Source organism: Dipteris shenzhenensis, chromosome 14 (assembly GCF_047967505.1).
Source record: "Dipteris shenzhenensis isolate YYH24624 ecotype China chromosome 14, Dip_SZ_1.0, whole genome shotgun sequence".
NCBI classification, from domain to species: domain Eukaryota; kingdom Viridiplantae; phylum Streptophyta; class Polypodiopsida; order Gleicheniales; family Dipteridaceae; genus Dipteris; species Dipteris shenzhenensis.
Window position 1 is genome coordinate 54515629 of NC_141609.1, and position 72089 is coordinate 54587717.

General features: G+C 43.6%; 1 protein-coding gene across 1 annotated transcript; it reads right to left on the reverse strand.

Annotated features, from left to right (window-relative positions):
* Window positions 1-4442: 4442 nt before the first annotated feature.
* Window positions 4443-31114, reverse strand: LOC147894835 (smr (Small MutS Related) domain-containing protein). Its single transcript, XM_087384878.1, has 4 exons — window positions 30555-31114; window positions 30035-30477; window positions 6295-6364; window positions 4443-4931 (listed from the first exon to the last, which is right to left on the reverse strand). The coding sequence occupies exons 1-4, from the start codon at window positions 31085-31087 to the stop codon at window positions 4862-4864; spliced, it is 1116 nt and encodes a 371-aa protein (XP_087241004.1). The 5' UTR covers window positions 31088-31114; the 3' UTR covers window positions 4443-4861.
* Window positions 31115-72089: the final 40975 nt, after the last annotated feature.

Consider the following 72089-nt stretch of genomic DNA (forward strand, 5'->3'; position numbering starts at 1 on the left):
GGAAACACATGCATACGAAGCTGCATTGACCCCGTTGTCTACAAGTTGTTGTGATGACTCTAGTGCCAATCTCCACAACCTCCATCTAGGTAGAGTCCAAACCCTGTGCATATATGTCACTGTCTAAAAGATAGCGTCAATTGGGAGAGGGGTCATGGCAAACTCTGTCTGTATAAATCTGGTAGGGAAATAAGGGCTTACTCATCCGAGACACCTGTAATCTCTCAAACCTCTTCCAGTCTGCTGCCGAGAGGCGACTTCACAGAGAGAGAGAGAGAGAGAGAGAGAGAGAGAGAGAGAGAGAGAGAGAGAGCTTTTACTTTATTGTATTTGCTTAATAAATGATGGAGTGCATGGTGGTACCTTTGCATATTGGTGAGAGAGAGAGAGAGAGAGAGAGAGAGAGAGAGAGAGAGAGAAAGAGAGAGTTTATTAAGGTCTTAAAAAGACCGATGGGTCTATGAGACTGTGAAAAATCCTGATACAAACAAGCTGTGTGGGTGGAGATACTAAACAAGCATCCACTCCAATACAGAATGCAAATGATAAGTGTTGAGTGCTACATAGCCATGTCAGAAGGACATCCTATCCATGTGCAAAGTGCTCCAGTTCGGAGGCCCTCGTGGTCTTGTGCTCTCCGATTGTGTAATCAACGAAGTGTAGCCCATACATTCTGTGTGGTGAACAAATGACAAGCAGTAGGCCTAGGTATATCCGACGATGTCTGCATCTGGGCATCAAAGAGGGAGCATGCATATGTGTGCCACATCTAGGTCAGTGATGGGAATAGGTGATAGAAATCCCCATCTAGTGGTAGGGTCTCCTCGTCTCGAAAAGATCTGACAATCTCATCCATCCTATGTGTGAGGAAAGCTTGTCTCTTACGGTGCGTTGATCGTCGTCGATAGATCCTCTCCGCCTCAGGTGATGCTGGGTGACCCAAAGCCTGGTCTTGTGTGAAGTGGGCTCTCGCCTCTCTACACTTATCGTTGAACCAAGGGTTCTAAGGCATCTTCCCATCTCGAGTGGTGGTAAAGGATTTGATAGCAATGTCTTGTACCACTGAGACAAGGGTGCCAGAGGTAGTGGTTAGGCCTGTATCATCTCCAAGTAGGGCCGAGAGCTCCCTGGTTAGGTGGCTCATGTACATTGGGTCAAGGGCACGGTCAAAGTCTGAATGCATGGAGGCGTGGGGGGAGCTCTCCCTGTGGATGGCATGGTGGTAGAGATATGGAAGGCCAAGTATGAGTGGTATGACAAAGTTGGGTATCCGTGAGACAGTTTAGTGGGCCTACTAGATAGTCAACTATATTCGACCCACCACCATGTGGGAAGCAAGTGAGTCTCCCAGAAGATGGCCATCTATGAAGGCCATTAAAGATGATCAGGTCGTGGATCGTCGTCCCTAGCTCAAGCAGATGTCGTCCAAACCTTGTCACCTATGGAGCATCTACAGAGTGCTTGGATATCTCAAGCTCAGCTACATCTATTTCTAGGACTATGTGTGAATCTCTGTCATAATCTCAGAAGTCAAGTAGGCCCACCTGTCTATTTCTTATCCGTGCATTGAAGAGAGAGAGAGAGAGAGAGAAGAAGAAGAAGAAGAAGAAGAAGAATGTATTATCGTCCTCCAGGGGCCGAGAAACCGACCCATGGGACCCATAAGCACAACAATACAAGTGTCTCCTTCCTTTGGTGGAAGGGAATAAGAGGGAAACTATTCTGAGATAGATTGTGTGATACAATATTCACGATATTTGAGAGTCTTGGCAATAAAATTACCCAGAGTGGCTAGGTGGGTATGTGAAAGCAAGCTTGCGAGGGTGTTGTGCTCCTCTGTAATATTGTTAAAGTCCTTCCTTATGTGGGCATACCGTGGGCATGTAACGAGGACACGTGCCTCTGTCTCTACTTGTCCTTGGTCACACAACTTACAAAATCTTTGTTCCCTTGAGACATCCCCCCAAGCTCCTTTCTCTACCTCCAGAGTGTGTGATTGGGTACAGATGAGTGCAATGCTTCTCCTTGCATTTGCAAATATGGGCATAGTTATGTATTTTTGTGCATTTTCTTCTTCCTGAGAGTAAGTGTCCCAAAAAATGGGATTGATATATGTACACTAGTACTCATACTTAGCCCTTTTTTCAGTTGATTGCCATTTTTGCTGCAATACTCCCAACAAAGCTTTACGGAATGCCTTCTCATCCATTTCCCCAGATGACATCTCTAGGTAGGATGTTGCTTTCCATCTCTGGAGCCATCCCTTGATGTCTTGCCACCAACCAGATGCTAGCATCTTACTTTTGTTTGTTTTTTGAGGTCTTTTACTTGCTTCCCATGCTTTCATAGGTAGTCTCTGTGGCTTCATGGTCTTGACCTTTTTTATGTATTTGAAAACCCTTTCCAATGCTCTCAGCTCAATGGGCCTTGTACCGGTCTCAATAAGCATGATTGAGTATGGTGTGGTAATTTTGACTCCCAAATGTCTTCTTAGAAATGATTTCTGCATTTTTTCAATATCATTCCATTTTGATGCTGAAATGCTACCTCCCCATACTTCTACTGCATATAGCACTGTTTGCACCACACATGCATTAAATGGAATTCATATGATGCTCCATCTCCTAGTGTCACTATTTCTGCAATCATTTTCAAAATGATAATATTTCCCCCACTCGACATCAATCCTTCTATGGACACAATCCTTCCATCTATGATTTGCTGGCACATCTATTCCCAAGTATTTGAATGTATTTACCCTTAGTCTCCTGCTCATTGTACATAATACTTGGGGTGTTTGCAAGCTGCATGGTTTTTACTATCATCATTTTGGTTTTGGTATCATTTACCATGAGGCTGCTCTCTACACAATTATTGTGTAGAATGTGCATCATCCACTGCATACTTTCTGCTGTGTATGAGAAAAAGACAACATCATATGCATATAACAACAGTAGTACGATGTGTGCACAGACTCGGGGGCCCTCTAGCTGCTCCTCTTGCATCATTTCTTTGACCAACTCTTCCAATCTCTCAATACATAGTCCAAATAATGTTGGTGACAAAGGGCACCCCTGTTTAAACCCCATATTACTATGAAATGTAGTTGACAATCCATTCTACCTTTGAGTTGGCAAGTTACCCTCTCATATAAGTTGAAAACTGCTATTTTTAAGTAATCTGGCACTCTTACGTGGCCCATTCTTTCCCACAGATTGTTCCTAGGCACTGTATAAAATGCCTTCTTGAAACCTATGAAGCAACAATAGAGAGGCTTTCCTTGTTACCGACTCTCTTCAATTAGAACCCGTAATGTAACCAAGTGATCCACAGTGCTATGGTTTCTTTGAAAATCAGCTTGTCCAATGGCCCTCTTACCATTTAGTTATGCCCATAAACTAAGTTTTGTCTCAATGATTGTGCTAAAGAGCTTGGCCATAGTGGATCCTACCATAATGGTTCTACAATTGGAAAGCTGGTTATGATCTCCGCCTTTATATATTGGTTTTACCCAATTTTCTTGCCGCTATGGGGGGAAACAATTAGCAATTGCATCATTACGCAAAGAAACTAGGCATTCTCGTGTATAGTCACCTGTCCATTTTAGTAGCTCAGCCTTTATATGCAATGTATCAGCTGCTTTTCCATTGGCCATTTTCTTCAAGCCCTCATTCACATCATCCAGTGAAAAAATATGTGGGTTGTTGTAGTAAGCTATGTCTGTAGACATAGGTGAGGCATGTGGATGGGTGTAGAGAGAGAGAGAGAGAGAGAGAGAGAGAGAGAGAGAGAGAGAGAGAGAGAGAGAGAGGTGTGGGTATGTGATGTTCTACATGATGGTTCATCTTTCTTATAAAATATACAACTTACGATCTAAAGCTCCTTTTAGATCTGCTGAGCATAATTCCAAAGCCAGCACTTTTAAAAAAATGCTTATAAAAGTCACATGCTAAAGAACAAATTCAATCTACAACTTCAAAATTTACCTGAATTAGACCTTCATTAAGCTAATCCTATTATGTGCCCCTAAAACGAATATAACTAAAACTTACATAATTTTTGTAACTCAACTCAACTAACGTAACAACCTAACATAACAATAGTGCAAGGGGATGGAGATGAGGGACGCAAGAGAGGGCGAGAGAGTGCTAGGAGATAGGACATGAGAAAAGAGGTAGCTGTGAAGGAGAAAAGGGGGAAGACGAGGGCCAGGTGGGTGAGCGTAGGCTCGTGAGGACTTGCTAAGTATGGCATTCTCACAAACTGCATTTACACCAAATGGTGGTGTAGATAATTGTGTAGTTGAACTCCATCATGCATTGCAATTTCATTATGCCAATCGGTTAAGTTAATCATTGCTTGGAATATGGGACTCAAAACACACCTACATAACTTAACAATAGTAGAGACACATGTAGCTTCTTAAAATCCCAGTTTTACAATTGATGTTTCCTTCAAAAAGAGGTAAGTCATCATTTGTAATTTCATTGCATCAGTCACATCAGAGTCACAGAAACCATGGAAAGTCTCTGTCTAAGGTTTCTGATTGCAACTCCATAGAAATAGAAGCATCATGATATGTAACACCAGAAGGAATCATATTCTCAGTTTTGTATAAGCAATAATAATTAACTTGTCCACCAACCTCTTTAATGTTATGTGGTAAGACCTACCACTGATTCTTTAAGCACACCTTGATAATTTATCAATGCAATCAGAAAATATGACTAGGAAGGGAAAGTTGAATCCCCTGAACTACAACCTTTGTGGACACACTCATGTGTCTCACAAAACCCACATTCCAAGCTACGTACATTATGTAAAGAATGAAGCATATGCAAAAGTGCAAGAAGGAATACTCTTACTTGTCCACCAAATGAAACTTGGGATAGACTACAATCACCCCTGACCTCGGCTCTTCAAATTTGTACCTGTTCAACATGTAAGGATGTGATATTATCATCTATCTCTTTCTTGTGAAAGATGCTATCTTGAAGGGCAAAAACACTGTTTGAAATTGAATTGTTTGTTGTCCTTCTCAGCCTTTCCGAGGCATCATGCAATGCACTTCAACGTAAATAACAGGATTTTTTATCACGATGAGCTGGCGAGCAACTAATTAGAGTAAGCCACCTCGAATTCTACAAGAAGGCATATGGGTATATGCCAAAACACCTAAAGATTAAAAGACTAGGAGTAATAGTAAACGTTATAACTTACAATCAAGATTCAAAGACTATGAGTATTCGTAAACAGTGTAAGTTATCGTGGACCATATTGAATTGTCTAAAACATCAATGGTGTGGGTTATAAGTCGGAGTCACCACAAAGAATCAAAGTTCATTAAGCGTTTATATTAACCGAATCAAGGAGAAGTTTGTTGAAAGTGATAGTCTAGACTCCAATTGAGGAGCTACTTACAATGGAAATCTCCACTGCTTATATTCCATATGAGCTGGAGGCCGTTCTTGGTTAGAGAACTCGCCAACTTAGAAATGGTATTTGTTATTAGATGGAAAGGAAGATCTAGGATGATACGTGGGAAAGTATTGATAGCTTTTGAAAACAATTTTCTACTTTGAGAACATTAAATGTCTATCAAGGGGAAAAGAATGTTATGTCCAAGGTAACTAAAGTTAGCTTGTACCCAACCTAAGTAAGGACACTCCTAGTGGTAGAAGATATTGATAAAGGGGTTAGATCCTGGCACAACAAGGACAGCATTCAATAGGTGTAATAGGGGTTAGGGCTAGGCTAAATATAGCAAAAAGCAAGATATCTCTCGAGGTGTGTGCTGGTGGTATCGGACACCATGGCTTGTTGACTCAAGACTAGGCTAGTCTTACCCTTGGGTATAGTCCAAGGTATCAGACCTATGGTTGGGAGGTGAGTCCAACACTTTGACCCTACGAGGCAAGGTTTGTATCCACCTAATTTCAAAAGTACAAACAAGAAAAGCCAACAAAGCTTTATTATTTTCCTAGCATTTTATCAAATGGCAGCAACCGTGAGTTCCAACCCTTTGACTCTATGAGACAAGGTTTGTGTCCACCTAATTTCAAAAGTACAAATAAGAAAAGCCAACAAAGCATTATTATTTTCCTAGCATTTTATCAAACGGGAGCAACCTTATGTGAAAGTGAGTACCTAATTTGTAAGCCGGTGTATCTACGTGAGCTATTGAAAAATTATGAATTTCTTTGAAAATTAGACTTGTAAAGCTCTTTTATAGGAAATACTTTAAAGATATCGTACATAAAAACCCTACGAGCACGAGTTGTGGAGAAACCATACCCATTTTGCAGGAGGAAGCATTTTACAGCCCTAGGCAGCGAGCTACCACCTCGACTATGATTTCCCACACCTATACATGAGAAAAAGAATTAGGTCTAACCCAAAAATCCAAATACGAAAAAACTTAAATTTCTGCCTGCCCATTCCTATGAAGGAGCATTTGAAAAAATGCCAAAGTCACATATACAAACCATAGTTATGGAAAGGACTCTAAACATGGGCAACACTCTCTGTCTGTCAGCCAGGACCCTTTCTGCTTCTATGGTGATCTGCTCAATTCCTGAGCTCTTAGGTAAGTGCTGGTGCCTCTGTCGCACCCTGCTGGAACCTCTGTCTCCACCTCTGCACAGATGCACTTCTGAAGGCTGGGAACAGATCCTGGATTCTCGCCCTTGCTGCTGCCCTTCACAGCTCTCTATAGTACGCTGGCATGCACTCCTGAAGACCGGCAGCCTACAGAGGAGTTGAATGAAATACATATGCCCCCACAGTGGGGCCTTTATATAGAGGCTGGAATGCCCCTAAAACTGACCGACTGGGGGCCTGTACTGCCGACCAAATGAGAGTCTGGCCTACCCAGTCCATACCCCAAGGGCAGGTGTGGTCAGCTAATCTTGCATCTTTGGTGCCCAGGTCCAGGGCTGACAGCAGCACCTTGTAACCCTCCAATGGGGCTCCCAATCTACTGTGGACCTGCCCTAAATCAGGGCCCATGTGTGCCCCAATGAATAGCCAACACCATGGCTGTCTGTGTGATGATGGGGTAAAAGGGACTAATACAGGAGTACATCAGAGGGGAGTGTGGAGGGGACTTACATAGGTCCAACCCACCACACTTGTATGCACTTTTTCATGTAACCTCTAATCTCATCCCCCACTCTCCACATTCGTAAACTCCACCCCCTTTCTCTCTCTCTCTCTCTCTCTCTCTCTCTCTCCACACCTCTTATTCTCTCTCTCCTACCCCATTCCTTCATCTGCCATTCCATTTCCCCCTTCCTCTCTCTCCCTTCTGCTAGTTCTATCCCTTTCTCTAAATCTGCCCAGTCCCTTTTTCTAACATTGGTATCAGAGCCCTTTCCTTGGGCATTGTACCTTTCTCCTCTCAGAAAACACCGGCAACACAGCAGCAGGCAGAGGCAGCTCCGTGAACAGCAGTGACACAGTAAATCCATTTGAATGATTGTCGGTCATGCGAGGTGCTCAGTACAACGAGTCACATCATGGTTTGGCCAAGAGCACACAAAACAAATCAATACACCAACAAACAGTGCCCAACCTGTAGAGGAGTCTTAATTGTTCCAAATATTCTAGTGGTCTTAGGTCAGTTATCCCAACAGCCTAGGGTGACTTGGGAAGGGGGGAGGGAAATGCCGTGAAATTCAAAGCTTCCACAGCACCTTTTCGAGGCCTTTTACAACCTCGATTGAGCCCATTTGGGCCCCCATGAACACTATTCGTTCTTTTACTACACCAACCAATATGCTTGGAATTACTTCAGGTTCGCAAAACAGTTCGCAGCATTGGGAGAGAGGTCAATCCTCCTCTCAATATTTTTGGTATGCAAAATCTGTTTCGAGATGCATTTCTGCTTCAAGATACATTTGGCAGGACTGCACAGGTGGGGGGTTCATGCTCCGATTTCGCCAACGGTGAGCAGTATAGCCATATACAACCCATGCATCAGACAAGAGAATCCACATTTCCATAAAGTATTGGTTATGGACAGCAGCCCACTATTGATGATATGATGTCCGAGGCTTTGCGCTTGTACCATGCTTTACCCTTGGAAATCTGTGACCAGATGCCGTTCCATCATTATGTGAACCTTAAGCGTGATGATGCAGGCACATTCGGGGTGTCGGTGCATTAGTTTAAAGGGACAGACGCACCCCCAATGAATGGCTCACGAAGCTTGAAGATTACTTCTGCTTCTACCCCAAATAGGATGAGAAGCGCATCATCTTTGCAGGGATGCATTTTTATGATTAAATGCAAAAGATATCCTTACTAATGACCATGTGGTTGAAACGAGCCTGGTTGGACGGCTCATTACAAGCACATAGTTGAACACCGTGAAATTAAATTTGGACACTTCACTAATCATTCCATCTATCTAGAGGAGGGAACTAGACCTATCAAGAAGGCACCATACAGGCTGTCAAAAGCTGAGAAAGAAGAGGTGGCCAGTCAGATCCAGGAGCTGATGGATAAGAGATTTATCACCCCTAGTCAATCCCCATTTGCATCCCCCCTCTTATTGGTGAAGAAAAAAGATGACTTTTAGATTATGTATTGATTATAGAGAGCTCAACAAAGTGACCATCAAAACAGATTTGTGTTCTTTTATGGTGCAAAAGGTGAAGTACCTAGGACACATCATCACTCCTATTTCAGTGGAACCTTCCAAGGTACAAGTAATTAAACAGTGGACAATCCCTTCTACACTCACTTAGTTAAGAGGTTTCCTTCATACCGGGAAAGGGGCATGATGTCAAAATTCAACTTGTCCGTATAGTGCGAAAGAACAGGTTTTTGACCCTGTTGTTGCACAAGAAGGTGGTTCCATTAGCAAGTTCGATCCGATAGCCCTGGGAACTAGGACTGGTGCTCTACCAAAGTCTTTCGACCATAAAATTAGCTAGGAAGTTATGAGAACAGCCATTGTCGATAAGGATAGTGACCACTGTTCCACAAATTGATCCTTGGATGCAGAGTACTTGAGTGGCCAAGGAAGGTTCAGGGTTGCTGCAAGACTCATATGAATGGCATTTGCCACTCGAACAGCTTTGCCTTTCTTATCTTGTGCAGGAGTAGCATCTTCAAACTGAGAAGTGCTAGGTTCCATATTTGAGTTTCGCTTGGGTCTTTTTGGACAGTTGAACCATGCATGGTAGATCGTACAAAGTCCTTTTGTGCTGGAGCCGTTCTTGCTCAAGCCATAGCTTTGTGTTGCTGATGACGGTCGTTGCTTTGCGAAGAGGAAGAGGCACGATCCTTAGAGGAGTGCTTCTGATGGGAACCGGCATAGGATTTTTGGGATTGTCGAGAACCTTGATTACCCGATTGTTTTCTGAACTTATCCTGAGGACGTGACCCCTTGGCTGATGTAGAGTTCTATGATTTTTTTAGAACCCTACTGTCACAAAGACGTGAAAAGTGATGTAAAGTATCTTCGTAACTCAACCTACGCTTTACCCGGGGTTAACCATGGTTAAGTGTTGTAATGGTTTGGCCGTAAGGGACTGGCTAGAAGAAGTGCACACTTCCTAGAAGTTCCTAAGGGCAAAGTCTAGGTGCACCACTAGGTCCTAGGGGCAAGGCAAAGGCTTTAAAAGAGGGGTCTAAAAGTTGGGCCCAAGGACAACCAACGTTGTCCTTGGTATGGGGGTTAGGACTTTAATGAAAGGGCAAATGGCAAGGAGGAGGTGCCATTTGTCAAGCATGTGTATGCATGCCCTTCCCCCACCTTCCATCTCTCTCCCCTCACTCTCCCAGAGGTGTAGGATGTTTTCAGTTGTTCTTGTGCAGTTTTTTAACTATTAGAGCTGTTTCAAGCCTGTTTTCAGTCGTTTTAACACTGTTTTGACTATTCCAAGGCTAGTACGCACTTCTAGGAAGTGCCAGGACTCATTTTTGAACTTTTGGAAAATTTTCGTACGGACTATACGGACGTCCGTACGGCTGTACAGAATCCATACGGACGTGTTCAATTGCCTCCAGTAGGTGCCCGGGGTTGTCTTTTGCTGTGCTGGACCTTTGTGCATATGTTTTTGGCTACGTGGTGGCTTCTGGAGCTGTTTTGGACCAGTGCAAGCTGTAGGAGGAACTTTCCCTGTTGCTTTTGGCACCTTCTCTTAGGAGGACTCAAGCACAGATCCCGAGGGAATCATTTCGGGGCAGATCTGTGAACCATCTTTCCTCTATGGCTCTTTCTTGTTCACCCTCCGCTCTCTATCTTCATTTCTCTCTTCTCCTGATTGCTAGAAGACACCTGCACCCTGTGGGAAGCTTGGATAGAGGATAGGTGCGAGGAAGGAGCTCGCCCCTCTGCCACAGTCAGCAGGAGTTGGTTCTAAGTTCGGTTTTTCCTTGTTCTTTCTTGCTTTGCAGCTTTTTGCAGTGCATGTGTGTTGTGTGCAGTCCTTTGAGGACTCCAACAGGTTCTAAGAAGCACCCAAAGGCAAGGGTGACCCTGTGGAAGGCCTAAGGACAGTGTGGATGCATGTGATAGCCTTGAGGCTGCCTTCAGCTCAGTTTGCCAGTAGTTTGGATGCCTGAATGCCTCCAAGTTGTCAGATAAGAAGTGAATGCCAGAATATGCCTTGCCAGTGGGAAGTCTAGTGGTGCGCTGGGATTAGATGCCTTGAAGAGAAGTAGAGGATTTGCAGAGAGGAACAGTGCAAGGTTGAACCCTTGTTGTATGTACCAATTTCATTCCTAAAGAGATAAATAAATACCGGAAGGCAAGTGTTTGGGGCCAGTGTGGTGTCTTGTACTTGGTTCCATTGAGCAGGGGCACTCTAGCCTCCATCCAGTTATTTCTCAAGTTGTTTCTAAGTGGTATTGTTTAAAGTTAAGCGGTTGGAAATGATACAATGTGGCTGTGAATAATGAATATGCAATGCAAGTTATGGTCTACCGCCCTTTAGGAAACTGAAGGCCGGTTTCAGTGGTTCCATTGTCAACAGATAGGCTCACGGTATCTAGAAGTCGCTTGATGACACTTTATGTTTCACCCGAGGTATTGTTTGCTGACAATACATCTGCTACGTGACTTCTATGATGAGTGTACTAGTCAGCGCGCTCTCCTAGACCATATCATCATTGCTGGTGGTTTATGTTTATAGCAGCAAACTTGATAGTTTGCTGTTTCAAGAGGAGGGTATGTCACGAGGACGTGAAAAGAGGACGTGAAAAGTGATGTAAACTATCTTTGTAACTCAACCTACGCTTTACCCGGGGTTAACCATGGTTAAGTGTTGTAATGGTTTGGCCGTAAGGGATTGGCTCGAGGAAGTGCACACTTCCTAGAAGTTCCTAAGGGCAAAGTCTAGGTGCACCACTAGGTCCTAGGAGCAAGGCAAAGGCTTTAAAAGAGGGGTCTAAAAGTTGGGCCCAAGGACAACCAACGTTGTCCTTGGTATGGGGGTTAGGACTTTAATGAAGGGGCAAATGGCAAGGAGGTGCCATTTGTCAAGCATGTGTGTGCATGCCCTTCCCCCACCTTCCATCTCTCTCCCCTCACTCTCCCAGAGGTGTAGGACGTTTTCAGTTGTTCTTGTGCAGTTTTTGAGTTGGTAGAGTTGTTTCAAGCCTGTTTTCAGTCGTTTTAACACTGTTTTGACTGTTCCAAGGCTAGTACGCACTTCTAGGAAGTGCCAGGATTTTTGAACCTTTGGAAAATTTTCGTACAGACGTCCGTACGGCTGTATGGAATCCGTACAGACATGTTCAGCTGCCTCCAGCAGGTGCCCGGGGTTGTCTTTTGCTGTGCTGGACCTTTGTACAAGCACATGTTTTTGGCTGCGTGGTGGCTTCTGGAGCAATGCAGGCTGCAGGAAGAACTTTCCCTGTTTCTTTTAGCACCTTCTCTTAGGAGGACTCAGGCACAGATCCCGAGGGAATCATTTCGGGGCAGATCTGTGAACCATCTTTCCTTTGCAGCTCTTTCTTGTTCACCCTCCGCTCTCTACCTTCATTTCTCTCTTCTCCTGATTGCTGGAAGACACCTGCACCCTGCAGGCAGCTTGGATAGAGGATAGGTGCGAGGAAGGAGCTCGCCCCTCTGCCACAGTCAACAAGAGTTGGTTCTAGGTTCGGTTTTTCCTTGTTCTTTCTTGCTTTGCAGCTTTTTGCAGTGCATGCGTGTTGTGTGCAGTCCTTTGAGGACTCCAACAGGTTCTAAGAAGCACCCAAAGGCAAGGGTGATCCTGTGGAAGGCCTAAGGACAGTGTGGATGCATGTGATAGCCTTGAGGCTGCCTTCAACTCAGTTTGCCAGTAGTTTGGATGCCTGAATGCCTCTAAGTTGTGTCAAAAGTGAAAGCCTGAATATGCCTTGCCAGTGGGAATTCTAGTGGTGCACTGGGATTAGATGCCTTGAAGACAAATAGAGGATTTGCAGAGAGGAACAATGCAAGGTTGAACCCTTGTTGTATGTACCAATTTCATTCCTAAAGAAATAAAAATATACCGGAAGGGGCGCCAAGTGTTTGGGGCCAGTGTGGTGTCTTGTACTTGGTTCCATTAAGCAGGGGCACTCTAGCCTCCATCTAGTTATTTCTCAATTTGTTTCTAAGTGGTATTGTTTAAAGTTAAGCGGTTGGAAATGATACAATGTGGCTGTGAATAATGAATATGCAATGCAAGTTATGGTCTACTGCCCTTTAGGAAACTGAAGGTCGGTTTCACCTACTTCCCTGTATTCTAGAAATCTGTAATACGTTATGCGTAAGCAATAGTGCCAAAACTGGTGGTGATGTTTGCTTTGAGGACATCAATGCATAATGAGGAACTGAGGCCTAACATGAAAGCATGAAGGCGATCATCATCAGTCAAATTCTCTATCTCCAACACCAACGTGGTGAGCTGGGTGATGTAGGAAGACATGGACCCAGTTTGCTCCAATTGTCGAAGTTGAGTGTGCTTGAAAGTCCGCATTGGCAGGTATGAACTACTGACGAAGCACGTGTTCAAAACGTTACCAGGTTGGCATAAATTTTCCGTCCTTTAAGCGGAGTTGCCATCAAAGAAATGCTTTATCTTTGAGGAGGGAGACTACCAATGCAATCTTCTTGCATTAAGTGAGGTCGACGGTGTCAAAATACATGTGCATTTTAGCGAGCCACTGGTCAACTGTTTGGTGATCCCGTTGACCAGTGTAAGCTTCCGGCAGTTTTATGTCCAATCTTTTTGTTTTTGAAGCTTGAAGCAAACAGTAGAGAGCACGAAGTTCAATGTTTTCTACCTCTGGTGGAATCGGGTCCACATAGTTGTCAAGTGGCACCGCATCATCCTCTGTGTGAGGTATTGTGAGAATCCAGAAGTTGTGCTTCTGCGAGCCTCCCCCTCCCCTCCCGTACCTCTACCTCCCTTAGCCCCTCCTCCTTGCCTCGACCTCTCCCGCCCCTACCTCTCCGCCCTCACCTCCCCTCACCCGCCGCTGCCGCCGCGCCCTCCCTCGCAACCCCCGCCTCACCCCCTGCCCTCCGACCTCACCCCCTCGCACCTCTGCTCACCCCCTCGCACCTCTGCCACACCCCCTCACTGCTGCCTCTCCGCCTCACCCCTCGCACCTCGCCTCACCCCCGCCTCACTCCGCCCCCCCTCGCTACGCCCACCACCCCCTCGCCGCTCCATCCCATCCCCCCCTCGCCCCTCCGCTCCACCCCGCCCCGCCACCACTCCGCTCCCCCCCCGCCTCCCGTTTCGCCCCCCCGCCCCTCGCCTTACCGCCCCCGCCCCCTCCCGCCCCTCCGCCCTTCCGCTCCACCCCCGCCTTCCCTTCCCGCCCTCCGCCCCCGCCCCCCCCGCCCCTTCGCTCCACCCCGCCCCTTCCGTCCCACCCTTTCACCCCGCCCCCGTCCGTCCTCCCGCCCCGCTCCGCCTCTCCCCCGCTCTCGTTCCCGCCTCCTCACCTCACCCGCTCTCCACCCCCACTCCTCCACCCCGCGCCACCTCCGCTTCCTGTCCTCCCATCCCGCTTCCTCCGCCCTCCATCCTTCCCGATTTTCGCCTCCGCACCCGTCTTCTGCACACCCAGGCTCCACCCTCCCGCATCTATCCCCCCCCTTTTTCTGGGTGGCAGCCTCTTCCTCATCGGAAGCCTCATAGTTTGTCTTGGCGGTATGGCGGCTCCCTGCCCGGAACCGGAGGCCCAGTCAGACCCTCCCTCTCCAGATGTCTACCGCGTCATCCTGACAGAGCAACAATCATCTCGGGTTCAGGAGGTTGCCAATGACTTTGCCCTTACCTCTGTTTATGGCAGAGTCATTGGACATTCCCCCTCCAGATCAGCCATCAGGGACTGGCTCCAGTCCACTCTCATGCTAGAGGACGGCCATATTGAGGAGGTGGCCCTTATGGGAAGGGGCATCTTCTGGCTCAAACTCTCCAATGCGAAAGTTGCGAGCAACCTGATTGCTGGCTCCCCCACGTCAGTGGATGGAAAGATCATCATGATAGTCCCATGGTACCGTGGATTCAGCGCAGCGAATTTTCATGCTCGGTTCCGTATACCTCGCCATCCAGTGACGCTAGTTTTTCCAGGTCTTGCTGCTGAGCTGCGGCTGATTGTCAGGGACCTGGGCTCCCACTTTGGCTGGGTTATGCATGATACTTTCGCCGATGCGGTGACTACGGCAGGAGCCCCCCGAGTCCGTGTGGCTGTGGCGGATCCTGCGACTCTCCCTGCAGTGATCGAGATCGTGACAGATGCCGGCAACATCACCCAGAGCATGGTAGTCACCGGACAGCCACGACGGTGTCTGAGGTGTCACGGCTTTGGGCACCTGGCGGCTGTTTGTCCACGCTTCGCCAGCTCTTCTCGACCTCCCCCGCCCCCTCCCTCTCCGCCCCCTCCCCCCCCCTTCTGGGCAGCCACGCCAGGAGGAGCAGAGGCAGCCGGAGTCCGGACAAGAGTTAGCTGGCGGCTGGACTGAGATTAGAAGGAAAAAAGGAAAGAACAAGAAGATTTCTGATAAAGGCAAGGAGGCAGAGGTTACCCAACCTGCAGCAGCACCTCAGAGACCTAACAGGCAGCCGCCCCAGGGACCTGGGAGAGCATCTTCTTCGATGGTAGCCCGCCCTTCACAGCCTCAGGTCCCCCTCTCTTCCGCTCCCCAGCCTCTTCCCACTCAGTCCCAGCCCATCCCCCAGCTGCACCCCATATCTCCCGACCTGCAGCTTCAGCCCCCTCCTCTTCCTCCTCAGTCTCCTCCCCCTCCTTCTCAGCCCCAGTTCCAGATGCATCCCCATCCCCCCCCCCCCGCCTCTTTCAGCTCTCCCGCAGAGCTAGCTGCACCGACGGCTCCTCAGCCGAGGGCAGCCCCCGCTCCCGCTCCCCCTCCTCCTCCTCCGCTAGTCGCCCCTGAGGAGTCTGAGTTGCCTATCCCCCAGCCTCCTCCCCCTCCCCCTCCCCCTCCGCTGGCAGGACACCCTGAGTCTACACCACCACCGGAGCAGGCTTCTCTGTCCGCTAGCCCCTCAGTGGCAGACTCTGATGGGCCTCAGCTTCAGGAGAGAGAGCTCCCCCGCGACTTTTACAGATCTGGCCCCTGGGACTACTTGGATGTGGCCGACCTCGGGACCTTCCTTGCTTGCCTCGACATCAGTATCTTCCTGCTCCGCAAAGGGGCGGATGGGAAGATAGCCGCCTTGGCCCCTAGGGATGGCCTTAGCTTTGCTTTCACGTTCCTTAGCGACGGCACCGAGACCTGGACAGAAGACTCGGTCTGGGAGGCTCTCAGGGAGCAGACGCATGCTCAGGTTTGCTCCTGGATAGGCCCGTCCGGTGGGCAGCTTCTCGAGACTCAGTGGTCCGAGGGTGACGTGCGCCTGCGGTGGCGTTGCGCCACCAAACGCTTCAGACTGATTGTGATCCTCAGGCCCCCCCTGTCTTGGCCCCTCCCCCAAGATGTCAGAGCCTGGACTCCTCAGAAACTCCGTGCCTTCTACGGGATGACCACCTCAGAGATCTCGAGCTGGCTTGAGAAAGCTTTCGTCGCTTTGCTGAAGGTGTTGAAGGACGGGCAGGACGACCCCGCTTCCCCCTCCAAACCTTCCCATAAGCGTCAGCGCCTCCACTCCGAAATGTCAGCTTCTTCTTCGACATCGACCGCAAGCAGACAGTTGTTCGCAGCCTCCCAGTCCTCACCATGAGCCTATACCTCGTATCCTGGAATGTGAACGGGTTTCACTCTTCTGGCACCCGTGGTCCTAGGAAACTCATTTTGAGACAGGAACTTCAGCCAGCAGTGATTGGTCGTTTGGATGTACTTCTGCTCCAGGAGCACAAGCTTTTTGCGGCTCACTCCCGTAGATGCGGGAAGATTCTCCCTGGACGCTCTCACACTTATTGGGAGCCCTCGATCGGCGCACTGGGGAGGAGTGGTGGTGTCTGTACTTCCGTGGGCGAGCAGCTAGCCCAGGGAGTTTTCGGTCATGGCACGTTGATACCAGGCCGTGCCCTTTGGGTAGGCTTGGAACTGGAGGGCTCCAGAGTTGGAATCCTCAACATTTATGCTCCCACAAATCTTCGTTGCAGAGCCACCTTCTGGAGGACACTTACAGGGATTCTCCCAGACATGGATTCCTGGATTGTTGGAGGTGACTTCAACAATCTGGAGACCTTGGAGGACTAGCAGGGCAGAGGACCGGAGTTTACAGGTATGTCTCAGGCAGAGCAGTCCGCTTGGGACTCTTTTATCTTTGCGACAGGAGGTAGGGACAGTTGGCGAGACCCGTCCTTCCGGCGTTGGCATGGGAACTTGGACTTCTCGTGGGGCCTCCGCAGGGAAGGAGGCAGACTCCTGGAGAGACTGGATGGATTTTATGTTAGTGATTGGGCCATCAGCAGAGGCGGTCAGGCGGGTATAGTTCCAGGGACGACACTTTCCGACCATGCGCCTGTGTTCTTATCATTAGACTCGGCAGTTCAGGCCCTTCCCCCCCACTCATGCCGGATTCCCGACTCCATTTTCTCGAGGGAGGACGTGCGCAGCAGTATATGCAGTCTTTGGGACAGAGACTGGGGCGAGTGCGTGGATCTGGTTGATTCGGTGGCGCAGGCTTTGCAGGAGTCCAGCCAGATCTACCAGCTCGCAGCCCTACAGGTTCGACAGGAATGGTGGGGTAGAGAGAGAGCTCTTCGGAGGGACCTCGCCTCCATTCAGCGACTCCAGCAGGCATCCCCGGGCTCGGAGGAGCTTCGGATCCAGGCCCTTCGAGCCAGAGCCCTTCTTGAGGAGACACTCCAGCGCCGCTCAGAGTTTTCCTATCACGCCTCTCTCTCCTTCTGGGCTCGGAAGGGTGACCAGATGTGCAGGGAGTTCTTCAGGACGCATGGCCAGAGAGCAGCAGGTGATCAGCTTCGGAGTCTCAGGACAGCGGAGGGACACATCGTTACGGATCCGGGAGAGGTCTTGGGGTTGGCCACCGACTTCTACAGGACCCTTTTCCAGCAGGAGCCGCTTGCCCCTCGTACTCGACGTTCCCGTGAGGAGGTGTGGAGGCACACTCCATCCCTGGTCCAGCCTAGCATGCAGGCGACGTTATTGGCACCGTTCACCACGGATGAGATGCTGGAGGCCTTGATGGCCATCGATGGGCAGAAATGCCCAGGTGAGGATGGGCTATCCCGGGCATTCTTCACCTCCTTCTGGGACCAGATCCATCAGCCCCTCCTAGCAACTCTTTAGAGGATTTTCAGCAGCGGTTATATGCCAGAGAGCCTCTCCTCGGGACTGATTTGCCTCATCCCGAAGGGAGGAGATAGACAGGAGATCCGTCAGTGGCGCCCAATCACTCTCCTTACCACTGCCTACAAAATCCTTGCCAAGATGATCAGCGCCAGAGTTCGGCCTCTACTCCCAGACCTCATTCATGACACTCAGACAAGCTTTGTCCAGGATCGCAGTATCCTGGATAATGTCTTCACCTTCTCAGAGGCGGCGGAGTGGGCTCAGTACAGTGGATCACACCTAGCCATCCTACTTCTCGACTTTGAGAAGGCCTACGATCGAGTGGACTGGTCCTTTCTGGAGGGGACTCTGGAGCGACTAGGTTTCCCGGCAGGATGGATCCAGGGTATTTCAGCTTTGTACAGGACAGCTTCTAGCAGAGTTATCATTGGCGGCAGGATGGGTGAGCGTTTTAGCTTGGAGAGATCAGTGCGTCAGGGCTGCCCCCTTGCTCCTTACCTGTTTCTCTTCTTCGCCGAGGCTATGACTTACTACCTTCGGGCGAGGTCTACAGGGATCAGGGGTGTTCACCTTCCACTCCGGGAGGACACGGAGCTCTTGGACTCGGAGTACGCGGATGACACAGCCCTGTATGTCCAGGACGATGAGATGATGCTGGAGAGGGTGAGGATGGCCCTGGAGGTCTTCTGTTCGGCTGCTGGTGTGAAAATCAACTGGAACAAATCAGTTGGTTTTCTCACAGACCCCGGGGCGTGTTCTCAGTGGGGGAGGTTTTTGGGTTTCAGGTGGATCCCACGGGGACAGACAGCTAGATACCTTGGTTTTCAGGTCGGCCTGGATATCACGCCAGCTCAGCAGTTTCTCCCGGTGCTAGATTCCATCCGACGAAAGCTGGCTTTCTGGAGCACTGCTAAGCTTTCCCTTGCAGGTCGTGCCCTGGTAGTCAACCAGGTCCTCCTAGCCACGGCTTGGTACGTGGCTTCCTGTTGGTGTTTCTCGAGATCCAGCGTGGCACAGCTTAGGAGGCTGGTTCGGAACTTCCTGTGGTCCGGGGAGGATGGCCTCAGAGATACCAGAGCCAGGGTTGCTTGGCAGACAATCATTCTTCCGCAGGCTGAGGGTGGCCTGGGGGTCATCGATCCAGAGCTTCAGAGTCAGGCCCTGTTAGGCAAGCTAGTCATCCGCGGTTTGACCCCGGGGGGGCAGACGTGGAAGATGCTACTTCAGCAGGGGGTCGGTTCTTGTGTCCCACGCCGAGGTGGAGAGTGGCTCCCGTCCCTCAGGTGGATCTTCACTTCCGCCTCGCTCACTCAGCCCCGTTTCCCACTCGTTCGTAGCCTCCTCATGGTTTGGAGGCGGCTCCGCCTCAGTCTCATTCAGTCCCCTCCTAGCAGTCAGGAGGAGATCGATCGCCAGCCGCTTATCTAGAATGATCACGTCAGAGATGCCGAGGGCCTTCAGTTGGGGGAGAGATCACACATCAGGTGGGATGGCTGGATGAGGGGGCCAGCCCGGTCCCTTCGAGTTTGGAGGGACACGTACAGACATTTGGAGACGGCTGATCTCGCAGACGCAGCTGGAGGTGCCCGTGGAGCCCAGGCGAGACGCACGGAGATCAATGGCACGATCCCAGCTGATTGGTTGGTTCCACCTGAGCTTCAGATCCTCATGCCTGGTGACGACCGTTGGCTGGGACAGTTCACCCCCCGTGGCATCCCACTGGTGGTCGCAGGACGTATGGACGACTCCTCTATTTCCTTCTTCGCGGTTATGGGGGATGGACGACTCAGGAGAGAGGATGCCCTCATCGACCCCCTACTCCCATGGCAGAGGGTTCGGGTCGTAGGCCTCTTGGGGAAGGTCTGGCGTACCGATCCTAGCATAGAGCAGGATCAGCTGCAGCTTTGGCGACTCTGGCTCTGGGAGGGGCGGGCCTTGTCAGAGCTTGATTGGGACCTAGGAGAGTGGAGATGGCCAGAGATTGTGACAGGACAGGGGCCGACCTCTTTCTTTGCCTACAGCACGACTTTGGGCAGGCGAGTTCTTGGGAGGATGCAGAGCCGCCCCCCAACCCAGCGGCCCAGCTGGTATGCACAGGGTATTTCCAGGTTCTTTTTGCAGGCCTTCTGGAAGGCCTTGTGGGAGAGCTGGCGGCCGCGGAAGATCTCCTACTTCCTGTGGCTTCTTGCCCACAAAGGTCTTCCAGTGGGGAGTTGGTTGCGGCAGATAGGCCAGGACGGACGCTGTCAGATCTGCCATGAGGATGAGGAGTCACCAAAACACTGCCTGTGGAGCTGCACTCGCGCCCAGGAAGTGTGGAGGTGGACTTTCGGGATTCTTACTCGCGCAGCACCGGAGCTAGGTTTGATCACTTGGGGCGCGTTCTGTTGGTGCAGCACCGCACCTGGTTTTCATCACTTATTCGAGGCATGCCAGCAGGACCCCACTTTCCTTATCACACAGGGGACGTGGGGGCCGCTCGAGGGTATCCCGCAGCACCTAGCAGAGGCTGATACAGGAGTTCAGGAGAGGCAGCCAGTCTGGGAGATTATTAGCAGCATCGCAAGGTGGCACATTTGGACCTCGCGTTGCGCGCAGATCCTTGGTGGCACCTCCTTATCGACTGCCCAGATCATGACTGATATTTGGAGCGAGATTATTCATACCCTCAGAGGCCAGTGGGACCAGATTCAGGGAGATTCCCGGGCCGGTCGGGAGAAGCGAAGACGCTTCCTCCAGGCTTGGGACACACAGGGCCTCTTCTTCGAGCAGACTTCGCAGGGCCTTCGGTGGCGCTACTCACCACCCCGATGGCTCTTCATTCACACTCGCCTTATCCCTCTGTGAGAGCGAGATTTACTTTTTGTTACCTTTTAGGGCTGTGTCCGATTTGTGACGCAGCCCGTCAGCTACAAGCTGACCTTTTGTATCTTGCTCTCGAAGTAATATAATTAGCACTGTTTTTTCGGCAAAAAAAAAAGAGAATCCAGAAGTTGCTGGACTTTCTAGACCAGATCTGAAATGTTGTCTTGAAGTTGGAAAATTTGGAGTTGAAGTAGTGATTTGCTATGTAGAGTCGCTTCAAGGGATTTGTTAGGATTCAGTTCGGTAACCACGGGAGAGGTTGGACGTGAGCGGTTCAACATGTCTAAGGTTCCTGTGAGGAGAGCACGATGGGGTTGTGCTCTAGTTTGTACCATAGCGGGAGGAAGGTCCGGGTTACTCCTTGAAATTGCTCATGTTGGATGGAATAGGGGAGGCAGGATGGAACCACCCGTGGAAATCTAACTGGGGTCGTCCTGAAGGAGGTAACAACGGTGATGCCTACGTGGGAGGTACTGCTCTTGAGAGGATGGGGGTTGGTTGCAGAGTCCAAGACGGTATGGAGTTGCTGTTGGAAGAGGGGGATATCTAGGAGAGGGAGAATGTAAATACTGTCCTGGGGAAGGGGAACCGTGCTCGGGAGGATATCTAGGAGCTGAAGGTGGTGGAGAGTACCCAAGAGATGTTGAAGCTCAGGGGTAAAAGTCGCTCCAAAGAGACAGCGAACTCATGGGGAATATCTGGTTCTTGGTCTCAGCGTGTCTCGTGAAACACAACTTGGACCGTGTTGAGGAAGTAGTGGATTTGAGGTGCCTCACGCAAGAGGTATAAGATGTGGTCCAAGTCGGTAGTGACACAAAAGGCCCACGATGCAAAGACTCCCAGAGCATTCTCTCTAATTTAACAAACTTCTAGTTTTTATGCCTTTCTAAAAGCCACTCGGGTGTTCGCGCATTGACGAGAGTAAATGCAAATCGCAATGTAGTGAATACGTAGGATTTTGGGGGGGGGGGGATAAGCATGAACTCACAACTGACAAAGCAAATTGTAAATAGAGAGAAAGAGGGATGTATGCACATGAATTAGAAATTTCTTTCTTCTAATAATTTGTAAGAGCCAAAAATCATATTCAACCAGTTGTAAGGTTGTACTCTATGCACATGTTGCCTTGACAACAAGAACGGCCCACACTCTTAGGACTCTAGACTTTATATGCATGTCTTGTTTGACCTTTCCTAGAGGGTACTACCCACCACATTTACAGCTGTTCACACCTTCCCATCACAAGGGTGGGTAGCATTACAACATATTGGATAAAAGCCATCATCATCTAACTCTTCTTTGGTTGCAGATTTGTAATGCCAGAGCCATTGTCATCTTAGCCCTTACTTAGCGCCCAACCACTCCACTATTTTAACAAGCTTAGTTGAACTAGGGTCCTTTAAAGTCTTTGCCACATGAACAATCTGAAAATGAAAAATGGAAAGGAAGTTTGCCCATCTCATGTGCTTCTTTGACAACTTTCTCTGAGTGAGAAAGTACCGCAGTGATTGGTGATCAGTTTGCACATAAAATCCAATCAGTTTGCACATAAAATCCAATCAGTTTGCACATAAAAATCAGCACCTCAAAGATAGTGCTTCCACACAGTAAGAGCACGTATTACAGCTACCAATTCTTACTCATACACATTCATGTTGTGTTCAGCATCTCGGAGCAGCCCGCTCTCAGATGCAACCACTCTGCCTTCCTGCATAAGTACTCCACCAACACTGTTGCTGCTTGCATCGCATTGAAGAACAAAAGGCTTTCACAAGTCTGGCAAACTGATAATAGGACATGACTTTTCCTTTAGCTCATTAAATGCTGCAATTTCTTTCTTCCCCCAACGGAAAGGCACATCCTTCTTTTGCAAAGCATGTAAAGGTGAAGCTATCTCAGCGAAATGGCATATGAAGCACCTGTAATATGAACACAAGCCAAGAAAACTACGGACTTCATGTAGGTTCCTCAGTGGAGGCCAATTCTTGATTGCCTCAATCTAGGCAGGGTCCATCCTTACTCCATCCCGTGAGATGACGTGTCCCAAGAAATGGATCTCTTGTTGGAAAGGTCACCTCCCCATCTGTAAGCACCCAAATGAGGAGAGCATGGGGGAGGGAGACCTAGGGCAGGATGTGCCCAAAGAGAGATTACCTGGATGTGTGGATCTGGGACAGATCTGGAGCATTCATGGTTGGTGGGGTATCCCAAGGATGAAAGGCTGCATCAGGAGCAGCTCATGTGCAGGAAGATGGCGGGGACACAGTGTCTTGGATCAGGCCTGGCATGAGGCACTCAGTGGACTGCAGCAGGACCCTCTGAAAGGCACGATGACATCAGCAATGTACGGAACAGTACGGTGCTGCATACGAGTGGGGCAGCAGAGGCGGGACAGACCAGCACATGGGTCGGCCAGGAGAGAGGCTGGTTGGGCTGCTTTGAGGCAGCCAACCAGGCCTTATATAGGGCTGACCTAGGGGCTGGGCCCTTGCCTTGATTGGAGGGCCACAAGCCCTAAAAGTGTGGGCCATAAAGGCCTAGTTTTGTGAGCCCTTAAAGGGCTGGTTGGGCTGAGCCAACCAGGTCGGTTGGGCCAGCCAACCTGGTCTGTCCAGTTGGCCCAGATTGGGACAGACTGGTCGGGTTTTTGACAGGCCCCTAGGCCTATAAAAGGAGGGGCTTCATGCCCCATTATTCATCCAGCAGCCAGCAGTTCCAGGGCAGAAAGGAGCAGCAGAAAGCCTACTCTTTGGGCCTATCTACAGGAGGTGAGAGAGTGCAACAAGTGCTGCAGACTTAGCCAGGAAGGGCTGGACCTTGGCTGTCTTCTAGGGCAGCAAGGTGCTGTGATCATCATTATCCAGCAGCCAGCATTCCAGGAGGCAGAAAGGAGCAGCAGGAAGCCACCCTCTGCACCTATATCCAGGAGGTGAGAGGGTGCTTGAAGGGCTGCAGACTTAGCCAGGAAGGGGCTGGACCTTGGCTGTCTTCTAGGGCAGCAAGGTGTTGTGATCATCATACCTTCTGGAGCAGCCATTCACAAGTAGGTTGGAACAGTGGAACAGGGACCTGTGTGCTGCAGACAAAGCTTGGCAGGGGCTGCCCACCTAGGCTGATTCACAGGCAGTAAGGTGGAGAAGAACACAGTGGACCGAAAGTCTACAGACGCTCGAGGTGGAGCACGCGGACTCGAGTCTAGAGATAGCCAGCTGATAGGAGAAGGACCTTGTGGTAAGATCAGAGGACCACACCATTGGTGGGACTCTGGATCTATCTCTTTTGTATTGTGTCCATAGTTTTGGACGGAAATATATATTTTGGTGGTTTCTCTATCTGGCTGGTTCATTGTCTATTGATGAGTCTGCACATCTATGTGACGCACATTAAGTAAAGAAGTTTAAGATTCCACACCCCACACCACACTGTGTGAGCTCCTAGGCATTACTATAAGTCTTCCGCTGCGTGTACCCTCTGTTGGGTAAATTCTAACATCTCTGGCATGAAGAACTCACTCTTTTTAGTGTTGTCCAGCAACTTGTGTCTCCTGAGCTCTACAAATACAATTGCCAAGTGTTGCCTATGCTCCTCTTCATCTTTCAAGTGCAGAATAATGTCATCGAAGAATGTTCCCACAAACTTTCTGTGCTCTTTGAAAATACAGTCCTGGGCATAGCATACCTCGATCGAGGTTTATGACCAGGATCGAGGTATTTGGAGGTACAAAAACTGGAATAAAATCAAGCATTACTTAGACCAAATGGCATGACAAGAAACTCATAAAGCCCAAAAGTAGTCCTAAAGGCAGTCTTGTGCACATCTTTGGGCCTGATTCATATTTGATGATAACCACTCTTCAAGTCAATGTGACTGAAGATGGCTGATCCCTCTAATCGATCCAAGATGTCATCAATGCGTGGGATAGGAAATCGATTCTTGATAGAGATCTTATTCAAAGCCCTGTAGTCAATACACATTCTCCAAGATCCATCCTTCTTCTGCACGAGTAGGACGGGAGAATAATATGGAGAAGAGCTTGGCTGATTCAGCCCCTTCTGTAGCAATTCATTCACTTGACACATGATCTCCTCTTGTTGTGCTGCACTAACCTTATATGGTGGTCGGTTCAATGGAGAGCTGCTAGGAATGATGTCAATGGTATGATCTTCTAGCCTTTCAGGAGGTAACTCCTCTGGGGGTTCATTTGAGAAACAATCTTGAAACCGAAATAAAAACTCAGTTTGCTGTTTTTCCAGCTTGGAGAAATTACTGGTTCCTTTTCTTTCACAAATATCAAATACGCTGAAAGATGATTTTTCATTTTGGAGGAAATCGCCGAAGCGGATACAACTGGGACTAATTCCCCTTTCATGTAAGTCAAGGTAAGCTTCTTATCATGGGTATCAATGATAGCATGAACACGGTACATCCAAGGCATCCCCAACAAAACATCACACTTAGGTAAAGGCATCACATAAAAATCCTCATAATCCACATATCCCTGAATGTGAATCCGTAGCTTCCCTATGACAGGAGTGACAGGGGTACTGAGCTCCGGATTAGCCATATTGGCTTGACAAAGAGGGCCAATCTCCCCTGGTCGAAGACCCAATTGAGCTGCAAGTTCAAGAGTTATAAAATTTGCTTTAGCCCCTGAGTCAAAGAAGTACAAACAATGCTGATCCCATAGCTTGCCCCATGCTCTGCACATCTCTGTCTTCTTCTCATCATGTTCACCCCCAATGATATCAGGAATGTGGCCAGCACTTGGCTTGGGTTTCTTGCCTCTGGGGTCCTCTTTTGTGCCTTGATTAGAGGTCCTCTTTTGTGCCTTGATTAGACTCCACCCGAGTTGCTGCAGGTTCTTTTCTCTTCTTGTTTGGACAATCTGCTGCCCTATTACCAATCTCTTACACTTTCCTTCAGCAAACAATTTATTCCTCTCTTTAGAGGTGAGGGAAAAGGGCTGTTGTTTTCTTCTCTAGCCTGCCACAAACTTTGATTTGAAAGGTACTTTTCCAGCTTGCTGTGGTTTCTTGTGCTCCTCTTTAAAGTTGCTTTTAAAGCCTGAGACTCTGCCCTGCATGAGTGAGTATGCTGTGTTTGCATTCTCTATCAACTGTGACATGCTGGAAATGTGTGTCTTTGAGCAATAGTCCCTCAACTCTTCAGGAAGACCACAACAATTCTTTTCAACCTGCTCTGAAAAGGAGACTGTTCTGTAGGAGCTCACAGGCAGAAGTGCAACCCTAAACTTCTTATTGTAGTCTTCTAGATTCTTGGATTCCCTAGCATTCAAGTTATGCCACTGAGTCATGACATTTAGTCTTTCCCAAACGAGCAAAATGCTTAGAAAATCTAGCTAATAGGGCAGCTCATCGCTTAAGATAGAAATAATTTCTCTCTAAGATCTCATGGCAGTACTTCTGCTGGCTAACAAACATATCGTTAACAATCCTCTTGATTTCCGTCCCAAGGAAGTAATGAAGCTTCCCCAACTCTATCATTTCGAATTCCTTCATAAGCATAGCTTCAGTCCCTATTGGCATCCTCATGAATCATGATTGCCTGAGATGATGCGCATTGAGATCATCAACGTTAGTATGATGACCGGGATCTATTCACCTTGTAAAGTGTCTAAAGGCTCGCATCTGAAGGACTTCGCATGAGCTTGATCTTGATGAAGAGTTAATCGATGTGCTCGTACTAAGTCCTCAAGGCTTGTTTCAGCCCGTACAATGCCTTCTTGAGCTTGTGCACCATTGACCTGGAAACTTAAAGGCTGCTCACCGTACGCCTCTTCCTCAAGATTACCGGTCCATCAATAGGCCACACGTGATGTGCTACAAGTGATAACATACTCCATATTCTCGTCATCCAAACATGGGTAGAATGTTGGGGAACTGAAGGGAAAGCATGAAGTGAACACAAAATGAGAATGCTTGCTTATAGAATGAAGAAAGGTGAGGTCCTTATGTAGGCACCTCTTACATGATCACTAACATCACTGATGACCTCTGAGCTCCATAATCATCTTCTCAATCTGCTCCTAGATTCTCTCAATCATCCTATGTGGCATCTACCACCACCTAACAGTGCTTATGGGCACCTAACTATGCCTCTAGCACACATACATAGAAACCAAGGTGTGCCTGGGGCATACACCTTGAGATATCCCATCATACTCCCCCTCAAGGGAATGCCTCAGGCTATGTCAAGGATACATCTAGTCTCATAGTTTCTCATGCCATCTCATGGTGGTAAAGGATAAATCTATGGCTAGGTTCTCATGCTAGCAAGGGGTTCCCAAGGGTGTGAAGTAAACAAAAGGGATACAAAAGACCTTCCAATGGTTATCTTCCCTGCATGTACATGCACATAATGTCTGCAGGAGGTACCATGGAGCAAAACACATACACATGGCCTACATCATATGGTGACCAGAGGTGTTTACAAAACACACAATAATTTATTTCATTCATTTTGGAGGACTATCCACGCTGAGTACCTTGACTCAACATAAAAAAGGGAGATCTGGAGCATATATGGAGATGATTCAAAAAGCATAATTTTCATAGGATGCCTCATCTTGTGGAGGCACATCAACTGAAAGTAGATTGGCAGTTTTTGGCTTTGTAGTTGCTTCCTTTTTGGCTCTACAAAACTTTTCATGGTGATTGTTTTTGCCACAGTGTTTGCATGGATTGATCTTGAAGCAGTCTGTTGAGAGGTGATTAGTCTTCCCACAATGTTTGCAAGGCGAAAACTTGCCCTTCTAGATTTTAATGGCATAGGCTGTGTCATTGCCTTTCCGGAGTTCCATGTGTCTTCTTCTTGAAGAGCAGAAATAAGACCTTCAAGATTAGGATTAGGAAGATTTTTCAAAGTGGTAACAACATGATCATAATCTTCAGGCATACTCTTGAGCAACACTGCCATTGCATCATCTGTAGTGATTGGAGAGTTGATAGAAGCAAGTTGAGTCATGGGACTCCGCATATGATTGACATGGGCAGCCAAAGGAGTGCCACTAGCCATCTTCAATTCAAAGAAAGCAATCTTAAGTGACAATTTTGAGATGTGAGACCTAGCACCAAAAATAATATCAAGCTTCTGCCGCTTCTGCCAAGCTTCACAAGGAGACTCCAAATCAGAAATGTGATGAATATAGTTATCTCCTAAGGCAAGAGCAATGATGCCATAGGCTTTCTCCTCTCTAGCAGGATCTCTTGCCGGGTGTGTTGGAGCTGAGGATTCTCCAGCATTAGAGGCTGTTAAAGAAGAGGTTGAAGCTGGTTTGACAAGCCCCCAGAGGTTTTCCCTCATCAATGCAAACTTAACCTTCATCTGCCATGTGTGAAAGCCTTTACCATTGAACTTATCCCTATTCAAGATGGTAGCCATGAGAGGGTCTAACCCAGAATGGGCAGTGTCTACTCTCTTACAAGGCTAGAAAGAGTTGAAGAGCTTCAAAATACAAGCATTTAGAGTAGCAAAGGCTTGCAACCAAATTCCATGCTACAAAACATAATGGAAATGATGTTTTCATTTGCATGCTTCATAGAGGTGGCTAAATGAAAGCATTCCAAGCAAATCCAGGTGTAGCAACTTAAAGCAAAGCTGTAGCCACAGTTGTACTGATGCTATTCAACACTTTAACACATTAGAAATGCTAAAGTAGCATCTAATGTAGCATCAAATACACAACCTTGTCAAAATTGTCCAAAACAGAGGCCTGAACTTGGAGGGCTTGTATCTCACTCTTCAAAGCAAAGAAAACAGGGCTTTCTGAAGCAAAAGAAAGCTCATATACCAGAGAAGATCCAGCACAGAGGTTGGGCGAAATGGTGTGCTGTTTTGCCCGGGGGAGTTGCTGCAGGCTGAGTCTGTGTTTTGACGTTTTCTCCTTCATTACTGAACCAAATGCGCTGCAAAGTGACTCAAAATGTTCGTCTTCTGTATTTTGCTTCGTCCATCAGTGGTGATGAATCCTCGTTTGAGAGCTTCACGTCAACCTCCATAGGGGTGCTAACTGTCTTGCACTCAGCCATGCCAAATGCCTTCAGTATCTCTCCAGCATACTTCAGCTGTGAAATGAAGATTTGTTTTGATCAATCCAGAAATGGTGAAGATGAAGAAGAAGAAGATGATGTGGCACAAATGGGCTCAAGGAGGATCAAAGGGCTCTGATACCATGTTGGGGAACTAAAGGGAAAGCATGAAGTGAACACAAAATGAGAATGCTTGCTTATAGAATGAAGAAAGGTAAGGTCCTTATGTAGGCACCTCTTGCATGATCACTGACATCACTGATGATCTCTGAGCTCCACAATCATCTCCTCAATCTGCTCCTAGATTCTCTCAATCATCCTATGTGGCATCTACCACCACCTCACAGTGCTTATGGACACCTAACTGTGCCTCTAGCACACACACATAGAAACCAAGGTGTGCCTGGGATATACACCTTGAGATATCCCATCATAGAAGTCTTGTCATAGTCTAGTCCCCTGCTTCTACGTATCCCTTAGTGGCCCTTATACTTGTCCTAAGTCTGGCCTTGGCCTTGTACGTCCATTTGGTGCCTATTCCCTTTCACCTAGGTGGACAATTCACAAGCTCCTAAGTGTTGTTTATGTGAATAGAGTCGATCTCTGACTGCATTGCTTGCATTGCCTAATGCCTTCTTGAGCTTGCGCACCATTGACCTGGAAACTTAAAGGCTGCTTACCGTATGCCTCTTCCTCAAGATTACCGGTCCATCAATAGGTCACACGTGATGTGCTACAAGTGATAACATACTCCATATTCTCGTCATCCAAACATGTATAGAAGTCTTGTCATAGTCTAGTCCCCTGCTTCTACGTATCCCTTAGTGGCCCTTATACTTGTCCTAAGTCTGGCCTTGGCCTTGTACGTCCACTTGGTGCCTATTCCCTTTCACCTAGGTGGACAATTCACAAGAGTCGATCTCTGACTGCATTGCTTGCATTGCCAACATCCATTTTGGATGCTTCGATGCCTCCTTTTACAAGCATGGCTCAACCTGTGCAAGGAAAGCTAAATGTCCAATGTGGGCCAGACATTGATCTTATCCAAGTGACTCGCCTCAATACCAACCGAGACTCCATCTCAAATGAATATGCGGTATGTATTTTTTTTAAAGATAAATTATGCACAGTTCTCTTTGCGAACTTGTGCACACCCACATAAAAGACTTTGCCATACAGAAGGTTCAGGATTGGGCAATCAAGGTGCTATATTTTTGTAGAATAGCCCAAATAATTCCGTCTTGTTGTGCCCAAGAACCTGTGAGCTTTTAAAAATTTTGCGAAATCCCCAAAATGTGTATAGTCTTAAATGGAATTAAGCTCCGCCTATAGGACGCTGAATGGATTATATGAAGAGACGAGACGCAAACAAGACGAGACGTGATCATCCAGAGCGGAAGGTTACCTGTGACCACCTTTAACCCTTGTCGAAAAGGTCGAATGACTCTACGTTCGCCGTTGCTCTCTTGATAATCTGGACGACTAGAAACGAAAGACTGCGCTACTGAAGATGAAGTGCTTTCATGGTCCCGCCTGAGAAGATTTGACGAAGTTGAATCGGAGTTCTCTTGTCTATAACAGCTGTTCGATAGCTGTGTCTCGATGTACCACAAGCGTTGTTGTAGAGCAGCCGTTGCCTCTCCCACATGCAATCCATGGAAGTCAAGTTCCCATATATTCCTGTGAGCATCCAAATTTTGAGCGAGAAAGATCTGCTTCGCTGCTTCCGCGTGCAACCTTTTTGCTTCAGCACCCTCCTCCTTAGCTTTCCTTGAAAGTAATTTGGCCCGCGAATAGTCCCCATTCATAAAGGCTGTATATGCACCTAGTGAATGCTTTCCCCTAGCCCTGCTACATAATCAACAATTCGACATATGAGGACCAAATCCACATTCGAGTACCAGAACAAGCGTAACGATGACTACCTGGACATTTTCAGAGCATCCCTCCTAGTCGCGTAGTAAATGTCCTCTTCTTCCCACTCGGGCTCAATGCACAGAGACTGGACGGAGAGCGGCTCAGGAGAATTGACCTGTGAAACTTGCATATCTAAAGCATTGCAAGCTTCATCATCTACGGACGAAGCGGTGCACCCGTCATCCACCGAGGTCTCAATCCTCCTCGAATTCTCTTTTGTCATAGAAAAGAGGTACGCAGAAGCACTCTCTTCGTCCAGATCTCGCGCAAGGAGGACGTCCTCCACAAGGGCCTCATCCGCCCAGGTATGGACGGTTCTCAAACGAGACACGACGACAGAGAGTGGCTGAGGTTGGGAATCCTCGTCAGGGTCAGATTTCTTCACGACCTCTGCAAACGTGGGTGCGCCATCGTTTCCATTTCCGCAGGCCTGAGTTGAGCAAGGAGAGGGAGCAAACTGGGGGAGGAAACCGGGGAGGCGGTGCTGCTGCTGCTGCTGGGTGAAGGCAGACCAGCCGTGTGTGTTGCGGGGGGGCGCCATAGCCAGCCAGCCACAACCAAAGGCAGAGCTATTCCTTCACAACAAAGCCCTCCGTTGACCTGGCTAGTGTCCCTTCTTGCTCTGCCACCTGGCTCCTACTTGCTGCTTCATTTTTTGGCTTGCCACGAGGAGGTCTAATAAGTGAAGGGCAACGCTCACTAGAAGCAAAAATACCTATTTATTATTAGCACTGCGCCCTCACATACTTTGTTGCCACCCGGCCCCCCTTCTATTTTGGTTCTTTCTCTCTCGCACACACTCACTCATGCACATACTTTCTTTACAATAGGCAGCCTAAAGGGATGTTTTGGTTTTCTCACACCTCCTTCACCCACTTGTCATCAATATAGATCTCATGAATATAGGTGCTTGATCTCAATTGATTTTATTTGATTGATGTTTTTTGTATAAAAGCATATGAGAAAAACTATTCAATAAAACCATGTGCGTGCTTTTCAAAGTGTTTCTGACTAAAGTATATAAAGAGAGTCAGATGCTCCAAACTACAGTAAGGTGGGAAGATTGTAGTGGCATCGCCAACGATTCTTACTGTAAGGTATTTTACTTTCTTCTTGCTCTAAGGTCCCATAAATCGTACAATTGTTGAATTGCATTCTGAATAGTCGTTTTCGAGCTCTCCATAAGCTGACAACATGTAGACTTAGTCATGGAAATACTTGGCTTCTTGCAATTCTTCTAATTTCTTCTGAGAGTGTCTTCATGAAACAATCAGTATGGTTGTACCTCGGGATTTTGCCAAGAGTTACCCCTGTCCTTCAGTAAGAATTCAAGATTAACATTACTTTGAACGTGAGGGTATTGTAGGGGTTTTACACAACTACCGTAAAAATTGAAATAGGTCCTTAGCATCATGCGAAAAGGAGTTAGTGTAGGCAAATCTAAGAGCACAATTTCAAGAGGCGGGTGCGCACCATTGGCACCAATGACATTATGGGAGTGTTTTGATTCGTGATGCTGTTTTTGCAAATCCAAGAAGTTGCGATAGCTCTAGAAGCCGTGATAAATCTAAGAGGGATCTTCAAGATAGCTTGATGGTTTTAGCAGATGACGATTTTTGGTTTTACATTGGAGTGATTTGATCTAAATGGACAAAGAAAGAAATAAAAGTGGCCACGTTTGTTCACCATTTTAGCTCGTTTCGTTCTCAATGTATGTAGTATCGTAGGCTTTCCTCGGTTGCAAATCAACAAGAAATCACAGAACTCTGTGAAGCTATAGCGATGATAGGTTGGAGGCCCGATATGATGGTCGTATGATAATAAAGAACTGAAGAAGACTCGTAGAAATTACAAAAGAATAGCTACGGGTCCAAGTGATTAACGAGGATATTGCGCATGTGTTTTGCACCATGCAAATCAATGAGTGCGATGAGATGCCCACAACAAGTATTTCAGTGTTCTACTAGGGCCTGAGAGAAGAGCCGCATGGAATAGACTCAGTAGCATACCTTCAGTTTTGAGGAGGACGTCGCAACAACATTTGATACTGATCACACTCTGATTGCCTTCATGGAAGGGCATGCCCACACCACACTCTCAACTCCTGTTGCAACTTGCCACATTGAAACCACTTGATACTCCCCTTGATGTTAGACTTACCATTGTTGCTGCAATGAACTTCACAGCTACAGACACCTTATCATCCAACACCTCAACATTCCTCACCGGACCTATCGTATCATTACTCGGCTTTGCATCCTTGTTGTGTGAAATGTTGGTCAACGAGTACATGGCCAACGGGCCCTTGCAAACTCATTTATCTTGATGGCGGAGTACAATTGGAACAGCTCCATGCACTCTTATGCAAGGGAACTGGTCTGAACCATAGGGAACCAACTACCCGTATATATGGTGGAAAGCTAGTAGGACAACATAGACAATATTAAGGTTGATTACACAGATAGGATGAAAGAAGGCATCCCTCCGAGCCTTATTGTTGTTAGCAAGCTCCATAGTAGTCTCGCTGACCACAACATCTTGAAGGAGCCCACTCACGACTTGACCACCATCCCTCTCATCTTTGACTAGTGTGGTGGTATGCAGATCATCGTCAAATCCCTTATGGGTACGACTATCACCGTAAGGTCATGGAGCTCTGATAGTCAAATCCCTTATTGGGCATTGATTTCAAGCAAATCTAACCGTGTGAAAAGCAAGGTGCAAAAGCATAGTTCATGGGCATTGATTTCAAAAGCAAAAGCAAAAGCATAATTCGTGGGCATTGATTTCAAGCAAATCTAACTGTGTGAAAAGCAAGGTGCACAAGCATAGTTAAACTTTTTATCAAAAGGATGGGAGAAAAGCATAGAAGTGCCTTTGTCATAAATCTATATAATTTGTAACAAAGCATTGTCTGTGACATTGTCATCAAGCAACAGTGGAGAGGTTTGGTTGCTTGTAGTGTCTTCAACCAAGATTTCGAGACAATTGCTACAATTATATTGCAAACGAAGCTTTCATTTTTCTTCCATGTACAAATCATTTACATTTATTTGATTGAATAATGAACTGAAAACAATAGATTTTGAGCTAGGATTTTTTAACTTTAATAAACTAAATAATACATGTATTGTCAAAAATGTTGTTTTATATTGCAACATTACATAATAATTTGTTATTCAATAATACCGTATTTTGATATTGTTTCTACTTCAGACTTTTTCTAGACGCATATGCTTGGTGCATACAAGAATTTGGTCGATGCTGGACTTGGAATACAGATACGCTCATTGAGATTTAGGTAATATATCAGTCTCTTACATATTCGTGATACTCAATCTCAGCGCTAATATTCTCGACGATTCCAATCTCAACGCATGGGAAAGGGCCCATTCCCTCGGATATAAATAATAAATTATATATACATATATATATATATATATATAGCTCATTGAGAATTAGGTAATATATCAGTCTCTTACGTATTCGTGATACTCAATCTTAGCGCTAATATTCTCGACGATTCCAATTTCAACGCACAGGAAAGGGCCCGTTCCCTCGGATATAAATAATAAAAAAAATATACATATATATATATGTATTTATTTATTTTCCATATATATATATATATGTATTTATTTATTTTCCATTTCATGTTCTTTGTCTTCTTTTGCTTTTGCATATTCCAAATTCTTCTTTTTTATTTATGTGTCGAGGGGTTCGCAAGAAGGGAACACTTGTGACAGACAGGATTATCAAGAAATGACGCTTAGCTATAACTAGGACGTTTGACCAAAAAAAAAGAAAATTAAAGCCATCAACAATATCTTGGATGTTCCTAGATAGAATGCTAAGTGAATGGAATATTGGCTACTCGCAATGCATTAAGAAGCTATAATTATGTGCATGATGTGGAAAATGCGAGCTTTGGACTAGGAAAAGCAAAAAACTTACACAATCTAACAGTCTACGACAATCAAACTTAGTACCTCCTTATTGCTTCTCGAATGTCTTGCTACATGTACACATCGAGAAGTCTCACAGAGAATAGCAACATGTATGACTTGCCAAGCATGTGTATCACATCCTTTTTGGAAGTTCTACTATGTTCCTTATGAAGTCGAGTACATACAATCGATCCTTCAAGCAAACGTCTTCCATGTGCAAATGATGTCGCTATTAGATGTCAGCCTAAAGATTCTCAACATCTTTTCTTCTTTGTTAATTTATAATCAACTTATTATACATTAGTCTCCCCCTTAGACAGCCTACCACACCCTAGTTTTGGCCTGCCATGTGTTACGTGGAAGCCTAAGTAACAATGGCCACTCTCTATTTCTTGCTATTTGCACCCCTCCTTTTGCTCCCCCCCCCCCCCTTCTCTCTCTCTCTCTCTCTCTCTCTCTCTCTCCTCTTCTTCTTCTCTTGCCCAGCTTCCAATTCATGCGCACCATCTCTGGCAGGCCCACTGAAGTTACATCACCTTGTTTTAAGAACTCTCTCTCTCTCTCTCTCTCTCTCTCTCTCTCTCTCTATTTGGATCTCCGGTAGGCCTTATGAATTATTTATTATCAATTCACCTTGTTTGGCCTGCCTCTAGCTAGGCCTTAGTGAAGGTTCCTCTTGGAGATGGGCAAAATTTTGAAATTTTTGTGCCCTGCAAAGGGTCCCATGGTATGAGGGGTGTAGCAAGGTCCATAGTTAGATAGTTAGTTCTTCTGGTCATTTGATCGACTTAGGTTTAGTTAGTTAATTAGGTTTGATTAGTGTAAGCTAGCTTTAGGTTAGTATGTTAAAGTAATGTAAGGTTTTCTTTTTGTCTTACCTGTGTGGCGGCGTCTTCATTCGGAGCTCTCTTGGGCTTCTCCTCAACGTCTTCTTTCCCTGTTCTGTCGGAGCTCTCCCAGTGGCTTCTCCTTAGCATCTTTTCGTCTCATTAGCCTCTCCTCAGCCTCTTCTTTGCCCTCTCCCACTGGCTTCTCCTCCAGCCAACTTGACGTCCATCTCTTGCTTCCCGAGCCTCTTCTTTCACAAACTGTTCCCCCTCCCACTGCTTTCTACTCTTCGGCTCAGTGGTTCCCCTTCTCTCTCGCTCTCATTCCTTATAGATCTAATACGACACGCTGTTATGGGGAGCTGACAATCGGCGCTGGTCACTGCTGTTGTGCCATCATGGCTATGTTGCCCGCTGCTGCTATGTCGTTTTCGGCTTCGCGGGTGGCTGTTCGCTTGGCTGGTTCATTCTGTGGGCCTGTGCTATTTAAGAGTGGGACGGCTCATGAGCAAATTTGTGTGCTGCATGATGGGCCGCCTTACCAGCTAATGAGCTGCTCAACTCTATGAATTTTTGGGCCTTGCAAAATGCAGTTAATGGTTGCTTCTATTGTAGAATAAGTACGACTGATGAGAGCTGTTCTATCTTCTTTATTCATTGTTTGTAGTGTAGATAGGTGAAATCTTTGTCATCTGGTAGCGTTCCATGCTTGCTGAGATGATTGAAGGTATAAATGATACAAATGGGGGGTTTGTCGTCTAGCCCAACCTATCGCTGTGCTATACGATATTAGGTAGTGCATGTGCAACGTGTAGCCATGCTCGTGTGCCTCGTGTAGTCATGCATATAATGTTTTCATTAAGTGCAAACCTCTATAAAACTGCATGTGCTTCGAAGTCATTCACAAACCTTTCACATCGCATATGTTTTTTGGCAGTTCGCACTTCCTAGAGTCTAATATTGACATGGCTAATTGTGAAGGTTTGCACCTCTACATCCCTATCACGTATTTTCATGCAAACATTAGGCTATTGTGAGCGCAATGGACAGCGTCTATCTTCTGTTTGTTCTATACACTTGACAGTTTTACATTTTGTTGTTTTTGTTGTCCGTCATATGCACACGTTTTTTTAATTTTCGGAATGTATTACAGTTCGTTGGAGTCTTTTTCCTTTTCTATGTACCATGCCTTTACTTGATGTGGACTGTGAGCGTCTGTGCAATGTTTGTGTGGTTTCCTGTACTTTGACTGTTTTAGAGTCATATTGGTGCAGTCTCACAATAATCTTTCTCAGAAGCTGTAGATGTCCTTCATTTTCACTGTTGTTGAAGTGTTGTGTGTTTTCTGAAATCGTTGCTTGAATAGATATATCTAGTAACCCCCAACATTTCATCTTCAAACTTCTTTCCTGTTTGCAATTATGTAACATTCCTTCCGTTATGTCTCTTACAAAGAGAAGAATAGTTTATGAAACCTTTGTACTCAAAAATATTCTGTGAACAAAGATTCAGTATTCGAACATGTTGTTTTTTGATTAAGAAGTTCCATTTTAATAGTTGCAAATGTTGTCTGTTGTTTTTGAATGATGAAAACATTTATAATTTAATCTTTTTATATGTCACTTAGTTGCTTCACAGTGAATCCTATAGATAACAATGAATTCACTTCATTAGAATTTAGTTTTGAATTCATTGCTAGCCAAATTTTTGGTGCTGCTGAGTCAAAGGGGAAGAATTTCCTACCTCAAGAAACCTCTCCTCCATCATTAGATGTTGTAAGTCCTTCCTTTGTTAGTGGTGTTGCATTAGCCCTACTTTCTTCCCCTCCTCCCATTTGCAACAACAAGACTCCCATAAAAAGGTCTTTGTTTTAGTCCCCCAATTCTGATGAAAAGAAACCTAGAGTTGTTACTGTGAAAGAAGAAATGTGAAAGAAGAAAGCACCTCCTTCATTCCATCTGTTGATAATGTACCTTTCCCAACATTGCATGAAGTAGAGAATTGGGTTGAAGATGAGAGAAATGGACTTGTAGTTAAGGCTATTCTAGTTCCTGACATGGATCCAACTGTAAAAAATTGTCTTTGATGGAAACGTCCTAAACAAATATGGTACCTATGTGCTAATGAATGTTAATTATCCAAAGTGCCTTAAAGTGGACCTTGCAGGCCGGAAAGGCATAGGATGTATAACTTTGCACATAGATGAGTTGTACTATAGTGATAAGGTTTCTGAATATTGGTGAGTGCATTCAAGTAACAAACTTCTCAGTATGCAAAAAGAATCCTAGGAATGATGGCGGCACAATTGATTATAGTATTGCCTTTGACCCCTGCACTCGCATTGAGTGCATCCCTCCCTACAATGTTGTTTTTGAGATATATCCTAAAGAAACTATTGCTATTTACAAAGAAAAATGTAAGAACATGATCAACAAGGGTGCATGTATGCACGAAAACACTTGGCTCCAACTTGTGGGTTTTACGGGTCTCTAGACACTGTCGATTGTTTAGTAATCAATCCCCCGTATATTCGATCTGTTTAATATTACTGAAATGGAAACAGACATGAAAAAGAAACCCTTTGAGAACTCAAGATCCATTAGACAGTAATTGCAAAGCCACTACATTTATTCAAAAAAAAACTATAAATTAAAATTGGAAGGTAAATCGGGGTTATTTTTCCTTGAAGGTTTTACGAATGATACTTGCAAAGTTTTGATGTCAACTTTTTGAGGGTTTTTTTTGGCTTTATTTTTATAAATAGATCCAATAGACGATAATCTCTTCACCGGCCGGCATAAAGTTCGTTAGGCAAGCATAAAGCCCTTTCAGTAGGAAAACAGATTTTTTAAAACATGCGAACCTTCTTGGATTTATAGTTCTTCTTGCCTTTTCTTAGTGTGCAATTGTATGATAAAGTACTTGGCTGATATGTTTAAATGTTTCCTAGGAGAAGATGATGTTTTTGCGCGAGCATCTTTCATGGCTTGTATTTGGCACGTTGCACCTATGGATGTTAGCTCTACCTAAAGTTGACATGGATTAATATATGTCTCCTTAGTATCAATGGCATTATCAATTGCAATTTAATTTTGATTTGGTAGTATTGATCTTATGGTGTAGAAAGGTTTAATGGTGGTAGGTTTATCATTATGAAGGTGCATAAATTGAGTTCCTTTAGCGCTTGGTAGATCTATTGTGGCTAATGTATGCATCCAGTTTAGTGAGTCTTCTAACTTGGGTAAATAATTACACCAAGGGTCTTCAAGAATCTTTCTATTGTCCTCTTCCTTGTTAGCTTTAAATACATTTACTGATGACCTAGGTGTGGTGTTAAATTTAGCTACAATTAGATTTCTTGACATAGAGTGAGCCTTCCAAGTTTGGAGATCTGCTTGCTCATCCTTACATAGATATATTCTATTTGAGCTCCATTCATGGAACAATCATGTAGTATGCATAAAAGGTCTACCTAATATGATGTCATATCCATTTGGTTGGTTGGTAAAGTCCATTACAACAAACCACACTTGGTAGGTCAGACCGAAGGTCTTAATCTTGATGTCTCTTAAAACTCATACCGGCTGGGCTGTTGCTCCATCAGCCAATTTGACTACAAGGTTTGTGCTATCAATCTTAAGTCATCCCCACTTGGCCTAGAACTACTTAATTAATGATTTGGCCGACTATTTGTATCAAACTGACAGCTTACATTTTGGAGTAATAGGTACCCATATTTCCTCAAAGTAGCAAAAAGGTTCAAGACATTTGGAGAGGCACAGTTTGTTCTCCATAATGTGGGCTGCAAGAAAAACATGCAGCCTATCACATTGAATATGCTAGACATCACTATCAGCACTCCATTGAAAGGTCCAAATCTTATTGTTTATCTTGCAAGGGTTTTTAGCATGCATATAATTCAGCAAATCGGTTATGGAAACCAAGTACCAACAAAAATAAATAGTTTAAAAACCCTACCTATAGTTGATATAATATTGTTTCATAACCTTTAGACTAATCAACGATTGCTTTTTTTCTAGGTGGCTGGTGTTCTTTCTATTATTGGCATCAACTCTGCCTTGTATGAGTCTGTGTGTGGTATTTGCAAGGAGAAAAAAATATCAAGGGATTATGACAAAGTGTTTTGCCATGTTTGTGACAAAGTCACCTCTCTTGTTAAAATTCCTAAAGTAAAAGCTCTCATTACAAGCACCCAAGGAGCCATTCTGGAGGTTGTGTTGAAAAACTCCTTAGTGGACAAGGTCCTACAACTCCCTCGACCTTTTGTGGACTTGCTTGGAGTAAACACACACTGTTGAAGTCCTATCTCTTTGACAAGAAAGTAGAGGGGCGTTTTTTGATTAACATGTTCGGAGTTGTCATAGCTTTTGCAATTGCTTTTTATTTTATTTTTTGTTTCATAATGAGTTTGTGATTGTATGTGAACTATAGACATGGATTTGGATTTAGTATTTTGTGGTTTTTTTTTTGTTATTCCTTTTTTTTCCTTAGATGCAAATGTAGGAGATTGAATGGTCACTCCAACATGCGAATGTAGTGCCTGTTTCTTTGTGAGATTGCTCAATGTTGGTCCATATGTGCTCCAGTTGGGAATTGTAAATAGTTGTTGGTTCATTGAATTCCAAGTTGAAGTTTAGTTTGTTCATCATACTTTGTAGTTTTATTGTTTCGGTTGTTTTTTTCATCATGTCAATGTCGAAATCCCCAAGTAAGATTGTTGGTGAGTTAAATCTATTTTTCTATGTTAGGATCCTTTGAAGGTATGATATGAAAATGTTGTATCTTGTAGATGGTGGTCTGTACACATTGATGACATTGTATTTCATGTTATTAGTGTGTAATGTAACACTGGTTATTTCTATTCCTTTATTTACATGCATTTGTGCATCTTCGATATTGATGCCTTTTCTAACTAGAGTGCATGTTCCAGAGTGTGTGTAATTAGTTATTTGATGGAAGTTTGTGTTGAGAGATGCATTTTGTTGTGTGGTTCTTGTCTCTTGTAAGCAAATGACATATGAGTTCATCAAATGTGTTGTTCCCCTCACATCTTCTTTGTATTTTGCTAATGTTCTTGTGTTCAAAGATTGAATGAGAATTTTGTGCATTCCTCTGTTTTCTTTTGTCAGGTGCAAAATTGTCCAACATCCCTCTTTTATTTCTATAATTGTGTGGAGTCCATTTGTAACCTTTGGATCTTCCAAAAATATATTTTTTGTGGGTATTGTCTCAGAGAATTGATCTATTGCTTTGAATACATGTTTTGTGCCTATGGATATATCCAAAACTAGTTTATTGTGTCTGTTTGTTTGGGCATTTGCATAGTAAAGGCGTGGGAATGTGTGATCTCTTATTTCATGACGGTGACACATTTGGTTAATGTATTGTACTTCTTCTTCTGTGTGTGTACAATTTCTAAACGAATTTAATGCACAATTAAATTTGTTGTTGCTTTGTCTCATTGTTGTTTTGAGTTCATAGCATTTTGGTTTTGTGTGCCAATAAGTATTGGCCATGGTTTGTAGTTTGTCGTCTCTCTTTTTAAACACCCAGGAGTCCTTAACGGGCTTTGCTTGGTAGAAGTCACCACAAGTTATGATGTCCACATCTCCGAAGAAGTTCGAGTGGTTTCTTTTGATTGTGCGCATTCAAAGATCTGCAAACTCTAGAGTTCTTTTGCCCATTTTGCCCACTAGCGAGATCTCATCGAATATAATAAGTTGTAATTGTTCGTATAGGGATGAAAGGGTGTCTAGCTTGTCTCTAGCTAAGGAGGTGAGGTTCCTTGTATGTGTGGGCAAGTGTAGCGCGGAGTGGATTGTGTTGCCATTGATATTGCGCGATGCTTTTCTTGTGTATGCAAGCATAAGGACGTTCGGCAATTCCGGATTAAAGTTTGGTGTATTTTGGTTGTAATGCCATAGCAACCCTTGCACTAATAGAAGTAGCAAGTAAGTTTTCCTTGTTCCTAATCCTCCAATCAAAAATAAGTGTATCTTCTCAGTTGGGTATTTTCTTTTATGTATCATCAATCATCAAACCAATCTCTCTGCTCTTGGGTCAATGAACACAATTTTTTTAAGTACTCTTTGTTCTCCCATAATATTTGTTTCTTGACGCTTACGACAACAAATTGGTCATTTCTTGTCTCCTTTCGCAATTGAGGCATGTTAAGCCCAATGTCATATTGTTCTCTAGCATTAATTTCATTACATTCATGTGCTGATGTTTCAATGTCTTGATTTTGGCTATATTCATTTAATAAGTCTTCATTGTCCGCTTCTTCATTGTTTTGGTAATTATATTTTCGCTTGTTTTCTTTACTTAATAATCTTGCGGAATATGCTTTTTCCCAACTTCCATGTACTTTCAATTCTTGGTTTTCATCATCCTTGAATGGGTAGTATAGTAGAAGATTTTCTTGATAAAAATTTTATGGATCCTTGAATTTGTTGAACTTAACAAATCTTATAATTTTGTCTTTCTTTCTTTTTTTGCTATTGAAATTGTTGTGGTTGTATTGCGAAGTAAATGTGGGCAAGCAAATGTCATCCATACCTCGTGTTTATAAGTATTTATCTATTATTAAAGCGTATGATATTTCAGTTGACTCGTTTGGTAGATGTTGTAGTTTTTCCTTACATTTGAGTAGAAATGCCCTTTTTTCTCTTTCGTTTGTGTTAATGAATTGGAACTCTCTAGCCTGTGCAGTGGCAAGGACAATGCAATGAATGAAGTGAGTTGTGTGCTCATTTGTTGGGAGTGAAGAAAAGCATTCCTCATTTTGCGCATTCATTCTTGAGTGGTTGAGCTTTCTTGCATTCAAGTCTTCATTGTTTTTTTCAGTGATTGTGTTATGTTGCTGTCCATTTTGGTAATATAGGATGTATAATATGAAGTTGCTACATATGGATCCATGATGTATTGTATGTCCATGTTTGATTGCTATAAGTAAATGATCTTTTTGTTGAACTCATTTGTGAAAATGTCTTTTGGCACTCTTTTGAGAAACAATGTTGTTTTTGTGATGCTTGATTGTAGTGCTAACAAATATGTTTCCATGTCAATTTGCAAGTGCTCGAGCCATTCGTCGAATGACATCATTAAATAGCTTGTAACACCAGAGACGACCATGCATTTGAAGGAATCCATCTTTGAAAGTATAGTGTAAATGTTGCTGCCCATCAGACAACTGATCCTAGAGACTTGCAAACTCCCCATCCTCTACATACTAGTCCTTTATTGTATCCAACTCAGGACTCAACACATATGCTTCTCAGACAACCTAGTCTGAGTGATGCAAGGTTTAATGATCTGTTCGCACAATGAAATCAGCCCCTAGCAAGTAATGCTCCCACGCAGAGAGAGCAAGAGCCATAGTAAGCAACTCTTTCTCATATACTTGCAAATTTATTGCAGCATCATGCAACATTCTACTCTCGTAGGCAACAAGTTGTGGAGAAAACCACGACATAGCAGAATGCCCACACAAGGGTAACCCCATTACATTCCAACTTGTGTGCAGGGAATGCAGAGTTGGGCATGCTTGCATGGATTGCCCACTAAGAACCTGATGTACCGATGGGGATGATAAGTGTGGAAAATCATAGTGTGGCATCAGCCCGCTGGCAAAACAAGCAATGCCAATCCCACAACATAGTGAGACCATGCCTAGCACATCCACGGAAAGTGCCACTCAAAAAGCCAAGGAAGCATACCCCAGTGTTGAACTTGAAAAGGCGTGTTACCAAGCCTTGAAGTAATGGGTACAACAAGAGCAAGAAAAAATTGAGGCAGACAGGGTGGCAGCAACAGAGGTCAGAGCACCATCAGCACCTACCATTGACACAGTGATCGATCTCAACAACTTCCAAAGGGTAATATAGCAACATGCAAAACATCCCCAATTGGATGGCACTGCACTAGCAAGCTTGATAAGCTACCCCATCACAATGCCAATTGGGACTTTACTAAGAAATCACATACAATGTGGGAAAGTTTCAAGGGATGGATCAAATCTTCTCAATACTTCCCTGCACCTGAAGAAGAGGAAAAGGTAATTTTAGTAAAATTCGGTGCTAGGGATGACATAAAAAATGTAACCATTCCACTGGAGCATAAAGCCTTTGATCAATACCCAATAATAGTAGATGGCGGAGCCGAAGTAAACATTCTGGCAAGAGAGCTATATGAAGAATGGGGCCTACCTCCAATGCAGAAGGCCACATTTAACATCCGCCTAGCTGACCACACGAAAATGAAGCCATTGAGTATCGTTGACAATGTGTCAACAAAAATTGCTGGAGTAAGATTCACGCTCCAATTCACTATCTTGGATCTTCCCAAGGGTGCCACAGCATAACAGATATTGTTGGGAAGACCATGGCTTCGGAAAGCATTGGTACTCCATGATTGGGGCACCGATAGGATCACTATTCAAAATAGAGCACTGTCAAGATAAATCTAGGAACAGGGGAAATCAAACCCACTATTCCTAGAAATGTTGAAGACACTTCTTCCACTACTGCCACCAATCATGCATCCCCTGTACCTACCAATGCACTAAAGCCCATAAAAGGGATACACAAAGTGACATCAATAATTGGATACAAATGTTGGCTACAATAGATAATTGTAAAACAACACATCTAATGTACTAATGTTGCCAGATGTGGATGCCCAAATGATACAAATAGAAGCACCAATCTAGGATGATGAATCAGAAGTAGTGGAAATGCCAGTCTTCATGACAGGCGTCAAATGGGACAGTGACCCTGAAGAGTCCATAATAGAAGGCTATGGTGCCGACATAGATTGGGATCTAGAAACAGAAGCTGATAATGCAACCTTGGAAGGCCAAGTCTTTGACAATGACTTGGCAATCCTATAGGCACTCATGGCCATTGAATACCCCAAGATTGACCCTCCAGCACAATCTAACAGCAATCGATCCAGGAAAAAAAAGGAGGGTGTACAGCGCCAAAAGGCCAAGATAGAGCACTTCAATGAATTTGAAAGAATGCAAGCCAGAGATGTTGAATTGTACTTAACTAATCTTACAAAAGCACCTGAGTCCCAAAATTTTAAATGAGATCCTAAAGGGCTTCAAGGTGTTTGTATGGCCGAAGAACCACTCCTTGGGAGTGAGACTCCTATTGAAAATCCATCACTAGTCTCACAAAGCAAAAAGCTTAGAAAGTTCAAACCCAATGTGAGAATGAAGAGTGAAATGGTGAATAGTAAAACAAAAAAGAAGAAGGGAACACATATGAATTGGACTAAATATCTTCCAATGGAGCTAGAACCAAGCAAGCACCTCAAAGTGCCATGAAGGCCTAAGGAAAGTTCCCGATTACTTCAAAAACTACACTAGAGGAGAAGCAACAATAGCAATGCCTAGGCTAGTTAGGGAATCAGAGCTCAAAGAAACAGAGAATATTGAGGATGCCCCAATTTATGAAGGACCCAGCCAAGATAAGGAAACTGAATCTTGCCTTGGACAGAGAAGAAGAAAAGCCTATATACATTGATGAACAACTCACTCTAGAAGAAGAAAAAGAATTGAAAGCATTGCTAATGGAATATAGAGATTGCATGGCTTGGTCCTACGAAGAAATGAAAGGGATTTCCCCAGAAGTTACAGTACATACCATACCAATAAGGGAAGGATCCAAACCAAAGGTATGTGGACCTTACACCATGTTTATGAAAAACTAGAAAAACTATTAGAGGCTGGTTTCATTTATGAGATCGAGCATACCGATTGGGTGTCACCAATTGTGATTGCTCTTAAGAAAAACAAGAAGCTCAAAGTATGTGTGAATGTCAAAAATGTCAATGCAGAAACAATCAGAGATCATTATCCCCTACCATTGACTGAAACAGTTTTAGAAAGGGTAGCGGGATCTGTAGCGCATAGCTTCTTGGATGGGTTCATCGGGTACAACCAAGTACAAATTGCACCTCAAGATCAGGCAAAGATAGCGTTTGCCACAGAATGGAGCATTTTTGCATACAGAATCATGCCATTTGGCTTATGCAATGCCCCATCTACTTTTCAAAGGGTAATGTGCAGCGCCTTCAAGGAATTTCTCAACAAGTTCCTACAAGTCTTCCTAGACGACTTGCGCGTATACTTAGGAAAAAAGGATCACTTAAAATGCAGGAGACTTTCTCATTTTCAGAGGCACAAGAAGAATATCCAAAGAAACATTTGGATGCAAGATTCTTTGAAATTCAAGATTTATTCCCACCTAACACAAGTCACAAAGCGGGGGAATACGCCATGATATGATTATGGATCCCATATGCAAAGAGGCAGCTAAGTTTTTGGCTGTCATTTTCAATCATACAAGAGAGAAAAAAAAAAAGTCAATAAAAACTCTTACACTCCTTGGTAGAGCGAAACTACAAGACTAGGCTCAACATATATCCTTGCTGCTAACCAATTATGTATCCACTACACATAATGGCAAAAGCTATATTGCCCATCTATTAGCCATAATAATTGGGTTTGTAATAGAGCAAGAGGATGACTCTACACCCCTCTCAACACAAGATATAGAGGACTTTGAAACATTGATATTATTGCCAGAATGGGAATTAGACCCTCCACCTACTCTTAATGCAGATAGCATGGAAGGGCAACAATCCTAATAGATTCTAGAGAATGACAATGTGGAACTCTGCCAAAGAATACTGCAACTCAGTTCAGTCTTGCTCCCGCAATAGAAGGACTTGAGCGTGGAAATCCAAGAGGATACCATGCCACATAATGACTTTGCAAGAGAGGCAAATAGCATGCCTCTCTAGGAATCACAGTCACCAACGTTGATGACTCCACGACTCTCGAGTCACAACCCCCAAATATCTCTAATGGCACCAGCTGCTATTCAAAAAATAGATCAACATTCCATATGGGCACATGGGAGTCAATTGTATATCCAAACCAAACAAGGCCATAGCACAAATTTAGATCATACAACATCACAACCAATAGTTACAACAATGGTCTTAATTATTTGCTACTACCATGGCATTAGATGAGGAGGAAAGAGAAATGGAAAGACAGACGCTCCCATCACTCCAATCCAAGTTGCAAAGTCCGAGACTGAAATTATGAAGCTCAAGGAAAGCATGGCAGAACAAATGCAGCAACAGCTCCTTGCGCAAAATGCTCTAGTAGAAAGTAGAAAGGATGCCCTACAAGCCATGGTTTCTCTCCAAGAAAAACACCTATAGCTATCTGATGCCTTGAACCAAAAGGAAAAGGTCGAGTTATCCCTCTTCCATATGCAAGCCACTTGTGATGATATCAAGAAGGAATTGGTGCACTTAAATGAAAGATTACTACTTAAAGAGGATCAGCTCCATGCCACATTAGACACAAACAATGAGTTGCAGAACAGCCTCAAAGAAGGTAAACGTCAAATTCAAGCACTAAAGAAGGAATGCATGGCATCAAGAGAGATACTTGTGCACACCAAAGCAGAATTGGACACTCAAGAGCAAGAGATACTTCAACTCCACGTGCTTAATGATCAATTTCCAGGGCATCCAAAAGCAGCTCAACAATTCAATAGTCTAAAGCTTGCATACACCTCCACATTGGGTAAGTATAAAGACAAGTGCATGGAATGGCAAAATCAAAAGGCAATAATTTCCAAGTTGGAAATTCAACTACTAGGTCAAGCCGATGACGATGCGGAGGGGTCAGCACAAGATCTTCTGCTACAAGGCATCACTACATTATACCAAGAGCTTGTTGCAATCCTCCAGCAAGAGGATCACCTTGAACGAAGAATATGCATACTCTAGAAACACTTGCAAATCAAAATGTTACATGCAATATCTGGTCTTGATTGGACCGGACCAGTAAGCATAAAGACTCTCTGAGATTTATGCCAGCATATGGATGAAGACGAGAGGAATGTGTTCTATCTCTTAGTGCATGCAAATCTCATATGGATAAAGGCTGATGCAATACTACTATATGAATGCTTAATGGGAAGCCCCCCTCTTCGAGCAGTAGCCGGACTCCTACCTTTACTACAACAATCAGCAGCAACTTCCATGGGATATAACTCCAAAAAAAATCAAAAATTAAAGTTGTCAATGCCTACCAGAAGCGACAAGGATCTGCTAGAGGAATATGTGGTCTACCTTCAATCTAATCTCCCTATCTTGCCACTCTCTATTCTAATCTACTCACATCCCTCCCTAACTCCAGTACTATCCTCCATACCTTTCCAAAAATCCATGCGAATCCATATTCCTTGCCATGCCTCTTTTCCCATGCCTCTCAACACTATCGCCTAATCCAAGAATCTAACTCCTATCATCCAGTTACACCTAACTTTTTTCCAACACTTGACAATCCGTTGAGGATTATCAAGTTGCTAAATGAATTTGCCCTACTCTCCCTCCACTTTCCACAAACATCCCGATTCTACCTTCACATGCATCCCACATTTGATGCGGTGCCCCGTAGCTGCTGGTGGGATGCCAATCATCATGATCCAGATAATGTAGATGCTCCTCCAAATGGGTCGCTAATCAATATAAACTCTAAAATCAAATGGACAAGCCAAGAAACACTCATCAGAGCCTTGGACAGACATGCATCAATTATGCAAAGCAGTTATGACAAAACACTCAAGGAAAGTGCAAGATACAGTGAAGCCTTAGCAGTCATCTTGGAGGTGTCCCTCACCATTGACGACCATTTGCCCAACCTCAGCTTCAATCCAAATCAATAGATAGATGCTCAAACAACAAGTTGCCTCTTTCAAAGGGCCATATCTCTTCAACGGCGTTATGTGTGTTTGTTTGAAGAAATGGTTGACATTGGCTTCTTAAAAACTGAGCAAGCAGTTCGTGGATTACAAGGAAAAGATCGACAAGAAGCTTGCTCCATCTATCACCACAACCATCTTTGCCATACTCATTGGCTAAAGACAACTGCATCACAACATCATCTACAGACCCAACCATAACCCGAGGATGGGTAATCAAATCGGTTTAGGGGAGTTGTTAACCCTGTGGCAACAAGGGCGAGAAGTGCAGTCTAGGACAATAACTATGAGAGCATTGTGTGTGTAGAGTAGTGGCAAAGCTTCACTTGTGATATCTTGAGCCTGAAAGATGGTATGATACATCTTAAAGGATGAGGATAGCCAAAATCCTCTCTAGAAAAGATCCAATCATACTTGCAAAATCAGGATCTAGAGAGAGAGAGACTAAATATAGAGAGAGAAAGACTAAAAGCCTACACTTTCGAAGGTCCCTCCACTTTGTGTAGAGACCCAAAAAGCTCCTCCACTTTGTGTAGAGACCCAAAAGGTCCCCCCACTTTGTGTAGAGACCCAAAAAGTCCCCCCACTTTGTGTAGAGACCCAAAAGGTCTCCCCCAAAAGTGGAGGGACTCTTGTCCAAAAGGTCTCCTACAAAAGGGGTCCCACCTTGGAGGTACCTATGGATTGTGTAGAGACCAACATGTATAAATATCTCTCAATGGAATGAAGCTCCCACTCTTTGACGTTCAGTGTTCAAGCTCACTATTGTGTTCATGCGATTGATCTCCATTGCGTCCATGCTCTCTTACACTATCGTGTTCTAGCATGCCCTTACCCTTGCACTCTCTACCCTTGTACTCCCTCCTCCTCCGCCTTCCTCCTCCCTCCTCCTCCCTTCTCCTCCTCCCCCCTCCTCCTCCTCCTTCCTCCTCCTTCCTCCTCCTTCCTCCCTCCTCCTCCTCCTCCTCCCTCCTCCTCCTCCTCCTCCTCCTCCCTCTCCCTTCCTCCTCCTCCACTCTCTTCCCTCTTCCTCCTTCTTCCTTGTCCCTCCTCCTCAACCCTTACCCCTCGAATCCGCGAAGGAGACTAGCTCTCCACTCCTCAACCTTGGACTCCTCCAAAACCCTGCAACCCCCTCTGAACACTGGAACTCCTAGTTAGCTGTCTCAACCCTATCCCCCTTTCGAACCCTGAAACCCCCTTCTAAACCCTTGAACTCTTGAGGCGAGAGCCTCCACCGATCGTTATGATCAAGCTCTCTTTCTCATTCATGCGTGCATGAGATTTGCTTTCCACGCTTTAGCCTACACCTCTCACCGGAATGACCCGAGGACGTATGCTACACTTGTGAACAACCTATGCTACAATGAGCAACGACACGGCTGTAGGTGACCAACATCCTCGGAACCTGCATTTGGGTAAAACAGAGACAACAGCTACGAACACGATCGTGGAGCCTGTGTACGTTTTAACTCACTATGGTCCAACTCATGAGGACGGCGACTAGGAGCACAAGCTCATCGCTCACAGCACTATGGGCCTACCGAACGTTTTACAAAGTGGCAACGAACTACGGGGAGTCGAGAACAAGGCTCTCCTGTGAGTGGGTGCCTATCCCAGAAAGACTACCTTGTGTGATTTTGCCAGGGGTTTGAAGGGCGAGTAGTCAGTGTCTGTGTGGTGCCGTACTAGGGTGGATATCGACTCAATACCAATCTTCCGTGTCCACTGACTTCCACCCCGAATAGCTTCGCACACTTCTGGAGGGGCTTGAAGTGTGCCTGCTCCACCTTTGCCTCCAACAGCAATTTGATAACTCTTATTGCCAAAGCACCTCGTGCGTGAAGCTCAATTGAAAGTTCACCTCTGCGCCATGGGTGTACCAAAGGTCTAGTCCGTGTGGCCCCATCCACTCGTTTGATTTCTCAAAATAGCATCGAGCACCACCGGGGACCACTTCTCCAACCTTGTGGAGGCAAACTGAAATCTCCAAACGGGGTGTGTCTGAGATCCCACTGCACTAATCAAACCCCCCTTTCGGGGCTGAAGGACCATGAGCGTTACCTCCAATGGTAGAGGATATGAGTTCGGAATCTCTAGATAGTTCCAGGGTCCTAACCTCTAGAAGTCTTGTGGTAAGGGACGCCCAGGCTGGAGGTTGGGAGTTGCTGACCGGGAGGATGAGCCTCGTCCCTCATGATCCCTCCTTGAACAGAATTGCTGCCGATGAGGAAGCAGACGGGGGCGTCATCGCTCCCTTGCCTGCTGGCAGGGGTGTCGAAGCGAAAGAACCTGCTGCTGAAGTCCATGGAGAGGGTGGCGGCAGGAGAGGGAGGGGTAGGGATGCGGGGGATAGAGGGAGGGGGGTGGGTGGCAAGAGTGACCATAGAAGGGGGGGCTGGGGGGGAGGGGGTGGGGGGAACCGTGGAGGGGGAGGGGGAAGGGAAGAGGAAGAGGGGGAGGAAGAAGGGAAGAGGAAGAGGGGGAGGGGTTTGGGGGGGGAGGGGGAGGGGTCTGGGGGGGGGAGGGATAAGGACGAGACCTCAGGCCCCCCTAGTTGATTAGGCTCGCCGGAGCTCTGGATCGGCTCCTCCGCGGTTTTCATCGGGCTAGTGTCTACGGCTTCTGCCATTGCCACATTTGAAGCTTCTGGGGCTCGCTGCTGCTGCAAGGGTGGGTGCGGAGGCTGAACCTCCGAAGTTGGAGAATCGTTTGGATGGGCGGTGGCCCTTGTCGTTGGGGGAGATGGCTCTTGCTATTCCTCGTTCGAGGCCTCTCGGTCAACCCTGCCGGTTTCTTTTTCTTTTTAACCTGGGTCCAGTCCCCTTCTGAGGGGATAACCCATGGGGTCTGAGACTCCTGCTGCTCCTGCCTGAGAGGACGCAGGACTCGGGCCTGCTGACTCTGTCTACTCTATGGAGGAGGAGGGGGAGGCGCACGAGGGAGGCCACGGGGGCAATCTTTGGCGAGGTGACCCATCTGTCTGCACCACCGAAGACATTGGCCTGGTAACCCAGAAATCTCCACCCTTTGGCGAAGTATGCCCCCTTCAAGGGTCTCGAGAAGGATCAACTCTAGGAGGGACTCTGGGCTCTCAACCACTAGTTTGATCTTGGGGACTCCATCATTTGCTAGAATTGAGGCAGTCGACTTTGGCGGGGACCCGAGCACTGTGCCAAATGCCCGACCAATGGAAGGGAGGATGGCTTGATACTCCTTGGGGAGCCCTGGGAAGTGGAGTGTAACCGAAAAACGTGGAACATGGTGTGTCGTATCCATGTCCTCCATTGTGAACCCATGATACCAAGGAAAGAGGTAAATAAGATGCGGGCCAAGGAGGATGGGGCTTTGCTCCACAAGTGTTGAGGCAGTGTCGGGGGAGCTCAGCTAGATAAGAAAAATGCCTCTTTCATAGATGGTGACCTTCTGGATGTGGTCTCCCTCTAATGCCAAGCTCGCCTGGATCCACTCTCGCACTTGTCTTTGTGTAGGCATGAGGCCCACAATTCTGCCCACAAGCGCCTTGTCCTGGAGGGACTGAACTGCTTGCTATACCTGTTGCTTGTCAGCTCGGGAGAGAAGAACCTTAACGGTTGTGGGATTCGAGGGTGCTGCCATAGAGCCCCTCTGGCCAGACCAAAGGTTGTCACCAAGATCCACTTCCTTCTAACAAACACGAATACTCCTACTGCTGGTGAAGAAAGGAGGGAAAAAAGGAGGGGGGTTGGGGCAAAGGGAAAGGACAATGTGAGAGGGCAAAGGCTAATAGGGCAGAAGAAAGGGAGAAGCGGAGGGGGGGGGGATGAAGAAGCAGCTGGGGGAAGGGGGGGGGGGGGTCACAAAGAAGGTAGAAGGGAGGTGGAGGGGGAAGGAAGCACAAGGGGTGGGGGGCGGAGAGAAGGCGGGAGGGGGTGAAAAAAGGGGGGAGGGGTAAAGGGGCAGGAGGACGGTGAAGAGAAGGCGGGGGAGGGAAGGAGGGGGCCAACGGGAGGTGGAGCAGAGGGTAGAAGGGGAGGTGCAGGCAGAAGGGAAGGCATCGGGAGGGAGCTTGGTTTACTGTCTTTTTTTTTGTTTACTTTGGTTTCTTCTGATTCTTGGTTCTTGAATGCCTCATGTCAGACCTTCCTCTTCTGCATCCCTCGATGTTATGCTAGCTGTGGTCCATAATTTGGTAGTCTGGGACTATTTTTGCAATTTTTGTTATTATGATTTCTGCATTGATTGCAGATAGTGCAAATCTTACTGGAGGTTGGTTCCTAAGCATTGGGTTGCTAATATGATTTACATGGCATCCTGAGCACCATACTAGGTCTCTCGTTGGCTGAGAAAAATGTATTCCTCGGTGTTCTTTGCTGTATGCACAAGTAAAAGATCTATTTCCAAGGACTCATGAGAAAATACATGTCAGGGAAACTTCACGTGTGGGAGCTTGTGAGCTAAAAGGTGCTCACATGGAGAATCTTGTAAGTTGAAAATTGGTGATGAGAAATTTCAACAGAACACTTCGTATGGGGCTACCCTGATGCGTGTTCCCACTACATTGAAGGTAGTCACTGATCTAGTGTGAAAACTTGGTTAGCCTGCTCACTCCCCAATGCCCATGTACGGTGACAAACTCATGTAGATTGGGTATCGAACCTCCAGATTAATGAGAGAGCAAGCCAAAAGGACATAAAATGTAAAATATGTGAAGGAAAAATTCAAAAAAATGTTGGAGTAGATGCTTCATTGTCCCAGTTGTAAACCCCAAATGTGGAGAGCACAGAAACATGGAATTTGCATAGGATTGGGGGTCAAGAGAGTACTCCAGGGGCATGAGGTCCAACACTAGGGCTGCCATGTGGACGACATTATGACTGATGCATGGGACAAACATGGCAAGGTGAGTTGCCATGTGTGGAAATAAGCAAAACTGTGCTAACCTATTATTGGACTGAACGAGGAATATAGGTGACTAAGGGAAGTTGATACTTGCTCCAAGTCCAAGGCAATGGATGGGAGGATCTGCTTCTGATCTCAAGCTAGAACCAAATATGCTGATGGCTGCATAAGATCTCCTTCATATAGATAAATTCTGTAGATAAATTCAAATAGATAAATTCCGAGGCGCACAGAATGCCTCGAGTCATTTGAGGTGCCCCTCGAACCAATTATGAAGCGTTTTTTTTCAAATAGATAAATTCCGAGGCGCACAGAACGCCTCGAGTCATTTGAAGCATTTGGAAAAAAAAATTGTTTTTTTTATAAAAGGCTTTCCGTGCGTTCGAGGCGTACCATATGTTGAAGGCATTTCGTACTTTTTCGAGGCGTTTGTACGTTTTTTAGGTCAATGACTCATATGCCTCCTACCCTGGGGTTCCATAGTCTCGAACACCTCGAATCGGTACGCCTAAAAAAGCCTTGTACCACGATGCAACAGAGAGTGGGTGACTGAAAGAAGATGCTATGGGGTGTTGCTACAAGTTCTTTTGAAGAAGAGTTTGGGAGACCTGCAACAGAAGTGGCATAGCAAAAGGCCATGCAGATAGAAAGTTGCCAGCACATGGGACCAAGATTGCTGGTGGGGGTGATGAAGGGCAATCTGTAGGGTTGGTTGACCTAAAACTTGTCATTTACAGATTGGAAAGCCCGTTGGATCAGCCAGATCTATGCTCTTCCAGTAGGCCAGATTTGAACAGGGGTAGATCAGACCCTCCCCTATATAAAGACCCCAATTGGTACTACTGCAATACACCTGAGAAAGAGGAGCAAATGTATGGCTCACCGTTGAACTTCTGTCACTTGTACCCCTGTGTCAGGTGCATGGAGATATAGTGGCTAGACAAACAGTTGGGTCTTTGCCACTAGTTACCACCTCCAGAAGGGAGTTTCAAAAACTCTGCATCAGACAGCTAGAAGAGGTGCCATGTGTCAGCATTGGGAAGGGCAATAAAGGGCAATCAAATATGGATCAAATGCAGCATATAGTGCACCAATAGGGGCCACCAAACAGTAGCAGTTGACCATCTAAACCTGGCCAGATTCGACCAGCCGAAAATGGCTGACCATTGTCCGAATTCACAGATCACCTACTGGGGGCCGGCCATGGCCTGCCTACTGGGCCCTTTCCTGCACCTGTAAATGCACCATTTCTGCCCCTTAGTTCACACATGCAGACACATTTTCAGTCACCGTTTGGAGCTGCAGCAGGGCGCTTCTCTTCCACAGCTACTCCACTGGTGTATCCAGCAGTTCCCACGCAGTTGCTCATCTTCACGTTGCCCAGTTGCTGCACAGTTTCCTGCATCAGATTTGTCCCAAGTACGCTCAGCTTCTGCATCCATTGGGGATATCTCAGTCAGTTTTGTAGCAGCATAGCATCAGCTTGATACATTGATCTGTATCCATTTTGTATTCAATTTTGTATCCATGTACAGTCAGTGATTAACATGCATTGTTTCCAGCTTTTGTAATCAGAAATAAGCATGTGTACAATGCATTAAAGACATCCGGTGTGCGATGTATTCTTTCTTCATGCATTCATTAACCCTTTGTTCATGGCATGGTAGAAGTCTCTGCATGCTATATTGGTATCAGAGCACCATGGCTCTTTTGGATCTGAAGAAGGGAGTCCCAGCATTCACGACGAGGCTTGGAACATCCTTCACGGATCTTGAAGCCTGCAGCAGGCACAAGAACGGGGATGTAGTCGACAAAGAAGGGTAAATGGTTGTTTTCTATTTTGTCCCCGGACTAGTGGCAGCACACTACTCCATTAGCCTCTCTCTCCCTTCCTTCATCGCACATTGGGTTGGCTCCCTTCGTCACTCATGTGCATTTATTAGAGCAGCAAAATGAGCGAGGATTTTTTTTGTCAGTAGTTGTTGCAACAATTGATGGGTCTAGCATCACCTAACATGGGCCCGTCCTGCAGAACTTGGTCTGGCACACTCTTGCGTTGCCCCCTCCTGTTGACCTTCAAGGCCGAACTGAGTCCACGAGTCCTGAAAACTCCTGTTGAGAAGGTGAAATGTGAGCCATACTTCTTGAATCAGATGTGACTAATTGTGCTTGAATCAGATGTGACTAATTGTGCTCCAAAGAGGACTGGAGATAGGCAATCTGCTGCTGAATGCTCTCTTGACCATTGGGCGATGCTGAATCATGGCTGGAATGATGGTTGGATGTAGGCTTTGGGGCTGGCTATCTGCTGGGGAAGGAGGCTGGAAGTAGGGTGCCCAAGGCTGAGGCTACTGGGCAGCAAGGCTGGCTGGCCCTAGGTATGGGGCTGTATATATAGTTGTCTAGGTTGCACCTGTCCCAGAGTTTGTAGGCCACACCTGTCCCACAGTTTCATGGACTGTTGGCCAAATGTAGCAAGCTCCTAGTGCCACAGCATAGCTCCATCTCCCGCATGTTGTAGTAGTTAGGGGAGTGGTCTCAGCGCAGTTTTGTATGCCGATTTGGCAACAATGTATAAATAAACCAGTGTTATATAGTTAGGTAGATCTCTTGTATCTCTCATGCTTGAGTTCTCCTTGTATGTTCATCTATTTCCGCACGGGTCTGTTGAAGAGAAGACTGCATGATTCCCCTCATTTAGTGAAGAACCCTCCAATACTTGTGTGTTATGGAGGATTCCAGTGTAACTGTCACCTCCTTAAGGAACTGAGGAAGGGGAACTATGAAGGGAACTGTCTAACTATCCACACTGACTGCCGAAATGTCACGTGCACTCCAGCATTAGTTGCACAGTGACACATTATGACCAAACCTCACTTGTATGCTGGCTGGAAGCGCTGCTGGAGGCTGGGAGCTGGATGCTCAAATGAGGGGCAAGGCCCCCATTTACAGGGTTGGTTGGCCAAAATGGGCTTTTCCAGCCCCAAGCTTTACATCTTCATTATTTGAATGTAGAATCCTTGTAATCTTGGGACGATTCTTTTCAATGCCTCGATGGAAATATGAAAGTTTAGCAAGTATGAAATACAAAGCAAGATACAATTGTTCTGAGGATATTGGGAAAAAAGTCAATGTCTAACTGAACATCACATAATGATTTGTTATACCTCATGTTTCAATGAAAGTTAAAGGGCAATTGGGATAACTCAAAGAATTATGATATTAATGATAACCAATCATGAAGTGATACATTCGAATCCTTCTAAAATGTTCAAGAGAAATGAAGAGCAAGAAAGTATGTAAGGTTTATAGAACAACACAATCAATTCATTGTTTATGGGAATTTGATACAATGAACAATATTGATGACAATACTATCATCAATTGTTGTTTTGTAGTTCCTCAACCTTTGGAGCAACATATGCTGTAACAACACCTAACCTGTTAATCAAAAAGCGACCTTCCGCTTTCTTGTTGAAGAGATATGACTTCAACAAGTGTGTGTTTTCTTGGAGCAAGTCCACAAAAGGTCGAGGGAGCTGTAGGACCTTGTCCACTAAGGAGTCTTTCAACACCATCTCCATAGTAGCTCCTTGCGTGCTTGTAATGAGAGCTTTTACTTTTGGAATTTTAACAAGAGAGGTGACTTCGTCACAAACTAAGCAAAACACTTTGTCACGATACCTAGATATTTTTTCTTCCTTGCAAATACCACACAAGGACTCATACAAAGCAGAGTTCATGCCAGTTACAGAAAGAACACCAGCAACCTAGGGAAAAAGCAATCGTTGATAAGTACAAAGGTTATGGAGCAATATATATCAACAATAGGTCAGGATTTTAAACAATTTGTTTTGGTTTGGACCCAGTTTTCGTAACCAATTTGCTGGATTTGTGTGCTAAAAACCCTTCCAAGATAGACAGTGAGATTTGGATCTTGATGATAGTGATGTCTAGCATATTCAATGCGATAGGCTGATGTTCTTTTGAATGCGAGTGGAGGGGTCAAATGCAATACTATAATCAGTGGTGCCACCATCATTCCTAGGATTCTTTTTGCATACTGAGAAGTTTATAACTCAAATGCAGTCACCAATATTCAGAAACCTTATGAAATCACTATAGTACAACTCATCTATGTGTAAAGTTATGCAACCTATGCCTTTCCTATCTGCAAGGTCCACTTTTCTACACTTGGGATAATTGACATTTGCTAGCATGTATGTACCATACTTGTTTAGGACCTTTCCATCAAAGAGACAATTTTTAACAGTTAGGTCAATGTCAAGAACTAGGATAGCTTTAACTACAGAACCTCTCTCCTCTTCAATCCAATTCTCTACTTCATACAATGCTGGGAAAGGAACATTATCAACAGAAGGAATGAAGGAGGGGCTTTCTTCTTTGACAGTAACAACTCTGGGTTCCTTTTCATTAGAATTGGGAGACTGAAACAAAGAACTTTTTACAGGAGTTTTGTTGGAAATGGGAGGAGGAGAAGAAAGTAAGACGGATGCAACACCACTAACAAACGAAGGACTTGCAACATTTAATGATGAAGGAGAGGTTTCTTGAGACGGGAAATTCTTCCCCTTTAACTCAGGAGCACCAAAAACCTCTGTTCACAACAAAATATATTAGGAAATAAACGATATACAGTTTCTGCTGTTTAAATAAATTGAAGTGAATTACAGAAAACAGATTAACAGTTCATCTTGTAATAAGATTGCACAGGAAAGTGGAGACAAGATTAATTGAACATCATTAAAAGTATACCTATACGTTACTAAGATCCCTTAAACATTTTATTTCCTTGTACTTGAAAAAAAAACAATAGTTTTCTTTTTTAAATCTTTTTTTCAATAGAAATACAAACTGTAGATAAAAGGAGATTTCTGATAAGCATTACTTCATTTCATTAGAAAAAGAAACCTGAAGTTACAGATACTTAAATGTTATCTACAATGTAATTGACTTTTTGAAACTTTATAAAGAAACACAGAAAACTTACAGTCTACATTACAATGCTTTCTATTGATTTGTATTACTTTGTTAACTGAGTTTCATAAACCATCTACGCTTTAACTGTAGTTACTGTTTTAGTAAAAATTAGAGAGAGTATTGATTTGCTTTTAGAGTTATGGCATCAATGAATTCATAAATACACTCTAATGAAGTAAACGTGTTGGTATTTGTAGGAGAGACTTTACTCTGAAGCAAATAAGGAATCATATAAAAAGCATAATTTCATAATTGTTTCCGTCATTTAAAAAAAGCACACAATGTTTGCAACTACTAAATAGAACTTCTTTATCAAATGACAACAATTCCAATATAGAATCTCTATTAAAAAATTAATCAGGAGTACAAAGGATTGATAACCAATTGTTCTCTTTGTAAGAGACGAAACAACAAGAATGTTGAACATTTGCAAAAAGGAGAGAAGTTTGAAGTTTAAATGTGCGGGATTACTATCTATACCTACCCAAGCAACGTCTTCAGAAAACAAACAGCACTACAATAACATGAAAAGAGAAGGACATCTATAGCTGTAGAGAAACACTATTGTGAGACTACGGCACTATACTTTAAAAGCACATGAAGGCACTCAGACATTTGAGAGAAGCTCACACTACACATCAAGCAGAGATGGTAATGAAAAAGATAGCAAGGAAGTGTAATACACTACAAAACTTAAAAAAATCATGTGCGTATGACGGACAGCAGAAGCAGCAAATTTATAACTATCTGTGTACATAATGAATAGAAGATTGACGCTGCCTTATGGCTCCGCGGGGTGGTTGTTCACTTGGCTGATTCATTCTGTGGGCCTGTGCTGTTTAAGAGTGGGGAGGCTCACAAGCGAATCTGTGTGTTGCATGATGGGCCGCCTTACCAGCTAATGAGCTGCTCGATTCTACGAATTTTTGGGCCTTGCAAAATGCAGTTAATGGTCGCTTCTATTGTAGAATAAGGACGACGGATGAGAGCTGTTCTATCTTCTTTGTTCGTTGTTTGTAGTCTAGATAGGCAAACCTTCGTCATCTGGCAGTGTTCCAGAGATGATTGAAGGTATAAATGATATAAACTGGGGTATTCTCGTCTAGCCCAACCTATCGCTGTGCTATACGATATTAGGTAGTGTGTGTGCCGTGTGTAGTCATGCCTCGTGTGGCTTGTGTAGTCATGCATATCATGTTTTCATTAAGTCCGAACCTCTATAAAACTGCATGTGCTTCAAAGTCGTTCACAAACCTTTCACATCACATATGTTATTTGGCAATTCGCACTTTTAGAGTCTAACATAGACACGATTGATTGTGAAGGTTTTCGCCTCTGCGTCCCAGGTTGTTGTGAGCGTAATGGACAGTGTCTCTCGTCTGTTCATTCTGTACACTTGACAGTTATACGTTTTGCTGTTTCTGTTGTCCGTCATACGCACACGTTTTTTTAATTTTCGGAATATATTACAGTTCATCGGAGTCTTTTTCCTTTTCTATGTACCATGCCTTTACTTTGATGTGGATTGTGAGCGTCTATACAATGTCTGAGTGGTTTCATGTGCTTTCACTGTTTTAGAGTCATAATGGTGCAGTCTCACAATAATCTTTCTCGAGAGCTGTAGATGTCCTTCATTTTCACTGTTATTAAAGTGCTGTGTGTTTTTTGAAATCGTTGGTTGAATAGGTATAGATAGTAACCCCCAACATTTCATCTTCAAACTTCTTTCCTGTTTGCAATGATGTAACATTCCTTCTGTTTAGTCTCTTACAAAGAGAAAAATAGCTTATGAAACCTTTGTACTAAAAAATATTCTATGAATAAAGATTCAATATTAGAACATGTTTTTTGATTAAGAAGTTCCATTTTAATAGTTGCAAATATTGTCTGTTGTTTTTAAATGATGAAAACATTTATAATTTAACCTTTTTATATGATCACTTAGTTGCTTCACAGTAAAGTCTTTCCTACATATAACAACAAATTCACTTCATTAGAATTTAGTTTTGAATTCATTGCTAGCCAAATTCTTTTTTTTTTGAATACTCTCTGTATTTTTTACTAAAAATAACAAACTACAGTTACAACGTAGAATGTTTATAATCAAAATTACATAGAGGCATACAAATCTGCAGCCAGCATTGTGATGTATGATTTTAAGTATTCTGTGTTTCTTTATAAAGATTGGAAAAAATCAATTTCATTCATGATAACATTAAACTGTCAGTAACTTCAGCTTTGCTTTTCAGATGAAGGAAAAAATAATTAAATCAAGGCTAACAGTAAGCTCATTTTTTCCACACTTTCAATTTCTATTGGAAGAATGATTACAAAATGCAAAGTATTCTTTTTTTTGCAAGTACAGAAAATAAAATGTTGAAGGGATCTTACTAACGTGTTGGTATACTTTTAATGCTAATTGTTCACGTCTCATAGAGAGCAGAGAGGAGTTGTTTAAGTACCTTTGTCTACAATTTCTTGTGCAATCTTATTACAGGATAAACATAAGATATTGTTAATTTGTTTTTTGTAAATCACTTCATTTTATTTGTCAGCAGAAACTTTATTTCGTTTACGTCCTCATGTTTTCCTATTGTGAACAGAGGTTTTTGGTGTTGTTGAGTCAAAGGGGAAGAATTTTTTGCCTCAAGAAACCTCTCCTCCATCATTAAATATTGCAAGTCCTTCCTTTGTTAGTGGTGTTGCATTAATTCTACTTTCTTCCCCTCCTCCCATTTTCAAAAGGCCTTTGTTTCAGTCCCCCAATTCTGATGAAAAGAAACCTAAAGTTATTTTTATGAAAGAAGAAAGCACCTCCTTCATTCCATCTATTAGATAATGTACCTTTCCAACATTGTATAAAGTAGAGAATTGGGTTGAAGAGGAGAGGAATGGACCTGTAGTTAAGGTTGTCCTAGTTCCTGACATTGACTTAACTGTTAAAAATTGTGTCTTTGATGGAAAGGTCCAAAACAAATATGGTTCCTACATGCTAGCGAATGTCAATTATCCAAAGTGCCTTAAAGTGGACCTTGCAAACCGGAAAGGCATATGATGTATAACTTTGCACATAGATGAGTTGTACTATAGTAATTTCATAAGGTTTCTAAATATTGGTGATTCGAGTAACAAACTTCTCAGTATGCCTAGGAATAATCATGGCACAACTGATTATGGTATTGCTTTTGACCCCTCCACTTGCATTGAGTGCATCCCTCCCTACAATATTGTTTTTAAGATACATATTGAAGGTACTATTGCTATTTATAAAGAAAAATGTAAGAACTTGATCAACACGGTTGCATGTTTGCATGAAAGCACTTAGCTCCAACTTTTGGGTGTTATGGGTCTTTAGACACTGTCAATTGTTTAGTAAGAAATAATAAAAAAGAAACGCTTTGAGAACTCAAGATCCATTAGGATTTGCCAAGGTTCTTTAGTTATTTGCATTCTCTCACACTAACTGCAAAGCCACTGCATTTATTTTTTTTAAAAACTATAAATTAAAAATGAAAGGTAAATCAAGGTTATTTTTGCTTGAAGGTTTTACGAATGATACCTGTAAAGTTTTGATGTCAACTTTCTAAGGGGTTTTTTTTGCTTTATTTTTATAAACAGATTCATCGGCAAGCATAAAGTCTGTTAGGCATGCATAAAGCCCTTTCAGTAGGAAAACATATTTTTTAAAACATGCGAACCTGCTTTTCTGGCAACGGCTTTTTGTATAGCAAATATTTTTTTTAGGCAATGGCTTTAGTAGTTAACAGGAAATCTGGCTTTAGCACCTTGCTCACAAACGAACACGCGAGACTTGGATGAGCGATCAGAAAGCTTGAACTGACTTGAAGACTTTTAGCTAGAGGAAGCCAAGGCAATCTTTCTAGGGAGAGCTCAAGCATGGAGGGAGAGTGGAGCCCTTGAATTAATTTATAGCCAGGTTGGAACGGGGTAAAAAGCACACACAAGCTAATGAAAAGCCAACATCCACACACAAGCTAAGAGTTAAAAAGCCAACAACCATCTAAAAGTAGAGGTTAAGAATTTTCCTAATAAAAGTTCTTAAAAAACTAAGAATAATCACAAAGCTCCTACTCAACTCAATCCTAAAGCACTGTCTCTAAGAGAGCCAGTGCTAACAAAGGAGAGGGCAACTAGCTTCCTCTAGCCACTTTGGCTGTTAACTGTTATCAAGCTTGGCACGTCTTACAAGCAACGTGGTGAGATAATAGTTGGAGATGATGAATACCCTAAAGATCTTATCACGGTGATCCTTCTTACTTGGATTTCTAGTTCTTCTTGCCCTCTCTTAGTGTGCAATTGCATCATAAAGTAATTAATGATTTGGCCCACTATTTGTATCAAATTAATAGCTTATATTTTGGAGTAATAGGCGCTCATATTTCCTCAAAGTAGCAGAAAGGTTCAAGACATTTGGAGAGGTGCAGTTTGTTCTCCACAATGTGGGCTGGAAGAAAAACATGCAGCCTATCGCATTGAATATGCTAGACATCACTATCATCACTCCATTAAAAGATCCAAATCTTACTGTTTATCTTGCGACGGTTTTTAGCGCACACATTCAACAAATCGGTTATGGAAACGAGGTGCCATCAAAAACACATAGTTTGAAAACCCTACCTATGGTTGATATAATATTGTTTCATAACCTTTGGACTAATCAACAATTGCTTTTTTTCTAGGTGGCTGGTGTTCTTTCTATTACTGGCATCAACTCTGCCTTGTATGAGTCTGTGTGTGGTATTTACAAGGAGAATTAAATATCAAGGGATTGTGACAAAGTGTTTTGCTTGGTTTGTGACAAAGTCACCTCCCTTGTTAAAATTCCTAAAGTAAAAACTCTCATTACAAGCACATAAGGAGCTATTGTGGAGGTTGTATTGAAAGACTCCTTAGTGGACAAGGTCCTACAGCTCCCTCGACCTTTGTGGACTTGCTCGAAGTAAACACACTTGTTGAAGTCCTATCTCTTTCACAAGAAAGCAAAGAGGTGTTTTTTGATTATGTTCGGAGTTGTCACAACATACATTGCTCCAAAGGTTGAGGAACCACAAAACAACAATTGATGATAGTATTGTCATCAATATTGTTCATTGTATCAAATTCTCATAAACAATGAATTGATTGTGTTAGTCTATAAACCTTGCATACTCTTGCCCTTCATTTCTTTTTATCATTTTAGAAGAAGGATTGCAATCTATTACTTTTCCTATTATTTTATTACCCTTGCTTTCAGCTTCATGATTGGTTATCAATAATATCACAACTCTTCCACTTATTCCAATTGTGCTTGAACTTTCATTGAAAAAATGAGGTTTAACAAATCCTTATGTGATGTTGAGTTAGACATTGACTTTGTTTCCCAATATCCTCACAACAAGTGTATCTTGCTGTGTATTTCATACTTGCTAAACTTTCATATTTCCATCGAAGCATTGAAAAAAATTATTACAGACAAAATTGCAAGCATTCTACATTCAAATAATGTAAAAGTAATTGTTTTGGAAAATATGTTGTTCAATGCATCTTCCATTGAAAAAATTTACAAAGGAATAACTAGTACAAATGCATATCTTAACGAATTGCAAAATGAAGAATTTTCCTTCTTGCTGCATGACAATATTTTTTGGTATGGATTGGTTGAAACACTTTCATTGAAAATTGAATAGTCCTTTTGCAACACAGTCATCTCTTATCAATGTTTTGAAAGTGATAACTCCTCCACCAAGAAATTCTCTATGAAAATTGCAATAGAACATCCACAAATGTCCATGTTCCCATGCAAATTACAAAAAATTTTCGACAAGCGAAAAATATGGAGTGTTGAAATGGATGATTACTTGAAAAAACTTTTGTTTGATGTGAATAAGAGAACAATAAAGGAAATGATGAATACAATGCAAACACTCTACCCTAACAAATATATCTCTAACTTCAGTGAAAAGAAAATTATCCCAATTCAAAAATCCAACTACCCATGTGCAAAATCAAAACACGATGCACGCATCAAAGAAAAGGAACTATGAAGACATCAACAACCTGAAACATCACAAGGAAACAAACGTCGAACGTAAACAATCACAATGGATGATAACCTTACCAAAGAAAGATACATGACGATGTTCGAGAATTCCTCAAGACAGCGGTGAAATACATAAAAGTGATCAAGGACATGCCTTTGCATGACTGTTTGAAAGAATGGTTTTCAAAAAGCATAGCATTTACCTAAGAAAGACACATTTTGATTGGGTAGCATCCAAAAGAGAAATTAACAATGACACATTTGAAGCAAACATAGGATTTGTCAAGAATGCAGTGTACCCAAGTACTTTGTGCCCACAAACATAAGAATCAATGAGGCATTACCTATTGTCAACCAATTGAATGAAATTGAAGAACGATTAGTAGCACCAAGGATCGCATTCACACAAACAAGAGAGTTGGGATACAATGGGCAAATTGGGGTCAGCGAAAGCATTGTCAATGTTGTTGCAGATACAAATAAGTTGCAATAAGTATTGCCACGATTTGTTGAAGATGAGGCTTCAATAGTGATTGGAATAAAGAATAAACTAGAGTATAAAAACACCTATGCAATAGGACATGTACATCCAAAAACACTTATGAAAGCTCTTCAAACATTAATAGACAAACCCTTATATATTGCAAACAATGTCACTATAAACCACGAGTGGTACAAGCATGTGATAGCTATGGAAGAATTGTGCTTTTAAAAAAACAACAACAACAAACACAGAAGATCATATCACAGACGAAGAAAATGAAGATGTTGAAACAGACACCCTGATCCACAACATTATAAAATTTGCTAAACAAATTGTGGACTACCAATCCCAGGCAACATACATTGCTCCAAGTGAAAATCAAAAGCCCTTGGGCCTTTTCCAAGATAGACATAGCGAGGAATTAAACTTCCCAAGGCTGTTCTTCGGCTACCTAGAAGCATTGGCAATGAGAAGCTCACGTATTTAGACATTGTGAAATGGGAAATAATGGACAAATCATTGAGATTTGCTCAAGCCATACCTAACCTTTTTTTCAAAGCAATAAAGGTTCTCATAAATCAAGTTATGCAATCAATATGGGTTCGCTTGAGAAAAGGAATGCTGAAGAACAAAGTTCTATATGCAAAACATGTGAAGAACAACACAAACATAGAAAGAATCCTCCATTCAAGTATAGGATACGAGGACTTTGAAAGCCTCAAGACATCACCCAATTATAAGGAGAGGTTGCGCAAGGATGCTTTTGCAATGATGAGACAACTAGGCCCGCCAGCATTCTTTGTCACCTTCTCCTATGCTGGAAGGCTATGGGAACCTCTAATGTCCACAATGCAAAATCAATACCAACCCAATAATTGTAACCCATTGAATTTGCAACAATCAGCCTCAATAACAAAAAAACTTGTGAGGAATAATCCAACACTATGTGCTAGATATTATGTTCACAAGTTGCAGCACATGTTATCTTTAACATTGAAAGAATCAAGCTTGATAGGGAATGTCCACATCTATAGCTTTGTGACCAAATTCCAAAATAGAGGAAGCCAAAATGAACATGGAATCATATGGGTGAAAGACGCACCAAAATACAAATGTGAAAATATGGAGCAAGTGCTAGCCATAAACAAACACATTACATGTGATAAAAGCTTCTTGAATGACAATATGAAAGAAATACAAACACATAAGCATACAACAACTTGCGCAAAGAACAACAAGAGGGTTTGTCGATTTCACTATCCAAAACCACCTCTACATGAAACAATGATTTTGAGGCCTACTCAAGGAGAAGATAGAAGGTAGTACCAACAAATACAACAATAGACTGATGAGGAGCTGAATAACTTGCAATCACAAACACTGATGTCATTCAATGACTGGCTCAAGCACTTGCAAATTGACATGGAAACATATTTGCTAGCACTACAATCAAACATCACAAAACCAACATTGTTTCTCAAAAGAGAGCCCAAAGACATTTACACAAATTCCTTCAACAAAAAAATCATTTACTTATGGCAATCAAACATGGACATACAATACATCATGGATCCATATCCAATAGCTTCATATTGTACATCCTGTATTACCAAAATGGACAAACATAACACAAACACTGAAAAAAACTATGAAGACATGCAAGAAAGCTCAACCGCTCAAGATCGAATGTGCAAAATGGGAAATGCTTTTCTTCACTTCGAACAAATGAGCACACAACTTGCTTCTTTCATTGCATTGTCCTTGCCGGTGCACAGGTCTACTAGAGAGTTTCAATTCATTAACACAAATGAAAGAGACAAAAGGGCATTTCTACTCAAGCATAAGGACAAACTACAATGTCTCCCAAATGAGTCAACAGAAATATCATACGATTCAATAATCGATAAATACTTAAAAAGAAGACGTATGGATGGCATTTGCTTCGCCACTTTTACTGCACAATACAACCACAACAATTCCAATGGCAAAAAAAGAAAGACAATCACAAGATTTGTTAAGTTCAACAAATTCAAGGATCCGGAAATTTTTTATCATAAACATATGCTACTATACTACCCATTCAAGGATGAAGAAAACCAAGAATTGTTACTACATGGAAGTTGGGAAAAAGCATACTATGCAAGATTATTAACTATAGAAGAAAACAAACAAAAATACAATTACCAAAACAATGAAGATGGGGACAATAATGACTTATTGAATGAACAAAACCAAAATCAAGACATTGAAATATCAGTCCATGAATGTAATGAAGTTAATGCAGAAGTACAATACGACATTGGGCTTAACATGCCTCGATTGCAAAAGGAAATAAGAATTGACCATTTCATCTTATAAGCGTCAAGAAACAGATAATATGGGACAACGAAGAGTACTTCCAAAAATTGCATTCATTAACCGAAGAGTAAAGAAACTTGTTTGACGACTTAATGATACGTAAAAAGAGATAAAAAATAAGAATGAGTGTAGGCTACCACTTACTTTCTTGATAACTTCCATTAAATGCTAGTAGGCCTTAGACTATTGCACTTTTATATGTAGATGATCTGATTGTGACCAGAAGCAATGATAGCTTCATCAAAAGGTTGATTAAACCCTTGGCAGGGATTGAAGCTAAGCCTGCAAATATGTCTGAGGATGATTGGAATGAGTTGGATGCATTAGCAAAGTATACTATTAGACTTCATCTTGCAAAGTCAGTTTATTTCACAGTAGTAAATGAGCAGACTACGGAAGATTTGTGGAAGAAACTGTGTGCCCCTTATGAGAAGGAAACTGCCTCTAATAAAGTTTACCTCATGAAGAGGTTGTTTGAGCTGCCGATGAAGGAAGGGGTTTCCATTGCTTCTCACTTGAATGAATTCAATATTATTTTCAGCCAGCTTCAGGCTCAGAAGATGAACTTTGATGCAGAGACTAAGGCAATATTTCTCTTATGTTCATTGCCATCCTTATGGGACACCTTCCGTACAGCAAAATCCAGTTGCAGAAAAGATGAACCGTACCATTCAAGAAAGGTTGCAATGCATGCTTTCCAATGCAAGTCTTTCTGGTGGTTTTTAGACTGAGGCAATGAAGACTGCAGTGCATGTGATCAATAGATCACCTAGTAAGAGTTTGGATGGTGGTATTCCTAAAGAGGCATGGAGTGGCAAGAAGCCCTCTTACTCTCATTTGCGTATATTTGGGTGTGAGGCATATGCACGTGCCAAAAGAGCTTCGAAAGAAGCTAGATCCTAAGTCTAGGAAATGCATCTTTCTAGGTTATGGTGAAAGTGGAGAGAGGGGCTATCGTCTCTGGGATCCAAAAGTAAAGAAGATCATACGTAGCCATGATGTAGTCTTGAATGAGAAGAAGATGCATAACCATGAGGGATGTTGAAATGAGGAGAATCATTTTCTAGGATGTGAATCCACCTGCATATGTTGATAGATAGCAAGCTGTCCATGCACCAAATGTGCAAGAAATGGTACCACCAAATACTCCCACAGGTATACAATCAAGGGTAGATGATGGATCATCTTTTGGTGGAAATGATGATCCAAATGTGGCTGATATGCAGGTGGGATAGCAAGCTAAAATGCCCTTGAGAAGATCATCTAGAGTGTCTAGACTGCCTAAAAGGTTTATTCCAGGGGTAGATTATGTGATGCTTACTGATTGCGGGAAGCCGTCTTGCTACAGAGAGGCTATGATGTGTGAGGATCAATGCAAGTGGGAGTATGCTATGCAATCAGAGATGAGTTCACTTATGAAGAATAAGACTTGGAACTTGGTTCCTTTGCCACATGGAAAGAAAGCATTGCCATGTAAATGAATTCACAAGATGAAGGTCAGAGGTGATGATGTGCCTAGATACAAGTCCCATTTGGTCACTAAAGGGTTCAAGCAAGAGAAGGATGTGGACTTTGATGAGATATTCTCTCCGATTGTGAAGATGACCACACTTATGCTCGGACTAGTGGCATCAGAGGATATGGAGCTTATGCAGATGGATGTCAAGACAGCTTTCTTGCATGGGGATTTGCATGAGGAAATTTACATGGTGCAGCCGGAAGGCTTTGAATAAAAGGGCAAAGAGGATTTAGTTTGTAAGCTTTAGAAGAGTCTCTATGGTCTTAAGCAAGTGCCTAGAGAATAGTATCAAAAGTTTTATGCTTTCATTCGGTCCCAGGGTTTTAGAAGGAGTGAAATTGATCACTGCCTCTACAGTAAAAGGGCTAAGGATAATAGCCTGATAATCCTGGCACTATATGTGGATGATATGCTATTGGCTAGCAAGAATACTTATGAGCTAGATGCATTGAAGGCCAAGTTGCATGAGGCCTTTGATATGAAGGATTTGGGACTTGCAGGTCATATTCTTGGTATGCGCATCATGCGTGATTGGAGTAGGAAACTCCTTTGGCTTTCATAGAAGGAGTATGTTACAAAAGTATTGCAGCATTTCAATATGGAGGGGGGGAAGGCAGTGAGTACTCCATTGCCTCCATATGTGAAATCGAGTCATACAGATAGTCCCAGATCAGATGAGGAGAGGGCCATGATGGCCAAGGTTCCTTATGCATAAGTAGTTGGGAGTCTTATGTATGCTATGATAGCTACTAGACCAGACGCATTTGCAGTGGGAGTTGTTAGTCGGTATATGGCTAATCCAGGAAAGAGGCATTGGGAGGCAGTTAAGTGCATCATGAGGTACATGAAGGGTACCAAGGAGATGTGCATCTACTTTGGTAAAGGAGACATACGTGTACTTGGGTACATAGATTCAGACTATGTAGGGCATGTGGATAGTAGGAGATCCACTTCTGGTTATGTGTTCACCTTTGCAGGTGGTGCAGTGTCGTGGATGTCTTGTGTACAGAAGTGCCTTGCTTTGTCTACCACAGAGACTGAGTATGTTGCAGCCACAGAGGGTTGCAAGGAGGCTATATGGCTTGATCGGCTAGTGGAAGATTTGGGGATTCATACAGGTTACCGACATTGCATAGTGATTCCATGAGTGCTATTCAGCTAGCACGAAATCCGGTGTTTCATGCAAAGACCAAACACATTGAGGTCAGGTACCATTTCATCAATTAAGGACAAGTGCATAGAGCTTATCAAGGTTCATACAGATGATAACCCTGTAGATATGCTGACGAAGAGTCTACCTAGTCACCGGTTTGAGTATTGTCGTGTATTGATGGGCATTGGATAGTATGCTCACTGGTTGTTCTCCCTTAAAGGCATATTGTCCTTTAAGTGGGAGGCTGTGGGGGTTAAAGGTCACTGTGCCTTTACCCGGTTATGTACAATACTCAAACACATATATAAATGAATGAAAAAGAAGATTAGGGTTTTTAGCACCCACTAACACTTGTGTGGCTCTCTGTTTCTCTCTCTCCCTCTTCTGTTCTTACTTCCGTTGAGAGCACTCTCATGAAGCTCAACTTGTTGCTTAAAATCACTACAATCTGTTGATTTAAGCATGAAGCAACAAGTTGTCTCTATGTTATATTCCATGCAACCTGTTGCTCAAGGAACACCTTATATAAAATACAGCTGTTGCTTAATCAACAAAATCTCTTGATTTGAGCAAGAGATGTGTTGCATCCCAACTTGCTACTCTAGTAACAGGTTTGTGAAAGACTAATGTGTTTCTAGAGTAGCAAGACCTAACCTGTTGCTTAAGCAATAGGTTAGGTGTAACATAACATCTTGCTCAAATTTGATAATTTCTAAAATTATGTTTAAAAATTTAGGACTTTTCAAATCATGTTGTGAGAATTATTTTGTTATTTTATTACACAAAACGAGGGTTTCTAATTTCAAGTTAGAGATTTGTTACATTTCTTTTTTTCCCAATTACAAAAACAAGTATTCCCTCTAAAAGAGGTCTAACTGTGGTTTTATATGGAAGAAATGAAGTGTTATCCTTTGGACAAATACTTTAGTCCTGATCCTACAAGCATGTGCCATTTTTAACATTGTAGTGAGAAATATGTAGTAATAATCACCAATGTGATTTGCCCTAGAGTACAATTAAAATATCCACATGAAGACTTTGAAACCTTGTGTGATTTGTTGCAATGTGATGTTTTTTATATGCAAGCACGTATCAATCTTTGGGATTGAGATGGAATCATTCCAAAGACATACTTTCATGATATAAAGAAAACTTATTTTGAGGGAGAAAAATTTGAGATATTATCTTGATCCAAAGAAGTATTAGCGATTGGCAAATGCAAGGACTTTGCTTAGAATTTTCTTGGTATGGTAGAGATAATTAATTAAGTTGACATGTGAAAGCATCATTAAAAATGCAATGCACAATACTTTGCATTTATTGGTCCATATTATTAATAGCTTATTTGAAATCAAATTTGCTTAAGACTTTCCTTCAATTTGGTGGTAGACATAGGAATGTATTACTAGAAGAAAGAAGTATATAGGAGCTCCAAATTAAGAAACTCTAGTAGCTATAAAGATCATCATAGTGACATGGTCATTCTAATCTTATAAGTGATGTTGATGTTGACATGGAAGAGATTGGTTGTATTAAAAGTGACTCCAATATGCTCACTAGTATAGAAGACTTGCCTTGTGTTAAGAATGACAATATTTGATCATAAAGGAAAACAAACAAAGGGGTTGGTGGGATAAGTGATGCAATAAGAGGAATTGATGATATTAGTGATATTGGTCATGATGTTTTAACTAGAGTAGAATATAGATGTCAGAATATCTAACTATGATATTGGTCATAATGTTCTCACAAGAGTAGAGGATCTAGATGGCATAAGATCCAACAATGAAGGACAAACATGTAAGCACACAAGTCAAGGCTTATCAAGACAACAAGTTGACCTTAAAGAACATTGTCTCCAAGATTGCCATTTCCAAGATATTATAAAGCATTAAATAATTTTCAAGACCACTCAACATTTGACTTGATAGATGAAGATGAGCTCAATGGATAATGGTCTCATAAGTAGGAAACGAAAGATACTATTTTAAATAAGAAGTATATTGAGTGTGTTAAGAGGCAATCAATCATGGCACTAATTCTCGAACCAACGCTACCTGAAGAGAATAGGGAAATGGCTCTTTTGTGACTTTATTGTAAGAAAAACTAGATTAGAAGAGTTGTAAGAGATGATTGTGAGGTTATATGTTTGGGTATTTGAAGGAAAGGAAAGCCTAATAGACATAATCACCTTTTTCAAGAGTTTTCTTACTTCCTTCAACAAGCTCATCAAAACTTAGACAATACTCTGTAAACCTTGATTGATACCCATGGTTATTAGAATAGCCATTTGCAATCAAGCATATTAGTGCTCGTTAACTAGACTATCACATGGTACATACGGAAGCATTTGGGGAATGATGAAAGACAAAGTGGTTCGTAAAATTCATCGAAATGAAAGAAGCATTGCAAATGCACAACAGCCCCTTTTTTGTCTGACGGTGACTCAACCATGTTGAAGTCAACTCCAATCACCCATGAATCTGCAATGGGATCCCAAGAGAGCAAATCCTTCCAC

Coding starts and splice junctions, on each gene's coding strand:
- LOC147894835 (XM_087384878.1), bottom strand. CDS start 31,087: ATGGCGCCCCCCCGCAACACACACGGCTGGTCTGCCTTCACCCAGCAG. Junction 30,478..30,554: donor GATGCTCTGAAAATGTCCAG/GTAGTCATCGTT, acceptor ATTATGTAGCAG/GGCTAGGGGAAAGCATTCAC. Junction 4,932..6,294: donor TGCTTCCTCCTGCAAAATGG/GTATGGTTTCTC, acceptor CATGTTGAACAG/GTACAAATTTGAAGAGCCGA.